Raw genomic sequence first — 68,532 nt, 5'->3', positions numbered from 1 at the left:
CTCATGAAGCCTCTGTGCATGCAGCTTCCTTGGCCTGGAGTAGTTCTCCATGTCCTTTAGGGCCTGGCTACATCCTACCCTTCCTGACCCCCTGTCCCCCAACCACACATCAGAACAGATAAGCTCTTCTATGCACACCCATTGTCCCCTGGGTTTATCCCTATTGTAGCCGTGATCCTACTATCTCACTAACTATTATTAAGTTATTAACTCATCTGCCTCCCCGACTCGACTCTGTACCCTCTGAGGTCAGAGACTCATTTGTCGAGGTAGCCCCAGTGCCCGCCACGGAACTTTGCTAACAGCAGGCACCCAATAAATATGCATGTAACCTCTTTGCTCATCCACATCAAAGTGATAAGAACAGTCCATATCTCACACAATGGGAAGAAGACAACAAAATAATGTATGGACAGTTCTTGGCACAGTGCCCAGCAGAGAAAGCCTTCAAAAAATGGTAGTAGTTGGGGCCGGCCCCATGGCTGAGTGGTTGGGTTCACATGCTCCACTTCGGCGGCCCAGGGTTTCACCGGTTCGGATCCTGGGCGCGGACATGGCACCACTCATCAGGCCGTGCTGAACATCCCACATGCCACAACTAGAAGGACCCACAACTGAAAATATGCAACTATGTATTGGGGGATTTTGGGGAGAAAAAAGAAAAATAAAATCTTAGCAAAAAAAAGAAATGGTAGTTGTTATGATTAATATTACAGAATTCATTCTTTCATTTTAGAGGAGAAAAGTGTGGCATTAAAAAGGGAAGAGGGGCTGGCCCGGTGGTGCAGTGGTTAAGTTCGCACATTCCGCTTCTTGGCGGCCCGGGGTTCGCCGGTTTGGATCCCGGGTGTGGACGTGGCACTGCTTGGCACGCCACGCTGTGGTAGGCATCCCACATAGAAGGTGGAGGAGGATGGGCACAGATGTTGGCTCGGGGCCGGACTTCCTCAGCAAAAAGAGGAGGACTGGCAGTAGTTAGCTCAGGGCTAATCTTCCTCAAAAAAAAAAAAAAAAAGGGAAGAGACAAGTTTGCTCCAGTCCACCCACTGCAGAAAGGACTCTAACATGCACCTGCGTCTCCCAGGTTACCCTCGCAGGATGCAAGGTGGGAGGCACAAGGGTTGGGTACTAGTTTGCAAAGTCAACAGGCAGTTGCCTATCTTAAAGGAACCTGAGAGACTTGTCCCTGGCCTTGATCAAGTCCCTTGCTGGTGACTTTCTGAACTCATTCATTTCCACACTGAGGAGGGAACATGTGTAGAGAGAACCCAGCAATACAGAATAGGTAAGGCCAAATTGTGGTCCACCTTCCTTACTGGAATCCTGCCCACCAGAGCTCCTGGTCCTGAAACCAAGGGGACCCAATGATAGTCAAGCCCAGGAGAAAGACCGCTGTTTGAGCCCACAAAGCCTCCCGTAGCCTTGGCTTGGTGAGTTCCCAGGTACTGTCAGAGCCTGCAGCCAAAGGAAGAAGCCTCTTAGTCCCCAGTACCTGGATGTTGAGAGGGATGAAGGAGACCAGGCTGTAGTCTTCGATGAGCTGTACCAGTTTCTCATTGAGTTGACGGTAGTGGCGGAAGAAAGGGTCAGAAGCCAGGTGGTCAAGCAGGTAGGAGAGGTCTAGGACCTCTGTGTAGTAGTCCAGGTTGAAGGCTAAGGAGAGAAACCGATGCTCAGGAGCAGCTGGCATGAGGCTAAAGACCTGAAGACAGGGACCATATTTTCCTTCTTTCTTCTTTTGCCTTCATTCACTCATTCATTCAACAAATATTTTTTGAGACGGTGAAATGAAGTTACTAAGAAGAAAATACTTGATTCTGCCATTTACTAGCTATATGGGCAGGTACCCACCTCATGGGGCTCTTGTGAGGATTAAATGCTGTAAACCCCAGTGCCTGATACAGAGAAGTCCTTGACCAATGGTAGTAAACAATGATATCGAACATGTAGCAAGAACACTGCTGGGTCCCCACCTTATGAAGCTCAGCCAGGCAGTACCCCCAGGACCCGGCACACACACTGTAAAGACTCTGTAAATGCTGGTCATATTGAATGAACGCTACATTCTAGCAGGGTGGCCTCTTGGGTAAATCACTTTCCCTTTCTGGGCCAGTTCCTTCTTAACATAAAACGAGGAGACCCAGACTAGCTGACTCAGAGGTTCCTGACTCAGTTCTATGAATACAAACTTCCCACTAAAAACCGAAAGTTGGCCTCTCTGCACTGTCAATTTCTGCCTGGGAAACTCAAGTGGTTGGGCTACTCAGCAGGTCTGTTCCAAAGTGAGGGCATCAGGCTGTCAGAGATCAACTCACTTCCTGCCTCCTGTGTTCTAATCAGCTCTAATTAGAAACTGACATCCTGGGGCCAGCCTTGTGGCCGAGTGGTTAAGTTCACACGCTCCGCTTCGGTGGCCCAGGGTTTCGTTGGTTTGGATCCTGGGCGCAGACATGGCACCGCTCATCACGCTGAGGCAGTGTCCCACATGCCACAACTAGAAGGACCCACACCTAAAAATATACAACTATGTACCGGGGGGCTTTGGGGAGAAAAATGAAAAATAAAATCTCTAAAAAAAAGAAAGAAAGAAAGAAAGAAAGAAACTGACATCCTGTACCTACAAGGAAGAATGTCCTGGGCATTCCAACAAACTTCTTGGATTGCCTGACAGGTACACTTCTCCCTAAGAACTAAGAAACTGAGCCAGGCACACTTGGGTTTAGATTTCGTCTCAGCTAACACATCAGCTGTGTGACTGACCTTGGACTATTCAGGTAATGTCTCTGGGCCTCAACTGCCTCATCTGGTTTACATCTCAGGCTCCTGCGAGGATGACTGGCAAGAGTCAGAGCTGGAAACGTCGAGGACCACCATGTAGCCATCTGGGCTGGAGGCTGTGAAGGGGGACAGGGGCTTGGGAGGACTGCACATCTGGACCTAGATAAAATGGGGCTTCTGGGCTTGTCAAGAGATGGACCAGAACTTTGGGCTGACACGGCCCCTCCAAGTCCTGACTGGCAGCCAGTTGGCCTCTTTGGACAAGTCTCCTGTCATGTTACTCTCCCAACAACCTCCCTCCTGCTCACTGCTGGTCATTTCTGCTTTTCTTTTCTAGGTTCCTTTGTGGCTGGAGATGCTATTTAGGGAACTGATGCTCCCAGCTCAGCAAAGCACTAATTTTGCATGAAAAAATGCTGGCCATTGGGCCCCTAGGCAACTCTCCTGCCTTGCACCAGCCTGATTCCCCCTCAGTCTTCCTCACTCAACAAATGGCATCCTTATCTGTCCACTGGCTCAGTCAGAAACCTGAGAGTCATCCTTAATTCCTGTCTCCTCACCCAATCCACAAACAAATCCTATTTCTTGAGTAAGTTTTCAATCTATCTACTTCTCCTCATTTCCACTATGACTGCTTGGGCTGCTGCAAAAACCTAAAGGATCTCTGTTTTCATTCTTATCCCTTTTAATTCATTCTCCACAAAGCAGCCAGAATGACTTTTTCAGTTCATGCTATTCTCTTGCTTAATATTCATCAATGGTTTTCCTCTGTCTTTCAACAGTACAGGTTCTGGCCCCCACCCACCTCTCTGACCTCATTTCCTACCACCCTTCCCCTGCCCACTAACTCAGCTACTTTGGGTTCCACCCCGCCCCTGCCTTTTCCTTGAACCCAGAAAGCTCTTTCCCTAAGGGCCTTTACCTCTACTGGTCCCTCTGCCTAGAATAGTTCTCCTGGCTCCTTCTAACCATTTGGGTCTTAGCTCAGACGGCATTGCTCACTCCCCTGACTCCCAACCACTCACTGTGCCATCACTTTCATTCCTTTGTAATACGTATCACCATCTGTAGCTCCGTTGTCCCCCAAACCCAGAACAGTATCTGGCACAGAATGGCACAGAATAAATGGGCAAGGGTCAGGACCTATCTGTGGCTACTATCACCAGGCCATGCATGGTCCCTGGAGGCTGCATCCTTCAGCTGAGATCTCTGCTTCACTCCGCCCAGCCACTGCCCTGTCCTTGTCTGCCCAGAACAGGAGCTCTTACCCAGCTTCCCATAGTGCTCAATGAGGTCCATCTTGGAGAGAAGGTTGACGTGCGGCAGCTCCACGTGCAGCATGGTGGCCAGGGAGGTACACAGTACTGAAATGAACTTGGCTGGGTCTGTGCAGTAGTGAGAATCCACGAGATGGACGGCAGTCAGCTGGGAAGCGAAGAAGAGACAAGGTGAGAGTGGCCTGGAGAAGCAGGGAACATCAGGGCCTATGTCTCCCCCATCACACTGGAGACTTCCGAGGACAGAGTGCAAGCTTTCCCCATTAGTTGCCTCCTGCTTCTGTTTCATAGCCGCACTCATTTCTTTCTCCCAAGAGATGATGGGACATTTTTTTCTTACAACATGCCTTGCACTGAGCCTCCCAGTGGGCAAGCGGTTCAATTCCCACTGCACCTGACTCTATTCTTTCACTTATTTTTGCCCATCAAGTCACAACAATCATCATGCCACTTTCCACATAATCCTTTCCATACTTCTCATAATCCCAAATTGGATACTAGCACGTCCATTTTACAGATGGGAACACTGAGGTTCAGAGAAATAACCTGATTTACCCAAGACCACACAGCGAGTCAGTAGCAGAGGCAGAATTCAAATTCACACCTGTTTTACTCCAAAGCGACTCAACCCTACCTCGCTGTGTGACTTGGGGCCGTGGCATCTGTTCTCTCTGTCTCAGTTCCTCCACCTGCAAAATGGGCCTACCAGACCCAAGACGCACCCTGAGGTCCCACTGTGCCATCTGCGAGAAGATGCTGCGCAGGGCGCCGTGATGCGTGCAGAGCTCCACCTGGCCGGGGCAGTCAAAGAGGAAGTAGTGGCCGCGGAGGGGGTCGAGCTTGGCTCGCAGCCAGTCCAGGTTGGCCTCCAGGTACTCCATGCAGTAGAGCAGGCCGCCGTTGGGCCCCAGCCGCAGCGCGTCCATCACGTCACTCAGCCCCACCAGCTCGCCCACGTCCACGGCGCACTCGTACGGCAGCCCCTCGTTAGCCGGGTCCAGGTTCACCACCGCCACGCGCCGGCCCAGCGCGCGCAGGAACTCACTCATGCCCAGGCAGTACGTGGTCTTCCCCGAGCCCGGCGGGCCGATGACCACCTGCCCGAAGGCCGTGGTCGGAGCGGCCCCCGCCATGGGCGGCACGCGGACCCACGCGAGTTCAGCGGGGAAACGGTGGGCAGCAACACGCAAGCCGAGTGCGAGGGACTTCCGGGGGGCCGGCAGCGAGGCCCGGGGTCGCCTAAGAAGGAACAGCTAGAACCGGAGCGACGCGAGAAGGACGGACCCGGTACTGAAAGGACCAGGACCGACTTCCGGACGACGCCGGAAACGAAGTCCCGCCCCCGCAGTGCCGACGCGGGCGGCCGCCGAGGGGCGTGGCACCGCGGGACTCCCCCAGAGAGGGAGGGGCCAGATGTGGGGACCTTCTCCTGGGATTTCCTCGACCTTCCTCCCGGCCCAAAACAGAAGAGACAGAAAAACCCAGTCAAACCTTTACTCTCCCGTTAGGTCGCAGACCCGACCACCTCCCGCGGACTCTCCGGACGCAGCCGGGTAAGGGTAGAGGCGTGGGAGGTCACGCCCCAAGACCGTCTCTTCCCAGCCCCACAAACCCTCTCCTCTCCCAGGTCTCTTCCTCCCACTTTCTGGCCTTCATAGTGACCCGCCAATGAAGGTTGTGCTGATAGCCTCAGTCAGTCCAGCCTTTCAAGGTACTGGGGGAGGCAACGGGCAGGTCTAAACAGGAACTAAGGTTAGGAGACCAAGGAGGAGAGGTCATTAAGCCCTAATATCAAAAGGGAGGAGGATAGCGGGGCTTTTTGTAAAAACACCCTTGAGGTAGAGAGCCTGAAGGCAAGTTCAGAACAAAGCACCCTGAACAAGTTGTGCAGATTGCTACTCCCAGAGTTCTTTCTACTCCGGAGGGAGTCCCGGCAGGGGGCTGCCACTGCAGCTATGAGTGACCCTGACTAAGGAAGCCCCTGAATCTGTCATCACTCGGGCTCTGAGTTGGTGTCCAAGGCACAGCTGGAACCTCTCACAAAGGCCATGTCTGTCCGAAGCTTCATGCTGGTGGGTGGCTGGCGGCGGAGCAGCAGCTCCCCCTGGTCCTGGGGTAGGGGTTCATCGTAGATGGTGGAGATGAGCCCCAAGCCGATTCCGCGGGGCCTCTTCAGTTGCACAAATGGCTGTAGCTTCTCTCCATGATACCTGGATTACAAAGGGTTCTCAGTGAGAGGGCTGCTCTCTCTCAAACCCCAGTGAAGGGGTTGGGAAAGAACAGGGAAGTAGCTACTACATACTTGGTTTGTCTCAAAGACAGAGCTTTAAATCTGGATCTTTGCTCTCCAGCCCCCTTATCTATCCATTGACAGTGCCAGCAACCAGGAACCTCACATACTGCTTTCATTTCATTTCATTTATTTATTTATTTTTGAGGAAGATTAGCCCTGAGCTAACATCTGCTGCCAGTCCTCCTCTTCTTGCTGAGGAAGACTGGCCCTGAGCTAACATCCATGCCCATCTTCCTCTACTTTATATGTAGGACGTCTACCACAGCCTGGCTTGCCAAGCGGTGGCATGTCCGCACTCGGGATCCGAACCAGCTAACCGGGGCCGCAGAAGAAGAATGTGCGAACTTAACCACTGCGCCACCCAGCCGGCCCCTGCTTTCATTTTAAATAGAACACAACGTTTAGAACAACTGTCACCACTCTGTGACTCACAGTCACTCCCTAATGGCAATCATCAAGTTCAAACTCCCAAGACTAGGGAGAATGACTCCCTCAGGAAATCCATGGTCCTCTTAAGCCTTGGGGCTTGGTCTAAAAAAATATTAGTGCCAGACCTACTTTTTCTTTCTAACTCTGCTTTGAAGTTCATCCCCTGAGTCCCTAGCACCAATCCCAAAACCAGAGGGAAGGGGGAAAGAGTACAGCTGAAAGGCTAGCCTGAGCCCCAAGGGAAGTCCCTCAGCCATACTCACCCCAATCCACGCTTGCATCTGGGGTGCTGGCCGTCACTATCCAAGGCCTCGGGCACCCCTGAGCCCCGGCTTCCCAGACCCTGGCCCTCAGCCCAGCCCTGCTGCTCCATCACCTTTCGCCCAATGCCCTGCAGAGGAAAGGGAGAAGACTCAAGAGATGGGGCTCCTGCAGGGGTGGGGGGTAGAGGGAAGAAGAGAAGGAATGGGGGTAGAGAAGGAAAAGAGATGGGTCAATGGGCTGGACAATGGACAGTGCTCACCTTGGTGTGGCGCTCAAAGGTGCCCACCTGGCGTTCGACCACAGAGCCGTCCTCCTGGCCATCACGGAGTCTCTGTTCCAGACGCATCTGGACAGAGTCTCGAGCATCCTTGTCTCCAGCATCTGAGGAAGCAGAGCCCAGTTTGCAGAAGGGTCTCTCTCAGCAGAAGCGGGGAAAATCAGGTTTCTAAGACCTCCTCACAAGATTTACGTATTCATCTTTACTGTAGTTTATGACTTTATTATTATCTCTCTCATTAGACTGGGTGCTCCCCAAGAGTAGGAACCATGGCTCTCCCATCTTACAGATAAGGAAATTGTGGTGCAGAAAAATCATAGAGCCAACAAATGACAGAATTAGAACCCAGGTCTTCCCCTCCCACCCCACCCCACCTCAGGTCATTTTTGACTCCAGAATCTAAACTCTTAACCAGAGCATGAACTCCTTCCCCTCCCACTCTACTAGAGCCTGCCTAGCAGAACCAGAGCTCCCTGAGGGCTGTCCCCAGTGAACCTTCACAAAGAGAGGGACAAGGCTCTGCCCACAACCAGCACTCAATGCACTCAACTAGAGATTTCTAAGGGGAATGTTCTCAGTGGGCTACGCTAAGGGAACCGGTCCCCTGTCTCAGCCTCTGCTAAGTAGGTCTGGTGAAGTGTCACTGCAAGTCCGGGCACCACTTCCACCTCCCCGTACTGCAAACCCTGGCCCAGTACCTCTGTCGTAGTACACACTCATGTCCACATCCCAGTCATCGGCTGTCTGTTCATCAAAGTCTGCAGAAACGAAAGCATCAGGCAGAGTGAGCTAAGGACTCAGTTCTGTTGAGAGTTAAATCTGGGCTTAGGCATATGTTCTACAACTTGGGGCTTTTGATTGTATTTTTAAGTCTCCTCTGGGAGGGTCATTCAGAATTTACAGGAGGGCATTTTTTCTGCACTCCACTGATCCCCCTCCCCTAAAAAGGATGACTGGTCTTTCATATACAATCAAGGTAAGTCTCTTCCCTAGCCCTTTATTCGGACTCACTGCCAGGGAACCCACCACGTGGAACAGAAAGCCCTCAGCGAATGCAGCCAGGATCACTCCTGCCCTTGCCTGGGTGCCAGCATTACCTCCTTCTTCCTCCTGCCAGAACTGGGCATCAGTGTAGAACACCAGGCCGGAGCCACCCTTCTCCCACTTGAGCTCGATCTCCTCCTCAAAGAGCCGCTCCGTGGTACGCTCCTGCCCGGTCACGTCCTCATGCAGTGCTTCATGCCGCTCCCACTCCTCACCCCGGTCATCGTCCTGAGAGAAGGTGGGGAGAGGTGACCTGCCTGTCTAGCTTCCTGACCTCATGCCCACAAGGAGGACAGCTCAGGGCACAGGAGGCCTGTGAGATGGGCCCTCAGCTCCACTCCTCCAAATTTCTCTGAGAAGCAGCACATATTTGGCCCTCGAGGCCTTAACCAACACATCTCTGCATCCCGTTTCTCAACATACTTGGTTCCTTCTCCTTATAAGCCTGATTCACTCTTATCTCCTTGCTTTTGGCCATGTTGTTCCCCCTGCCTGCAATATCTTCCCTCCTCTCCCACCACCTTCTCTTGTTCACTTGGTTAAATTCTTCCTCATCCCTCAAGTTCTACAGCCTACATGAAGCCCCCCCACACTAAGGCCCACAGCACTCTCGCTGGTCTCTGAACTTCTCAGTGCTAATCACATTGTTGAGGCCTTTGTATGGGATGTCACAAAGAAAGAAGGGACAAGAACTAATACCTATTGTCTACTGTGCGTCAGGCCCTTCACATAACTCAGCTCCTTTAATCACCCCAACAACTTGTGAGGTACTATTATTCTCATTCTACAGATGAAGAAACCTGGGTTCAGGGGCCAGCCCAGGGGCGCAGCAGTTAAGTGCACACGTTCCACTTCGGCAGCCCGGGATTTGCTGGTTCAGATCCCAGGTGCGGACATGCCACCGCTTGGCAAGCCAGGCGGTGGCAGGCGTCCCACATATCACGTAGAGGAAGATGGGCACGGATGTTAGCTCAGGGCCAGTCTTCCTCAGCAAAAAGAGGTGGATTGGCAGCACATGTTAGCTCAGGGCTAATCTTCCTCAAAAAAAAAAAAAAGAAGCAGAAACCTGGGTTCAGAGGAGTAAAGAGATTTGCTCAAGACAGTCCACCAAGAGAGTGGCAGAGCTAGCATTACAACCCAGTTTGCCACATGCTGGTTCTCTCTCTGTTCAGGGAGATTTAAGGCTCTTTGAGGGCAGGAAATGAGTTTCAGAATGTCTTTGGAATCCTGCGCCAGCCCCTATGTTTACTCCTGCTTGACTGGACTTGTCAAATGATAGGATGACTCTTGGCTTGAAATCCTGGGGGCCCCGTCCTGTTTAAACTTCAAGAGCCCTAAGAAATCACTGCTGCAAAGCAGGTATTGAAAAGTCAGGACAGCACCAGACTAAGGTTGTGGTCCAGATGTGTTAGCAACTCTTGGCCGGGAGCTTTGAAGACATAGGTGAATTACTTTTTACCCAATGTATACATAAAAAAAGTTTCCCAACAAATCACATCTCTCCTGATTTTATGGATGAACAACCAGGTATGGGGAAACAGGTGGAAGAAATGTTTACAGCCATGAGTTGCTGAACGGGGATACACCCTGAGAAACGTGTCATTAGGTGATTTTGTCATTGTATAAACATCACAGAATGTACTGGCACAAACCTAGATGGTATAGCCTACTACACACCCAGGCTATATGGTACTAATCTTAGGGGACCACTCTTGTATATGTGGTCCCTTGTTGACTGAAATGTCCTTATGTGGCTCCTGACTATATTTCACTGATAGAGTGGAGGCTAGTGTTCAATCCACAGACTCAAAGTCAAAAAATAGAAGGGACTTCTCAGCCACATAATGAAAGCACACAGAGGTTAGACAAGCAGTGAAGAGGACTGGATTCACATCCCAGCGCGGCCTCTACTTTCTTAGATTATCTTATCTCATGGTTGGCAGATTTTCATCTATGAAAAAGACCTTCCTTACATTCCTTCTAAAGGAATGAAAAGAAGACCCCTTTGAGAATCTTCTGATAAAAGTTCTGGCCCCTCTCCCCAAAGAAAAATGCATATTTGCACGTGCTAATGCAGTTTTACATCCTATGTCAGGGAGTTTTAACTCTTTGGAACTCTCCTGGGGACCCCAGGTTTAGAACTCTTGTAATATACAATTGAAGAGTGGTATTATTAATACTTTGGCCTCTCTAAGTTGCCAGCAAGGACAGGGTGGCTCACTGTACTCACATCATCTGAGTGTGACTCTTCTTCCTCCTCCTTTTCCCCTTCCTCCTCAGGCTCTCCACGGGGGCTGGCTGGTATGTCTGCCAGGCAGGTTCCCTGGGGTATTTCCTCGCCCTCGGCGGTGTACACAAGTTCTTCCTGCTCTACAGTCTCTGAATCCTCATACCTGAAGGGTACATTGCCATAGCGCCGGGAGGAACCTGTCTTAGGGAACTGGAGCTGCAGCTGGGTGATGATCCGAGGGGGTAGGCGGCAGGCCCGGATCAACTCCAAAAAAACCCCCAGGGGAGTTCCCACATTCCCATTGGGCATCAGCACTGGTGGGTTCAGCTCTGGCAGTTGCCTCAGGTCGGCCAGAGTGAAGGCTTCACTCTTGGCCTTCCGACTCTGCAGTTCCTTCCGGGTCTTGAAGGGAAAGGAGCCCAAACCTTGGGAAGCAAGAGAAAAGAATGGCTCTTCAAACCCAGAAGCCTCCGCCAACACTTGAGCCAGAAATTGGTCAAGGTTTAAATCCTTTAGCTTAATGCTGTTCCTGCCTTTCACACTTCTCCAGAGCCCCTTCTTCCAGTCCCTGACTAGAGCACCTAGTAATTTCATGCCATTTCTCATCATCTCAGCTGAGCACACAAGTTTCTTCCGGATCTGGTTCTTACAACCTTTTCATTCTCAACTGCCATCAACCCTCACCCCCTGCACACTCTTGTACCACGTGCTCCAACCACAGCAAACAATTTAACATGCCCTGAAAGTTTCATGGGCTTTCACATCTCTCTGTGTCTTTGAAAATGCCATTACTTTCAACACTATTCTTCCCTACAAATTCCTGTTTATCTTTCAAGATCCCGATGACATGCCACATTTCCTGATCCCTCTAGGAAATGGGTTTCTCCCTCTGTCATCTCACAGCACTTGGTGAAAAAGAGAATAGGCTCTGGAGCAAAATGCCTGGGTTTGTATGGTGACTCTGCCACTTACTAGCTCTGTAACCTTGGGCAAGTAACATAACTTCTGCATCCCTCAGTTTCCTCCCTATAAAATGGGTAAGAATAGCTCCTACCTTATAGGACTGTTGTAAGGAGTCAATAAGGAAATGAAAAGCTTAGAACAGTGCCTAGTAGATACATAGGAAGTGCTTATAAATGTTAACAATTAGAATGGCATCTCTGTGACAATTACCTCTTTACAAATCTGTCGTCTTGTCTGGATTCTGAGCACAGACTGTCCAACTGTTCTCTGCATGTAAGCTAGAGTCACACTAGGTCTAGCAATACAAGCTAGATTTGTTGAAAGAATGAATGAAGAGGGCTCTGCACTGTGTTTCCTGTTCTCCATCAAAGTGATTTCCCATGAAAATGGGAGTTCTGAGAAAAGATAAAGTCTCTTCATTTGCACCTTGCTAAGAGAGAAGTGAGTGGGGAGCAATAAAGAGAGTGCAATAAAGACAGACAATAAGACTACACGAAATCGGAATATAATGATGTACACCTGAAATTTATATAATGTTATAAACCAATGTTACCGCAATTAAAAAAAAGACAATAAGAGTTTTAGAAACTTGATTTCCTATTTTCCCTTTGTGTCAGTGCAAAATGAACCCCTCAGATAGACAAAAGAGTCTCAGACGGGATCTAATAAAGTTGGAAAATAGACCATCATCCGAATAGGCCTCTTTTTGGTTTGTTTTTCCCTGAGGTAAACTAACGTGCAAGTTGAGCCTGAAGCTCTATCCATAAATGTCCTAAACTCCTAAAGAGTCGTAAGCAGAGACGTGACTTATTATCATCCCTCAGGAGAGGTGCCTCTGTTCCAGGGCCCGGAGGCCCAGTCTATCATCTTTCTCACCCGTACCTGATGCCTCAGTAGGTAGCCGAAGTCTGCGGATGAAACAACGACCGGGCAACCAAGTCCCCTGAGAATCCAGCCAACGGCGGCCGGAGTACATGCGAAGAAGCCTCTGGGCTTGAGCCGCCCCCGGTACCGAGATGACGCAGCAGCAGGTGCGGGTCTGGGCGGGAGCCGAGTCCCGAGTGGAGAGAGCGCGGGCATCGGTGACTGAAGTCTCAGCGAGAACCTGGCCGGTAGGAGTTAGAGCAGAGTCAGGAGCAGCCTGGGGAGGGGCCCGCTCAGGCCGATGCCGGTAGTGGAAACAGAGGAAGCCACAGCCGCGCTGTTCCCGAAATTGGCTAAAGTAGCTCCGTAGCTGGGCCGAGCGCAACTCCGAAGGGATACCGCTCACTATTAAGTAAACTGGCGCTTCCTTCTCTGCCTCGCTGGGCACCGCCATCTTGGATTATCACATGATCAGCTGGAACCAATTCTCGCGAGAACAGCGCGAGCAGCCCCGAGTTGTCTGTGTTGCAATAGTACTTTTTAACCCGCAGGTAGTCCGCTGGGAGTCTGAATGTGGAAATGGGAGCTGGGGAGGTCTGGGAGAAGTCGTTCCAGTCCCTTTCCCACAGAGAGAAGTCGGCGATAATGGAAAAACTCACCTGAGAAATGGGGTTACAGAGTTTTCATAAGGCTCTAGTGAGGATCTAATTAGAAGCCTGCGGGAGGGGCAGTTTTTAAGATTTTTACTTGTTGGGGCTCTCCTAAATCTAATCTCAGTTCTTTCTCAGTTCAGAGCCTTTCAGTCGTTCATCCATTTATTTTTACAAAACATATTGGTGAACTCCCACAAACCAGTAAGAAAAAGATAAACAATCCAATTGAAAAGTGGGCCGAAGACACTTCACAGAAGAGAAAAAAGTCCAATTAACAATGAAAGATGCTCAATCTCATTAATAATCAAGGAAATGCAGTGAGACCCACTTCACATCCACCAGATTGGCAAACATTTTGAAGTCCTCAAAAGTCGGTGACGATGTGGAGCGACTGGAGCTCCCAAATACCGTTGATAGAAGTGTAAACTGGTACTTGGGGAAACAATTCGGCATCACCCAGTAGTGTGAAACTACACTTACCTTTTGACCCAGCAATTCCACTTCTGGGTATCTACTTTAAAGAAATTCTTGCATGCGTTTATCAGGAAATGTATTGACAATGTTGACCTTTACCTAAGCCCTGTGATCCTGAAAAACAGCCAAAGTTAGGAAACGCCTCCCGCCTTTGGTGTTCTGGAACACAGATTATTGTAAAGAAACACACTCCGTGATATGACTTAGATAAAACTTATGGGTGCCCCCTTGTTTACCTATGACAAGGCTAGACACAGACTTTAAATTCCACTTCTCTGCCTCAAAAACGCTTGGATGAATTGCTTGGCCCAATGATCATTCAGAACAAAATGCTTGTTAACCAAAGTTTGGTTAAGCTTTCTTTCCCCCAGTTCCCTGAACTTTGCATCCCTGGCCCCTGACTTGCGCCAGCACAAACCCCTCCTTAATAGCCCCTCCTGAGAACAGGCTGGCTTCAGGAGAAAATGTTCTCTGATCTCTCCCATCATGCCACTCCTGGTCATCCCACTTTTTCACACTCAACTCTTTTTGCCTAACCCTTGAGACACGTGCAGATCCTATGGTCAGAGCGTTCTCCCGTTGCAACAGCTTCCGTCTCCCTATTGCAATAGTTCCTTTCCTCCCTTGCAACAGTCATTTCAAATAAAGTCTCTCTTCACTAAGTCCAGATTTGCTTTTTATTTGACAGTATATACAAATATTCATAGCTGCAGTGTTTGTAAGAGAAAAAAATTGGCATTTAGTACTATTACTCAGGTACATGGAGTTGATTGAAAATAAGCAAGTCAGAAAACAGAATTATTCCATTTATATAAAGTTCAAAAATACAAACTAAAAAATATTTTTAGGGGTACATAAATAAGTATGCTTTAAAACCATAAAGAAAAGTAAAAAAATGATTAACCCAAAATTCAGGGTAGTCATTACCTTTGGGAAGAGGTGATAGATTTAGAAAGGACCTCAAAGTTGATGGTAATAATGATATATAGAACAATGATGAGGGTTTATTGTGCTGTTATTCTTTACGTATTTTTTATAAATATTTTGTTTTACTCACTATTTAACAAAAAAATCTTAAAAGAGAAAACATATCTCAAAAAGCAACAAAGGAAGTGGTTACTTTGTGGTGATCACAAATATACACCTATTTGAGAAATAAAAAAATAAAAACATGTCTAACAAGTGTCCGGGTAATTGTGGATAGGGACAATGTTATATCTGGATTTTAAAATCTGCTGATGAAACTGTAGATTGGTACAACCACTTTGGAAAACTCGCAAGATCTATCAAGTTGAGCACACATTCTACAAATTGGTAATTCCAGATGTTATATAACAACACATCTGCAAGCCTCTGTGTACCAAAAGATGTGTGCAAGAATAATCCCAGCAATGTTATTTGATGATCCAAATGTTCATCAGCAGTATAATGCATAAATGAATTGTAGTATGATGGGATACTTTACAACAATGAAAATGAAAGGGCTACTGCTGCACAGAGCAACAGAATGAATCTCAGATGTAGTGTTGCCAGACCCTGGTTACCCGCCTGGGGCTCCGGGCTGAGAAAGTGGGTCCTTGGGCACCCGCAGGAATGAATTCAGATGAGAGTCACAGAATAAAGTGCAAAACAGTTTTATTAAGCAATTAAGCAAGACTTAGGTAAGGGAAAGGGCCAGGCTGCAGAGAGCCTGGGCTGTCTCAGAAAGTAGAGAAAGCAGCCTTGAGCTGGGTTGAAGGGGAATTTTTATGGGACCTCGAAGGGAAGTGGCTGCAGCAGTTGGGGATTGGACTTCAGGATGTGATCAGCAGGTTGATTGGTTCTGGAACTGCATGCTCAGTTTGTGGTCCCTCTACAAACCGAGTAGTTTGCAGCAGGCATGGGTGGGCTACTGACTTGCCCTATGTTACAGGATGTGTAGCCGACTTCAGGTGGATGTGGCTTCCTGTATGTGCAGACTTGTCTCACCTAGGGCCCCACCTAACCCTCCAAGACCCCTGTCTCATTCCTCTCCTCAGAGATTTTCACTCCCTTAACCTTAAGGGGTGTTGGGGGCCGGAGGTCAGGCTTCTGTAACTGCTTCAAGCTGAGGTGGGGCGTTGACCCTATTTACTGGAGGGAGTGGAAATCTCTGGCAGCCTGATCTAAGGGTCCCGGTGGTGGGCTAGGGGCACTGGGGAGACCAGTTGAAATCCGTGCATGGCCATCAGCTCAACATGGAACCGTTTCAGACTGGAGGAGACAAATCTGACAAGAAGATTTAATAGGCAGGGACCAAAAAGAAGGAGAATGAGAATGGCTACCAGGGGTCCCAGAAAAAGAAGGAGCCAGGTAAGGATAGCCTCCTTTATTGTATTCCAGACAGAGGAGGCTGTGGTGTCTTTGCCAAACGAGTGGAGCCATTCAGTCTGTTTGAACATCTCCTTGATGTTTACCTCAACCTGGCCAGTAGTATTGATCCAAGTGAAGCAGGAGGTGTTGGTGACTGCACAGACTCCTCCGTGTTCCCCCAGCAGGTAATCCAGAGCCAAGTGGTTGCAGCGACCGCCCGGAGGCAGTTGGGCCATCCGGAGGCTACCTCATCCAGTTGTTTTGATAGGTAGGCTACAGGCCTGGATATGGACCCCAGTCCCTGGGTTACGACAACCAGGGCCACCCCTTGCTTTTTAGCCACATGAAGTGTAAGAGGCTTTTTCAGATTCAGGAGGCCCAATCTGCAAAAAACAGGATGTGTGGCCAACTTCAGGCAGTTGTGGCTTCCTGTGTGTGCAGACTTCTCTCACCTAGGGCCCCACCTAACCAGCAAGATCCCTGTCTCATTCCCCACCTAAGAGAGGGGCTTGGCTGAGCCTTGTTTTGAGTTCCTGAAAGGACTTTTGGCCTTGGGGGTCCCAGTTTAGGGCTCTCTTTAATCCCCTTTTAAAGCCTCATATAGGGACTTGGTTATAAGACTAAACCCAGGGATCCAGATTTGACAAAACTCGGCCATTCCCAGGAATTCTCTAAGCTCTTTTTTTGCATGAGGCTTCTAGAAAGCGAGGAGGACCCCTTTTCTATTTACTATTAAGGCTCTGGATCCAGGGGTGAGGGTGTAGCTTAGGTACTGGACTTGTTGGGAGGAGATCTGGGCTTTCGTTGGAGAGGCTCGGTAGCCTCACTCCACCAGAAAATTTAGAACTTGGACTGAATTATTATTAGCGTCCTCTTTGCTGTAGCTGGATAATAATAGGTCGTCCACGTACTGGAGAAGTGACCCATTGACCAATTGGAAGTCTCGCAACTCCTTGGCTAGTGCTTTTCCAAAAAGATGGGGCCTATCTCTAAATCTCTGAGGAAGTACAGTCCAGGTGTATGGGTGGTGGCCTTGGTGTCAGGATCAGTCCACTCGAAGACAAAGAGGTACTGGGAGTCTGAGTGTACTAGGATGCAGAAGAAAGCAGCTTTAAGATCCAGTACAGTAAACCAAGAAGCATTTCCCAGAATCTGAGTTAAGAGGGTATAAGGGTTGGGGACAATGGGATGGATTGGGACCACAGCCTTATTTACTGCCCTTAAATCTTGTACAAACCAATAGTCTCCGTTGGGCTTTTGTATGGGAAGGAAGGAGGTGTTACAAGGAGACTGGCATGGTCTCAACAGGCCAAACTTCAGGAACTTAGTTACTAGGAGTTTTATTCCCTTTGGGGCCTCAGGCCTCAAAGGGTATTGCTTTTTCCAAGGGTAAAGGGTGTTGGGCTTTAAGGATATCTTTACTGGGGAAACATTAATGGCCCTTCACGGGGTCTCGGTGTCCCAGATGGATGGGTTGACTTTAGAGGCTATGTGCTCAGGGATTGAGATGGGTGTCCCTGTGGCACTCAGATGAAGGACCAAGAGCAAAGAGTTAGTCTCCTGGGGTGGACCCATCGTGATGTTGCTTCCCAGCTTAAACAGGAGGTCTCTTCCTAGTAGGGGAGTAGGGCTCTCAGGGAGGAAAAGAAGCCTGTGAACTACCATAGATAAGCCTATGAAGCAGGTAAGGGGTTGAGTAAATTTCCTGAGTCTCGTGTGACCATCTATCCCAGTTACGGGGCAAGAGTCGAGGGACAATGGACATGGAGCTTGGGTCAGGACAGAGTAGGTGGCTCCCCTACCCAATAAGAAAGAAACAGTCTTACCTGCCACGTCAAAGGTTACCCGAGGCTCCTGTGGTGTGATGATGAGCCGTTCAGCGGAAGCCTTAAGGGGTCTTGGACCCCATCAATCGTCTTCATGAGACAGTAGGATTCGGAATGTTCCCGGCCCTGGAGAGGACTGGGGGCAGTCCTTCCTCCGGTGGCCCACATGTCCACAGAGCAGACAAGGTGTGGTGGGCATGGACTTAGTCTGAGGACACTCCTGCTTTCAGTGTCTCTCCTGTCCACAGAGGCGACAGTTTCCTCGCTTAGAGCTCTGGCAAGGCAGTGGCTCTGACCAGGGCTTCCCTGGTGCTGCCCTTGCCTTAGGGTCTTTCACCTGGTAACCCTGACGTGGCTTGGCGCCCAAAGCTGCGGCCAACAATTGGACCTTATATTTAGTTCTCCAAGACTTCTCTGCCTCCTCTGCCCAGTCCTGATTGTTAAACACTCCGAAGGCCATGTCTATCAACTGATTCATGGGTGTCTGGGGTCCCAGAGCAGCTTTTTGAAATTTTCTCCTGATGTCTGGGGCTGACTGAGTTATGAAATGCATCTCTAACAGAGTCTCCCTTCAGGTGACTCAGGGGCAGTATTAGTATACTTCTTTAAACCTTCTACCAATCTCTGGTGAAACAGGTGGGATTTTTGTTTTTTCCTTGGGTTATCTCCCGGATCCTGTCATAACTGATGGGTTTCACTACCGGCTTTTCATCTCTTCAATCAAACAAGTAATGCGGCGGTTTCTCCTTTCTAGGTCTCTACTTCCTTTCTGGTAATTCCAATGGGGGTCCTGATCTGGAACAGATTCACCTCCCACTCAGTGGACAAGATGTCCAGGGCCATGGGCTGCCTGTGAGTCGGCATATTGCCAGGCTGATCTGCGGATTCTTTGTTTTTCTTCCACCGTGCAACAGGTGGATAAGATGACATGTATGTCAGCCCAGGTTAGGCTGAACGAGAGAGTTAGACCCTCAAATTCTTTAACAAAGTGGGAGGGATCCTCTGAAAATCTACCAAGCTTGTCTCAGCAGGCAGTTAGGTCAGCCATGGAGAAGGGCACATGGACCCGCATAATTTCTCCCTTGGGATTAGGGACCTCGTGCAAGGAGAGGACTTCACCTTCTCCAGGCTGGTAGGTAGTCCCGCTGTGCGTGGTTCCTGCAGAACTACTTGCACTACTGGGGCTATAAGGTGGGGGATGTGAGGGTCCCCCCCGAGAGTCAGACGATGTGGGGGACTCGAGAGAGACCAAAGGTTCCCTCCTGGTTGGGGGTGGGGGTCATCTAGTATGTCTGGCTCACCAGGTGGAGTAGTTATGACCACACATACCGGGGATGTGGCCCTCAATCCAAGGTTTTGGTAGAGGGCCATGAAGGCTTGTACAAATGGGATCTCATTCCATTTTCCTTGTTTCTTACAGAGGAGATCCAATTGTAGAATGGTATTATAGCTTAGGAAGCCATTTAGGGGTCAGAACTCCCAGTCCCCCAACTTACATTGGGGCCCTGCTGTCTTACAGAAAAATATGAGTTTTCTTTTTGTTAGACCATCTGCTTTAAATTGGTCCCAGTGACCCAAGAGACACCTCAGTGGGGAGTCCCTTGGGATGCTCTCGGTGGCCCCCATGTTTGGTTAGGGTGTCCAGAGGAGACAGGGGTTCTATAGGCTCCTATTGGTGTCCTGGTTCCCGTTCCCACTGCCAGCCCCCTTTCTGATCTTGGTGGCACAGGAGGGAGAGGTGAGCCCACTCCTGAAGGGTGAAAGGGGCTTTTAGTTGGAAAGACTGGAGGTAGGTGTGGATGAGAAAGAGTTGGCTGGATCTGTGAAAAACTCAGATGTCAGGATGTCTGATCTGGCTGAAGAGGTGTTTCAGTAAGCAAGAGAATTTGGTAGGAGAATTGCGAGGTGTCTTGAGACAGCTGCTGTTTTGGCAAAGGCAGCAGTGATGTCCCTGTGGACACTGGAGGTCAGAGAGATCCGGGTATGGGAGAAGCGGCTCAGGGTTAGCATAGTGTGGCGCCAGGGACTGGAGGAAAAAGGACCCTTGTTCCCAGGCAGAGTGTGTGTCAAGGAGAGAAGGAAGAGAATGTCCCTTAAGATGAGCAGAGCGAATTAGTTTTACCACTTGTTGAAAGTCCCAGGCCTGGATGTGTGCACTAGGTATGCAGGAGGTGGTGGTAATAAGAAAGAAACAGATTTTCCAAGTCCCGATTACTCCAACCTCTTCTTAAGCAGTGCTGGAGTAAACCACTGAGAGGCCGATATTAATGGGGTTGGCTCAGGTAGCAGAAGGCATATACCTCAGGACAGGCAAGACCTGGGCAGCGGGCGTAAGCACTGTTGCAGAGAAAATAAGGAAATGAGTGGCAGAGAACACAGGGAGAGCTGAGCTGGAGAACAGCTTGGAGCAATCCCGGAGTTTGCCCTAGTTGGAGAGCCCAACAGATGCCCAGGGTGTCAAAGAGGGAGAGGTGTAAGGAGGCCTGATTGTGGGTGATCTATATGCCAAAAAAGAGAAGCTGCTGCAGGATGGGAATGTGTGTGCTTTACTGGGTTCCTGCTCGTGGCGTGAAAGTTTTCTTGTGGCTGGCAGGGGCTAAAACCTAACCCCATCCTGTGACCAGCTTATTCTGTCACAGGTGATTTCTTTTAGGTGGCGAGCACCCTTTTAGGTGGCCTTTAACTGCTTGACCTGTGCCCACCCTGTTTGCAGCTTTTGTCCTTTTATCAGACGAGGAAAGGAAATAGGGGAGAAGGAGAGAGACAGAGACAGAGATTAGTTAGTGGTCGCCGCCTCTCTCCAGGGTTGCCTGTACACCGCTGCCATCCGGGTCACCCAGGCGACGATCGGTTAAGTCCCATTGGCAGTGGCTCTGTTTCAGTGGACGCGACTGGAAAGGATAGACAAAACGTGGGAAAGAGAGATCCAGAGAGAGAGATGAAAAGACTTTACACTGTCCTATCCCAAAGGGACTCTGCCCTGCCCCGGGGCGGGGGGGGGGGGGGGGCACAGGGAGATCCTGGATCCTCTCTGCAAGTAGGTTAGTTTTCCCAAAGGCACATGTGGCCCTTTCGGGAGCAAGAAAACCTGACCGAGTAGGGATCGTCACCCCAGGCCGGGGTTGGAAGGGTGAAATAATCCCTCCCTCCCAACCAAGAAGTGAGACAAAGGAAAACGGAGGGAAAGTATAGCGGGGAAAGTGCTGAGGGACTCCAGAAGAGGCTCACTCACCCGTCGTTGAACCGAAAGTAGACCGAACTATGCTGCTGGCAGACTTCTAGAGATTTTTTTTCTTTGAGGGTGATGAGTTATCTCTGAGGTCCCCATGATGAGGTCCCATCTGGGTCACCAGAAAGATGTCGCTGGGCCAGGTACCTCACCTGCGGCCCCTGGCTAAGAAAGTGGTTCCTTGGGCACCCGCAGGAATGAATTTAGAATGAATTCTGTGAGAGCCACAGAATAAAGTGCAAAACAGTTTTGTTAAGCAATTAAGCAAGACTTAGGTAAGGGAAAGGGACAGGCTGCAGAGAGCCTGGGCTGTCTCAGAAAGTAGAGAAAGCAGCCTTGAGCTGGGTTGAAGGGGACTTTTTATGGGACCTCGAAGGGAAGTGGTCGAAGCTGGGGATTGGACCTCAGGATGTGATCAGCTGGTTGACTGGTTCTGGAACTGCATGCTCAGTTTGTGGTCCCTCTACAAACCGAGTAGTTTGCAGCAGGCATGGGTGGGCTACTGACTTGCCCTCAGTTACAGGATGTGTGGCCGACTTCAGGTGGATGTGGCTTCCTGTATGTGCAGACTTGTCTCACCTAGGGCCCCACCTAACCCACCAAGACCCCTGTCTCAATAGTATTAAGTGAAAGAAGACAAACACAAAACTGTACATGCTATATGATTCCATTTATATAAAGTTTGACAAGCAATCTCATTTATGATGTTGGAAACCAGAGGCAGTGGTGCCTTTTGGGAAGGAGGGAGAGGGTAGTGATGAGGAGGGTTTCTGGGGTGTTGTTAATGCTCTATTTCTTGAGTAGGGTGGTGGTTACAGGGATGTATTCATTTTGTGATAATTCATTGAGCTGTACATGTATGATTTGTGTACTTCTCTGTACAACATATGCAAAAGGGTTAGTTAAAACTATATTTTTAAAAATCTGAAAATTGAAAAATAAGTGCTTTAGAGCAAACAATGTGGACCAAAATACAGATGATGTGCTCTGGAAAAGCTGTTAGATGACCCAAGAAGTTATGCACTTATGATGGGACACAATTGCCATTTGTGGGACTAAATTACCAGAACCTTCATGATGTGTGATCTGTAGTAGACTCTCAGTAAATTGTCATTGATGGGATGACTATTCCTGGCACTAACATGGGGATAAGGTGCTGGCATGTGGCTGGAACTCTCTCAAGGGAAAGTGGGGCCACTTCCCTGGGGGAACACACAGGCCAGATTTCTCATCAAAAACTTGAACCCAAAGGTAACCAAGACTCCATTTTCACTCTACTTCTACCTTACAATGGGTTGGGGAGGAGAAGTAATGTAGGTGTTGTGATTATTCTCCCGTTTATTGTCCCCGACCTTTAAAGACTCAAGAGAGCATAGTATTTAACAGTGTAGGCCCTAAATTCGGACCACCTGAGTTCAAATCCTGACTCAACTGCTTATTAACTATGTAACCTTAAGCAAGTTACTTAAACTCTCTGTGCTTTGGTTTCTTCATCTATAAAATGGAGATAATGGTAATACTTCCAGCACAGAGTTGTTGTGAGAATTAAATGGCATAATTCATGTACAGTGTTTACAGCATAGCTTTCAATAAATGTTAACTGGTTATTGTTTAGCAGTACCCAGAATGACCAGCCAGGAATGGGTGGTCCCTTTTATTCACTCTGATTCCCTTGAGACCTTAGCCTTGTCGCCTCCACCAGTTTCACTGGGATTGCCTTTCTCTGCTGTCTTGTTCTGTGACGTGGTCCCTGTCTACCTCTCTAGGCCCATCTCTTGCTGACCTGGGCCCCAGTTGCCCCAGACCACTTGCAGTTAAACACCCTTGCTCTCTGACACCCCTGTGCCTTTGCATCCATCAGTCCTTCTGTCTGGAATGCCCATCCCTTGGTTTGCCTGGCAAACCCCTATTCATTCTCTTTAGCAGTCTCTTTAGCATTCTCAAAGCAGTCACCACTTGGCTGAAGCATTTTTCCCACCCTCAGCCAGATTTAATCACTTCATCTTCTGAGCCCCTGCTGCCTGTTGTACGTCCGTCTATCATGGTTCAGATCACTCTGTGTTACAATTATCTATGTGTCTCTTTCTCTTATACAGACAGGCTGTTCGATGAAGGCAGGGACAGTATCTTATTTGTTATGTGCCCCTTGGCATCCAGCACAGTGTCTGGTACAAGTGGACGTCAAGAGAGATGTTGAATGGGGGCATGAATGGAACGGTGGATGGTGGGTGACGGCTTTTTGCCAGCATCATAGATTCTAGGATACGTGACTGCCTCAAGGGCAGGGTGTGTCAGCACAGAGCACAGCACATGTCAGTGGCCTGACTGCTTAATAAGCAATCAGTGATTTGGCTAATGAGGGTAGAGATAATGATGATAATAAAATGGTACCCGAGGCTGACCCAGAGCCATAGCCATTTTCTTGCTTTCTAGTGAGTCACCCAGGCTAGGCCTGAGGACAGGGATCATGGCTGAGAGGTAGATGGTCAGTAAATAGTGGCTGAGCTGGCTCCAGACAGCCTGATATCCTCGCCATGACTCACTCCAGCCTGTGCTGGTGGTGAGAGTTCAGCCTTCACAGTCACATGGGACTGAGTTCAAATCCTAGCACAGATAGTGATCAGTCCAGACCTTGAGTAAATTGCATACCCTGTCTGAGCCAGTTTCCTCCTCTTACCACCTCTGGCTGATGAGACACAGGTCCCATTCCTAAGATTCTGATAATGGAGACATAATACCCCACCTTTGGAAAGCCTGAACTCTCATGGAGAAAACATTATTGCCCTAACTACGTTGTACTCTAATTCTCTTTAGTTTTGCTAGATTTGTCTTTATGTTCCTTGAAGAAGGCTTGGGTAGGGCACAGAGAATGATGCAAGAGATACAGATGAGAAAGAGACAGAAGTGTAGTCCCGGACCAGGGGGAGGGGTAGGGAAGAAATTTGCAAGGGAGCAAGGTAGGGCTGATAAGGGAAGCTATGTGGATGATAGAAACATTAGATAAGTTGAGGGAAAAGGCTGGGGTGGGTAGTGGAGAGGAGCCTTTCTAATGGCTGTTCAGGGTTGGAGGAGAGGAGGGGTGAGAGGCAGGAAGACTCTGTCTGAGGGTTCAGAGAGGTGAAGGGTAAACTAATGGGGGTAGTTAGTGAAGGGACATAAAAGATAGAATGACCTGAAATCTCTGAGTCTGCTGGATTTGGCTCCTATGGGGAGATAAGGTGTCTGCTCTTGAAAGAGTTACCTCATACGTCTGCAAGGCGAGATGGGACAGTGTGTGCCAAGGTGCTGGGAAGGGCAGGGCACGGAGAGGTGCCTGGGGGCCTGAGGTGGTCTGGTGCTGGGGGTTTTGGTGGGGAGTGAGGGAGTGGAGGGATGCAAGGCTTATTCTGGGCTCTAAAGGATGCTTCTATTTAGGGGTTTGATTAGATCCCGGATGGGGGGATTTGGTGAGCAGAGTATGGCCTGTCTGAGAGGAGGGTAGATATTGGGGTCACCATGGGGAAAGAGGGTGACTGGTTAGCTGAGACCTCAAATACCAGGCAGTGCAGTTTGGCCTGGATTTGCAGGCTCTGCGTAGACCCTGAAGATGTGCAGACACAGATCTACCTACTCAGGAGGCCACTTTTCCTTTTACTGTGACATACAGAAGATGGAAAACATGCCCTGGTGTGAGGGTGTCCCCTTGGGCACAGGGAAGTCTATGTGAACATCGGCTTGGGTGTGTGTCTCTGTTGTGTGAGTGTGTTTGGGTTCACTGTATGTCACTGAGTGAGAGTATCTGGGCTGTTCATTTCTGTGCCGTGTGTGGGTGGATGGAGGGTCTGTTTTATGAGTCTGTGTGTAGGTGTGTCTGAGTTGTATGTTTTAGTGTGTGTATGAGAGAGTGGTAGGTCTGAGTTGCATGTGTCTTTGTTATGGGGTCCGAGCTGTGTGTTTCTGTCTCATTCTGGATGTCTGAGTGGTGAGTGGGTGATTGGGTAAGGGAATGGGGTGCCCTTGCTGCTAGCACTGGGTCCCATAATGGGTACCTGTCCATTTCAACTGTGGTTCCTATCCTGGGGGCCTTGGAGAGAGGCCTGAATGATGTCTCCTAGACTGTTGTCCCTGAGTGAATGACCTCTCATTGAGCAATAATTAACTTGGCCCCCGTGAGAAGAATCCAAACTGTGGTGATGAAGGGGGTGGGGCCTGGTCGGATGGCTTTATTGCTAGAGAAAGGAGGAGGCCTAAAAGGGGGTCCTGGAGGCACGTGTGTTGTTATCATTCCCTCCTGCCTACCCTGCAGCTGAGTCACCCTGACCTGGGGGATATTCAGAATATTTAACAAACGGTGAGGCAGAGACATCAACCAATCAGAACAGACACAAGCCAGGCACTGAATGGAGCAGCCCTGGAGGGCTTGGCATCACCTCTCTAGTTGCTGGACAATAGGAATGGATTCCGGGAGAAGGGCTGCGACAGAGGGGCAGTGGGAGGGAGCTCTGGGGAGCTCAGGGCAGTGGCTGTCAACTAACTCTCATGAAGATGTTTCAGACTTTACCAGCTGGTGTAGCAGCTGAAACTGGGCCTGGCTTAGCCTCCAAGTAGCTGCCCTGGGTCCCTTGCCCCCTCCCGTTGGGAGAACAATAGACCATCCTCTTCTGTGGGCTGCAGGAATGGGGGAAGTGAATGATCCCAAACTGCAGAAATTCCAATGACCTTGTCTATTTCAATTTGGGAATGGGCTGTTTCATTTTCCTTACTGGCTGTGACCCGACTCTCACTGAGAGGAAGCCCGGGGCAGGAGCTGAGGGAGAGGTCAGTGGGGGATTTAGGGGCAGGGAGAGACACAGCCTGTCCCCAAAGATAAAGGCAAGGAGGTGAGGGGGTCCTGAACTGATACTGTCCCCTGGATTCAGACCTGTACAAAATAAATCTCATCCCCAGAAATGAAATCATTATACCATTCTGAAAAATTAATATCCCAGTTTCCCGAGGCCTGGCTCCTGCACCCCTTATGGTTCCTTCCTCTCAGGCTCCCTCTGATAGGGACAGGGTGGGTCCTGGAGGTAAGAGATGGTCCCTTCCTCATGCACAAACTACAGTGTCAGGCTCCAAGTGTGTCACAACTTTTATTACAAAAATCAATAACTTAAGTCAGTTTTGTACAAAGTCCGTAGGATTCCTGGCCTGATGAGCACTCTAAGCTTTCATCCCCATCCCAGGAGGGTACAGGAGTCATGGCCCAGAGGCTCTGGGACCACCAATGGCTGGCCAGACAGCTGGAACACTATGTCCAAACTGAGGGAAGGCAAGATGGGGTATGGCTGAGTGGCTGGGTCAGAGCCAGCTTGTGCCTGGGGAGCCAAGTGCTGTCTGTACAGGTTTGTTTGCCTTCTCTGGGAGCATTGGGTGACCCTTGGGGACAGCCAGGCCAAATCAGTGCTGCCAGCATCTGCCCACCCTACACCTGCTCTCTGCTTGGGCTGGAGCAGGTTGGCTCAGCAAAAGCATGTCCTCGAGGAGGCCAGCGATGTCAATGTCTCCAATGATAGGGCGAAAGAAGAGGTCCCCAAGCAGACTGGGTGGAATGGATTTGAGGGTGGAGGCCGTGAGGAGGACCCGGGCCAAGCGGCCTTGGCCTGCTGGGCACCAGGGCTCCAGGACCTCACACAATGCCTGATGAGCCTCCTGCTGCAGATGCCCGATGTGGGAGGAGGCGTGGAGGCCTGGCACGTCTGTGGGCAGAGAAGGTGAAGAGGGCTGGTGAGTACCCCACTCCCAGACACCACAGGGCAAGACTGGTCAAGACCTGAGGCTTCCATCTTGGCCTTTGAGGCCCCATTACTACCTCCTCCATTTATTTATTTATGTTATTCATCCATCCATTTATGGAGATGCAGTAGAGTAATGATTAAGAGGCAGGCTGCCTGGGTTTGAATCCCATGCTGTATGACATTGGGCAAGTTACTTAATCTCTGTGCCTCAGTTTCCTCATCTGTCAAATGGGGATAATAATAGTACCAATCTCCTAGATTTGTTAGGAGGTTTAAATGAGCTAGTATATATAAAACCCTTAGAATTGGACCTAACATATGGTGTTATAGGAGTATCAGCTACTATTTTTATAATTAATTACTATAATTTACACATTCCATGAGGGCCCTTTGGTGAAGAATTCTCATCTAGAAGCTCTCCAGATTACAAAGAATACTACCTCTATCTGTTGAGTCTCTCTTCTCCTACCCCACGCTCCCTCATCTTCATTCCTCTTTTCTATGTGGTCTTTCTGAACCCACAGAGTTTTACCTGTGACTGAGGCACAGCTGTGTCTGCCCATATTCCCCTCCCCCACTCCCACCTTCCCTGAGGGTCGGGCCAAATTTCTTGGGCAGAGTGGCAGGGCTAGTCTCTGGAGTGAGTAGACCTGAGTTCCCTTCTGTGCTCTGCCCCTACCTGGCTGTGTGACTTTCAGCAAGTCACTTAGCCTCTCTGAGCCTCTTTCATGAGATAACTATTTGGTAATAATGAGAACTCAAAGAGATAACGGATGTCAAGCCTTTGGAAGTTGCCTTCCCTGGCTGGGCCCTGCTCCCCTCCTGCCTTGGTCCCCATCCAGGAGTGCCTAGGAGCTCACCAGGGTCGAAGAGGATGGTCCCTTTCAGGTAGGCATATTCCTTGGGGCCCAGTTCCAGGCTCCAGAAGGACTCCAGGCAGTACTGAAGCCACTGCACCGCAGCCAGCGAGGGCTGGGGCCGATCCAGCAGCTGGCCACTGCCTGCATGGCTGCTGGGCTCCTCCAGCAGGATCTTCTTGAGTATACTTGGAACCGGGGCCTCAGTCACCTCGAAGGTTACAGTGTCTTGGGCCAACCCAAGCAGGAAGAGGGGGGCCCAGCAGCCCCGCAGCAGCTGCCGCTGATCCTGGGGGTGCAGCTGGCAGAAAGGTGGCAAGTTCCTGAGGAAGACCACGGTCTTGGCCAGAACGTCCAAGGCCTCCCGGCAGGTGCGATTGGGAGCACACAGCTGGACGGGTCGGTGCTGCCTGCACAGGCAGTGGCCAGGGACTGGGGGCACAGAGGGCCTGGCCCTGAGGCTGGGGCTCAGAAGTGCATACAGAATGGCCGGGCGGTCTGTGGCACCCTGGCAGGGGCAGATCCCTGACTGGCTGGAGCTCATGGCTGAGGATCTGCTCCTCTTCCTCCCAGCTCTCCCGCCCTCTGCTCTGTGCTGTGGGTGCTATTTATATCTCCACTGGCGGGGAGGAGGGAACAGCCCAACAACCTTGACTCCAGAAGTCATGTTCATTGAAAAAAAAAAGAAACACACACTGACCCTGGCAGGACTAGTGGGGAACTGGCAGGGGAGGGGGCCTTGGGAGCTCCACGTGGCCCTGATATCACTTTAGTCAATGAAGTGGCCTGTGCAGGGCATGGGGCTGCCTGCCTGCTGGCCCCGCTGCCCCTTATCAGATGACTCAAGTGGATAAACAGGGTCATTAACCCAGGCTGTACCAGGGCACCAAGGCCTCAGGTGCATAATCAGCAGGTGGCTGTGGCAAATGTCCCTATTGGTGCCTGCAGGACTCTTGCTAAGCTGGAAGCCAGCCCCAGAGCTGGACAAGCCTTGAACACAAGGCTCAACCTGGAAGTGCCTTATCACTGGCTTGTTTGCCTAACCTTGGGGCCCTGCTTTGTTGTTGGTAAGGAACAGGCTGCAGGGAAGGGAGCCAAGACCCCAGGGGGCTAGGAGGACTTTGTCCACTGTGCAGTCTAGGAGGCCCCCTTCCTGACTCCAGTTCTGGGGGCCCTGCAGAAATAAGGTCCTTTAGAACTCTCTCCCCAGTATGGATTCCTAGAGCTCCTGAAAGGACATATCAGCTGAGGAGACCTCGCAGAATGATAGTGAAATATGACTGCTGTTTATTGAACACCTACTCTGTGCCAGGCACTTTCCACTCTAACGTTCAGAGTTTCTCTATGGGGCAAGAATCTTACTTTTTTGAGACTTAAAGAGGTGAAATGACATAGTCACCCACTAAGGCACCCCACTAAGAAGAGACAGAGCCCAGATCTGTCTGGCTCCACAGTCCTTGCTTGTTTCACTGGATCCACTGGCCCAATTGTGCAGCCAGAGCTGTGTGGCCTGGGTTTCCCAGAGCTGGTGAGTACCTGGGCCCCCACCTTGCTGCTGCCCGTTCTGCAGATGCTGCCCACTTATGATCTGAGTCAAAACGTTGCTCTGCCACCAGCCATATGTCTCCTCTGTCCTAGGCATCTGTCTCAGACGGTGGGGTGTGTGTTGTGAGAGCGGGTGACAAGGTCCTTGGCTGTGTCATATCCGTGGACCTTGGCAAGCCCAGCCTGGCAAGCCTTCTGCTACCACACTATTGGGCAGCCGTCACCATCCCTGGCATCTGCTCCTGGCTCTATCGCTTTCCAGTTGTGTGACCTTGGGCTGATCCTCAAATCTCTGTGGGCCTCAGGAGCTTGATCTGGGACAATAATGCCCGCCTATAGGGCTGCTGTGAGGACAAAGTGAGGTCTTGGATGTCAAATTCCAAGCAGTCTCCGGTATACAGTAGGAAGGCTTTGCTCCCACCTTCCCTCTGCCTAAGGAACTAAGCCCCAGTAGAAAACAGGAATGCATCTTTCATTTGATTGTCAATAATCTTAATCCTTACATTTATAAAGTTCCTTTCATGTCCTTTTATCTCACTGAATTCTCACAGCGTTCCCTCAAAGGAGACTGGAGTAAGACCACCTGGATCCAAATCCTGCTTCATCGCTTTGCTGAGTGACCTTGGGCAACTCACTATATTTCGGTGCCTCAGTTTCCTCATGTTTAAAAGGGTGGTAAGAAAGGCCAGGGGCTGGCCTCGTGGCCGAGTGGTTAGGTTCGCGCGCTCTGCTGCAGGCGGCCCAGTGTTTTGTTGGTTCGAATCCTGGGCGTGGACATGGCACTGCTCATCAAACCATGCTGAGGCAGCGTCCCACATGCCACAACTAGAAGGACCCACAACAAAGAATATACAACTATGTACCGGGGGGCTTTGGGGAGAAAAAGGAGAAAAATAAAATCTTAAAAAAAAAAAGCCTCTCCTTTAAAGAAAAAAAAAAAGAAAGGCCAATAGTGGATATTGGTTTTATGGGGTATGAAGCTTATACAATTTGGAGGGCCTTCTTTAAGAATAGAAAATCAGGTATGAAAGTGAATATTTAAAATGAAAAAACAAATCTCTACAAATCATAAACTAAAATAAGCTGACAGAAAACACAAACATCACAAACCCAGGAAAATAACAAGGTACATTTACTGATCAATTGCCTAACAATATTTGCCTACATGTTTTAGCTGCACACTCTTTGCTCATCTCTTCCCATGTCAATGATACTTATTTTGAAACCATTACAAACACAGAAAGTTTACAGGTACAGTACAGGAAACTTGTTTAACCTTGAACCATTTGAGAGTAAATTTCCAACCTGAAGCTCCACAACCCCCAAATACTTTAGTGTGTAATTTCTACAAACAAGGACATTCTCCTATATAATCACAATACAGTGTATAACCATCAGCATCAGGAAATTAACGTGGAACAAAATCAGGAAATTTACAGCTAATCTCAGACCCTATTTAAGTTTCACCAAATGCTTCAGTGAGTGATGGTGGGAGGGCACAGTCCAGAATCTCACATTGCACTTCTTTCTCATGTCTCTTTAGTCTTTGCCAGTCAGGAAAGCGTCCTTGGTCTTCCCTTGCCTTTCACGACCTTGGCACTTTTGGAGAATTGTTATTTTGTAGTATGGCTCTCAATTTGGGTTTGTCGGAGGCTCCCTTGTGATTACTCAGGCTACGCATCTTTAGCAGGAATATCACAGAAGTGATACTGTGTTCTTGATACATCCTATCAGGTAGCACACATTTCCATTTGTCCCATGGTTCACTTTGGTCACTTGATTAAGGTGATGTCTGCCAAGCTTCTCCACTATAGTTCATCTTTTCCCCTTTGTAATGAGTCAGTATTTTGTGAGAAGGTATTTTGAACCTTTGTATATATTCCTCCTCACACATTGAATGTATGTATGTATTTAGTTATGAACTCAACGTCTCCTGTTTTATTCAGTGGCTTGTAATCTGTTACTATCGTTATTTTGAGGCTAAGACTGTCACAGATTTGGCTAATAGGAACTCCTTCAAGCCAGCGTCTGTGTTTTTTTTGACACAGCCCATCATTCTTTGAACATCCTTTGTTTTCTGGTATAACAAGATATCACTTCAAAGCCCCTGGAATCAACCAGTACTCCAAGAAGCTACAATAGCATTTAAAAACCATAACTTGCACACTAGAATCATCTTTAGAAACCAAGATTGGCTCATTGCTGTTAGGGTGTCACTACTCCCAGGCCCTCCCAGAGCTAGGGAATGTGCACACACACACGCTTACATTTATATTTATTTCTACATCTATTTATACATAGTACTAAAAAACACGAGTTCAGATCATTATCTGCAGTTCTAAGCCACTAAAACGAGGTTCATTCTAGTTTTCGCCCTTTCTGTATTTATATCTCCTTTCTCTGACACTCGGAAATCTGGCTTCCATTATTCTTAATTCTTTTACTTATTGGATCAAGCCACCGTTTGGAACCAATGTCCCATCTCCACTGCTGCCCGCTCCCCTGTGAGATGCCTCCCCACCCCGCTTGGGCTCTGATACCTGTGTCAGGCTGCCCCCTCCCACTCGGGGATACCCTCATCATTCTGCTAGGGCTCTGTCACTCCATGCCAGGTGGCTTCTCTGTGCAGACACCCTCCACACCCTGCTGGCACTCTAACTTCTGCTCTGGGCCACTGAGGCTCCTTCTCTCTTCTGACACATACTTGTACCTTGTTCTGCTAACAGTTTTAGGATTGAAATTTTCAGGAAGAGGAGAAAGTAGAGCTGTTAACAATTTTCAAAAATAAAATTCTACAGTGAGGATACAGTGAGATTCTACTGTGAGAATCTACAGTGAGAATTCTACAGTAAGAATTCAACAGCGAGAATGATTTTGTCTTTCCTCTTGCATGGTTGATCAAAAAAAAGTTTTTATTGGGGCTGGCCCCATAACCTAGAGGTTAAGTTCAGCACGCTCTGCTTCGGTGGCCTGGATTCAGTTCCCGGACGTGGACCCACACCACTTGTCAGCGGCCATGCTGTGCCAGCAACCCACATACAAAATAGAGGAAGATTGGCTCAGATGTTAGCTCAGGGTGAATCTTCCTTAGGAAAAAAAAAGTTCTATTCCTGATAGTCAGGATACATAAACGTGCCACTTCACACATAGATGTATTTGCTACTTGTAGTGCTGCTTATAGGTTTGTAGTAGGAATTTTGATAAATTCTACTTCGTGTAATTCCTATCAAAAAAGAAAAATATGCATAGGACATTTATAATTGCACATCCTGCATATTCCTTATAGAAGAGAACTTCCTTTTTGAGTTGGTGTCAATATGAAATGACAACTTCGTGATGACTGAAAGAATTTTGCACAGATTGCATTCTTGATCCACACAGATCCTTGTTTCTCCCCTACCACCCACATACTTCCAGGTATCCTGGGAATAATTCATATTGGGAAGTGGGTTAGAGCGGGAAGAAACAGTGCTCTTAACCAACTGTAGTTTAAAAATTTTATTTTTACAAATTAAAAAGAAAAACTATATACATGTTTGACCCTAAGAAGACATTGCTGGGCCTCTCCCAGGGACTTGGATGGTCCCAGGCAAGTGCAAGGCCCCAGAATTCGAGCTTCATTAGCTTCACAGAAAATCTCCCTCTAATAGTGCCTTTCCTGGGTATTTGTGAGGCTCAAATGAGGTGTTTGTGAGAACACAAAGCACCTGGCACATAGCAAGTGCTCCATAAAAGAGGGCAATTGTCCCTATTATTGTTGCTGCTTTTACTCTCATTTCCTAGAAGAGGAGGTTGAGGAGGAGGAGACCCAGAGAAGGGAGGAGACTCCTCTGTGGGGGTCATGGTAAAGCTGGGTCCCTGGGTTTTAAATCTTGTGTTTTTTTTGCACTGTGGGGAACTGTGTTTTCTGAGCCCCATGTGTGACCTGAAGGCCAGGGTGCTAGTCCTGAAGGCCTTGGAGGGGGAGGAAAGGCCTCAGCTGGGATCTCTATAGCCTAGAGCCTGACTGCGGCCATTCACTCAGAAAAATACGATGTCTCTGTGGGAGAAGATGGTCCATCAGCTGCCCTCTGTCCAGGCCTAAAGTCTAAAGGGGAAGACAAAGGTCATCCTCAGGAGTCCCCAGTCTGAAGGGGAGACACAGCCCTGCCCTTGGGAACCCTGAATCTAATTGGGGTGACACAGGCCAGCCCTGAGGAGGCTCCATTCTGAGGACGGAGTGACAACCCCACTCTCAGTAGCTCTAACAGGGGAGCCAGGATGCCACATCAGTGGTGGGCAGGAATGCTAAAATGGAGCGGTGGGCTGAGCAGCTTGAATTTGGAAGGCTTTCTGGAGAAGTTCATGACAATCCTCTCCCGTCTGTACAGCACTCTATGGTTTACAAAGTACTTTCACAAAAATTATTTCGGTTAATCCTCATGCAACAAGGAGACGAGGGTGTTACTGTCCAAGCAGGAACAGCAAACGTCATCATCCTGAGAATGATGACAGCAACATTTCCTGAGCACCTGCTGTGTGTCGGGCACTGGGCTGGGCATTATCTGCAAAATTCAAGGGCACCCTACAAGATAATGTATGTGAAAATGCTCTGCAATCCTATGACCAGGGTGCACGTGTTTGCTCTTGTGTACTGAGGTCTCAAACTAATTGAGGGGGCAGCTGGGAGATGCTGGGGTGCAGGGGGCCTGGGTTAAGTATTGGAACTGGGAGTCAGAGAGCCAGTACTAGGCACCTTCTCATTCCCTGAACACATCATGCACCTTTGTGCCTCCCAGCTTTTGTCCATTCTGTTCCCCAGCATGGGATGCCATTCCCTTACCCTGTCTGCTTGGGAAGCTCCTGGTCACCCTTCATGGTCTAGCTCAAACATCACTGCTCTAGCACAGGCTTCCCATCCTCCCATCTCTGCCTCTTTGGAAGAATAAATTGATCCCTCCCTGAGTTTCCCAGTCACTTAGTGCACACCCCTTACAGGGTGCTTAGCATGTGGTGCAATCACCCACTTACCTGCCATTGGTGGTGTTCAAATGTAGATGGGATCAGAGGTCCTTAGGGGAGGCTGATTGGTCACCAAGAGGCCTTCCAGGGTGACATTTATTATCTTAGTGAATTCACCAGGGTCCAGGATCAGGCCTTGGTTTCTCAGGGAGGCGTCACATCAAACAAGCGTCTGGGACTGATGTATAAAATCAGAATGCCAATTCAGGGAGGCAGAACTCTAAGGTGAAGTGGGTAAGTCTGCAGGCTCTGGAGTTGGGCTTCATGGGTTTGAATCCTGGCTCTACCCTTTCAGCTGTGTGACCTCGGGCACAAGACTTCACTTCTCTGTCCCTGTTTTCTCATCTCCCAAATGGGGACAATAACATAGGAGCATTATTTTAAGTCAAATAATGTTTGTAAAATGTTTGGTACAGTACTGGACACTTAATAAGAAGTCAATAAATTTTACCAATATTTATTGATAAGTTATATAATAAGATTCAATAGTATCAGGCAAAGACCATTTGTTCATTCCCCAAATAGTTATTGAGATTCTACAACATTTGAGACTCTGAGCTGAATGCTTGGATGAACCAGACAAGTGCTATCTTTCATGAAGTTTATATTCCAGTGAGAGGATATGGATGTAGAACCAAAATTTCTTCTTTTTCTTTTTTTTTGCTGAGGAAGATTAGCCCTGAGCTAACATCTGTGCCAATCTTCCTCCACGTTATATATGGGTTGCCACCACAGCATGGCTGATGAGTGGTCTAGGTCTGTGCCGGGATCTGAACCTGTGAACCCAGGCCACTGAAGTGGAGCATGCCAAACTCAACCACTATGTCATGCGGCCGGCCTCAAGAACCAAAATTTCTTGATTACATATTTCAGTTGTAGTAAGTAACTACAGAGGATGAGCACAAGGGACTTTGAAAGCAAAAATCAAGGAGATGGAGGATTACTCTGTATATCAGGGTCGTAAAGGCCCCACAGAGGAAGGGACATTTGGGTTGACACTTGATGGATGAAATGGAGTTGGCTGCCAAAGGCCTAGGAACTAGGACAGGGCATTTGAGGAAGTGAAATCAGCCCGTCAGGAGGGAGCCTGGTGAGTGAAGGCAAGTGTGGGACAAGATGAGGCTGGAGAAGTGGGCAGGGCCTTGATGGTGTTACTCCTGAGAGGCCATGGTTGGGAATTTGGAATTTATCCTGAATGCAATGGCAATCCATGAAGGGCTACTTTTAAGCAAGGGAGTAACAAGACCTGGCTTATCCTTTAGAAGGATTGCTCTGGCTGCTGGGTGGAGGATGGACTACAAAGGGCCAAAAAAGGAGATAAGGAGACCAGCTAGGAAGCTGTGGGAGTAGTCTGAGCAAGAGATGATGCTGGAGTAGTAACGGCACCTTGCTTCACATGGCAAGGTGAGAGGGGACAGACTCAGGATATATTGTGGAGGAGCTCTGACAGTACTTACCAATGGATTAGATGAGACTAGATTTTGGCTTGTGCAAACAGGTACATGAGTGGAGGTTTGGGCTTTGGCAAATTGCTGCTTAAAGGAGCCATTTAACTCAATGGGGATGACTTTGGGAAGAATTAATTTGTGTGTGCGTGGGGAGTATTAATGTTGGCCACGTTAGTTTTCTTTTAAGTAATAATTCTTGAATATAATCAAATATCTAGTCAGAGTTCAAATTTCAAATTGTCTCATAAAGTCAAATTTTTTATTGTGGTGGAATATATATAACATTAAATTTACCATTTAACCATTCTTTAGTGTATAGTTCAGTGGCATTAAATACATTCACATTGTTGTGCAGCCATCACAACCATCCTCCACCAGAACTTTTTCATCTTCCCAAAGCCAGGTGAGTTTTGAGATATCTGTCCAGGAGGTAGGTGGATAGATGTACCTGGAGCTCAGGAGAGGTCTGGGCTAGAGATGCCATGAGATCACCTACAGAGAAGGTGCAGAGGGAGAGGAAAAGAGGAGAGAGCAAAGGACGGAGCCCCCAACATTTACAAGTCTGGGTAGGACAGGATGTGAGAAGGTGTTAGTGAGGGGGGAAGAAAACCAGGGAAGGGTGGTGACACAGAAGCTCCATTAGTTTGCTAGGGCTGCCATAACAAAATACCATAGCCTGTGGGACTTCAACAACAGAAATTAATTTTCTCACAGTTCTGGAGGCTGGAAGTCCAAGATCAAGGCGCTGGCAGGTTTGCTTTCTCCTGAGGCCTCTCTCTTTGGGTTGCAGACAGCTGCCTCGCACGGCCTTTCTTCTGTGCTCACAAATCCCTGGTGGCTCTTCCTCTTCTCATAAGGACACTAGTCATATTGGATTAGGGCCCCACCCTTATGAATTCATTTAACCTTATTTACCTCTTTAAATGGCCCTATCTCCAAAAAGAGCCACATTGGGGGTTAAGGCTTCAACTTACAAATTTTGGGGGAACACAGTTCTGTCCATAACAGAAGCCTAAGAAAAAAATTGTTTCCAGGAGGAAGAAGGGGTCTACTGTGTCAAATGCAGCTGAGAAGTTGAGTAAGATAACAGTGGTCCTTTGACCTTGGTCAGAGTCTTTTTTTTTTTTTAGGAAGATTAGCTCTGAGCTAACATCTGCCACCAATCCTCCTCTTTTTGCTGAGGAAGACTGGTCTGAGCTAACATCCGTGCCCATCTTCCTCTACTTTATATGTGGGATGCTTACCATAGCATGGCTTGCCAAGTGGTGCCATGTCCGCCCAGGATCCAAACTGGCGAAGCCTGGGTTGCCAAAGCGGAACGTGTGAACTTAACCACTGCACCACCAGGACGGCCCCATCAGAGTCTTTAAGAAAAGATTAATTAGAGTAAATTGAGGAGAGATGGAAGGTGAGGAAGTGGAGAAACAAGCATAGCAATCTTTTTCAAACTTTGTTGAGAATGAGAACTGAAAACTGGGATGGTAGGAGGAGCAAGTAGGGGCACAAAATAGTAAAAAAAAAAAAAAAAAAAAGTGACATTAAAGCTTGTTTGTAAATTGAAGAGAATGATCCAGGAGAAATCTGTGATGCAGGAGATTAAAAAAAGAAAATCACAACAGTAGAATCCCTGAAAAGACAAAGATGATGGAATTCACTACAAAAGGGGAGGGCTTGGCTTTAGATAGCTGGGACCTGTCCCCCACATTACCAGGAGTCCAATACAGTACTCATCACATAATTAGCGGGGCCCAGTGCAAAATGAAAATGTGGGTCTCTTGTTCAAAAATTATTAAGAATATCAGGACTGCAGCAGAAGAGCATTAAATCAAGCACAGAGCCCTTCTAAGCACGGGGCCCGGGCCACAGCACAGTTTGTATGCCCAACAAGCCGGCCTCGGTCCAGTCTGTGATGCTGACATTGCTAGGCTGTCCTTTGGGGCAAGTGTCTTCTCTCGGGCCTCTACTGCCTCATGAACGGATTGGAAGAGATGACTAAGGACACTTTCAGCTTCACCGTTCTACAAACTGAGAGCTCACTCTTAGGGAGCAGGAACAAAGTTTATACCTTTGTAACTTCCAATCCCGCCAGATTTGAGCCCACGGCTTTCTAGAAGGCTCTAAAGCATCCGGTGACCATAGCAACTCACGCCAAACTGCGGAGCCCTCGGCTCCTCCCACAGCTCCACGGATACGCTCGTTGATTGGCTCAGCACATCGACCAATGGCCGGTGAAGCGGGCTGTTTGCCGCGCGGTCAATGGCCGCTGGCCGGGAGGGAGGCGGGAAGAGAGGGCGAAAGGCGGAGCTGGGCGGCGGCGCGCGTGCGTGTTTCCGGCTCCGCTGCGGAAGGCGGAGGACCGGAGCCGTTGGGCCGGACGCGACCCGCAGGAGCAGGGAGAACGCGGGACGCGAGTGCAGAGCTCAGATCTCGGAGCGTGCCTAGTGGCCGGCGCGATGGGCGGAGAGCAGGAGGAGGAGCGGTTCGATGGCATGTTGCTGGCCATGGCGCAGCAGCACGAGGGCGGCGTACAGGAGGTAACGGCCCGCGCGGCGTCGGCCCGGCCTCGTCCGGCGGCGCCCGCCCACTCGGGCGGCCCTAGCCACGCTCCCTTCGCCCTAATCTGCCTTCGAGGGCCGAGATCCATTCCTGGGCCTCGCAGGCTTCTGGGATCCTGCCACGTTCTCACCGCACTCCAGCTTCCGGTCTGGGTTCCGCGCTGCACGTTTTGCATCCTTAGTATCAGTCTTGGGCCCCCGGCGCCCCTCAGTAGTAGTTCCTGTCTTAGCAACTCTGGCGTCCCTGAACCCGCCCCTGAAAAAACCTCAGAGCCTTAGGACACACACCCGGCCCCCTGTCCTTCCGGCTGTTTCCCCTCTCATGGCCGCCCCCGAAGAGCGTCCCTTACGACGAACCATCCCAGACATTGGGATTTGCATCTACCAAGACTTGGAGCGAGCCGAAGAATGTGTGCAGTGTCTGGGGGGGGGGGGTGGGGGGGGTGGGGCATGATGTTAGCACGTGGTCTTTTTAGGCCTTGAATGGGGGAATGGGAGCCTCAGTTCACACTTAGTTTCTACTACCTACCAGCTTGGGACCTCTCCACATCTCCAAGCTCTAGTTTCTTTGTCTTTGAGACAGAGCTAGAGATCCGTATTTCTTGAGTCGTTTTAGGACAGTAGTCTCTTGAAAAACAGTGAGGAATTCTCGGTAATCAGGTGTGTTCGTTCAACAAGTGTTTGTTGAGTGATTGATGTGTACCAGACACTGGACCCGGTGTCTGGGGAGACAGACATGAGCAGAAACGTGTCCTTGCCCTCATGGAGCTTACGAAGGGCTTTTCAAAAGCATAATTCATGCATAGTGACCAGACACTATAATATACATAGTGTGTGAATGGTAATGACCAACCGGTATAGATTTTGGAGTTGGTTTTTTGGATCAGAAACATAGAAGGTTATAGATAGAAAAGCCTATCAAGATAAGTCTAGAACTGTCATTCTATAAAGAATTGAAGGAATTTTCCCAAGATCATCCAATAGGCTCCTGACGTAGAGGGGACCGGACTCCTTAGGCCAGCATGCTTTCTACAGTCAATTGCTGATTCTGTGTCTTGCTGGGGACAAGTTTTTTTTTTTTGTTTTTTAAAAAAATTATTTTATTGAGGTCATAATGGTTTATAACATTGTGAAATTTCAGGTGTACATTATTATTTGTGAGTTTCTGTATAGACTGCAGCGTGCTCATCACCAATAGTCTAATTTTTATTGGGGACAAGTTTTTATTGAGCTTTTTATTCCCATGCTCTCACTCAGGTATCTGTGGTGAACGAGGACTCCTAAGCCCTTTAGGGTGGGAGGAGTGTTACTAATTTGCAAGTGTGAAAGGCTCCCTCTTCTATCCCCCTAAATTGTTGACACAAAACTGGGTTTGGGAGTGAGTTCATTTTTGAGTCAATTGAAAAAGTGTCTAGAAGCAGGAATTCAAACCATTGAGAGAGAAGTTCTAGCATCAGATTTAGAACCACTCACTTGGGCAAAGAAAAAGGTTTATATATGCTAACCCTAGGTCACCACTACATCTTTTCATTCAGCACAGATTCTACTGAGCACGTACTCTGAGCCAGATCAGGTGCCAGGCAGTGGGGGAGTAGACAGAATAAGCCTACATGTGAGGAGTTCCCTCTCTGGCAGGGGGTCTCTTGCTTTGGGCCAGATACTGCTAAGGGCATCACCTCCATTACCTTGTCAGATCCGCACAAGATCCCTAGAAATAGGTCCTGCTGCTATTCTTGTTTTACAGAGTTAAGAAACTTCCCCAAGGTCGCAGGGCTGATGTTCATCAGTCTGGTACTCAAACTCATGCTCTCCACCGCTTGGCTACACTGGTACCCAGCCAGAGTTAGTTGGTCTTAACCTTTGAAGTGGCTTCATTTGCCCCCCTCCTCCCAGCTCTGCCCTAGTAATTCAGCCAGTGCCCCTCTCAATGGGCTTTTTACTATCTGGAGAGGAAAGCTGGACCCAGGTGTTTCAAGCCCTGGATGCAGAGGAGTGGTCCACATCCTCAGGCTGCTTCTAGTGAAACACACACATACAAACAAGAAGTGAGAAATCTGCCTTTCAGGCGATGTAGATAAAGTTAGGTTAGGCTTTCTGGCCGAAGTGACTAAAGTAGGGGCTGTTGGGGAGGATGTTTCTTCACTTGGGAGTTGGGAGGCTCAGGGGTGAAACAGTCACGTCCCAAGTTTCTCCTTAGGCTTCTGTGCAGTTGAGGGGCTCCGAATATGACATCTCTACAGCATCGTTCTTTGTCTTCTGTCTTTTAGCTTGTGAACACTTTCTTCAGCTTCCTTAGACGCAAAACGGACTTTTTCGTTGGAGGAGAAGAGGGAATGGCAGAGAAGGTGAGTTTTGGGAGCCACTGTCCCTTGGGCAGCTCTGTTTTTTCAGAAGAAAAGCTCACCTGGCCTTTCTTTGGCATAATGGTAACCTTCGGCAGAAGTAGAATGCTGGGGGTGAGGAGTGGGGAAGGGAAGCAAGCTGCATTTATTGAAGCCCCTCCTCCTGCTATGTCTTTATCTACCGTGTTTTCCATGACCCTTTAGAAGTTTGAGAGGGGCAGGTGTTACTATCCCCATTTTACAAACAAGTAACTGGCTCAGGGGTGTTTGGCACTTTGTCCCAAGTCTTGAGCTGAGTTGTGGGAGAGCCAGGGTTGGAAGAGCCTATTGTAAAACTGCCTTTTGGCCCTGAAACCAGGATTCTTGGTTCCTTTTCCATTGAGGTGGTTTTATCTGATTACCTAGCTGGGAGATGAGAGTGGGAAAATGTTAGAAATTAAGCTTAGAAGACAGAAATACAGGAAAGCTCAAAGCCAGCCAATCCCAGTCTTGCCAGATGCTGTGATCCAATGTTCAAGGATTTGGGAATGGTGTTTTGTGGTACAGGTTCTGAGACCTTGAACTTCCTTCTGTGTACATAGGTTGTAATTACATTTTGTCTGTGTGTGTGAGAGGAAGATTCACCCTGAGCTAACATCTGTTGCCAATCCTCCTCTTCTTTCTTTTTTTTTTTTTGGCTTGAGGAAGATTAACCCTGAGCTAATATCTGCCACTCTTCCTCCACTTTGTACGTGGGATGCCTCTACAGCATGGCTGACGGGTAGAGTAGGTCTGTACCTGGGATCCGAACCTGTGAACCCAGGTCGCTGAAGCGGAGTACACAGAACTTTAATCACTTGGCCGTGGGACCAGCCCTATAATTACATTTTTGAAGATTGGTAAATCATGAAGGTGTTACTTCATTGAACTATGATTTTATTTTATTTATTTTTTTTTTGGTGAGGAAGATTGGCCCTGAGCTAACATCTATTGCCAATCCTCCTCTTTTTGCATGAGGGAGATTGTCTCTGAGCTAACATCTGTACCAATCTTCCTCCATTTTATATGTGGGATGCCACCACAGCATGGCTTGTTGAGCAGTGTGCAGGTCCGTGCCCAGGATCCAAACCTGGGAATCCCGGGCCACTGAAGTGGAGCACACAAACTCAACCACTATGCCACTAGGCTGGCCCCTAAACTATGATTTTTATAACTTGAGATTTGTTTTCACTTAAACATAGTAAACATAGAGAAACAGTCACAAAAAGGAGACATTTTGCAAACCTGCTTTCTGTGGCTTTGGGGTCCAAGAAGTTGGTATGCTGTATGGTATGGTTGGTATGCTGTATGGTATGGTTGGTATGTCTGACGATCTGAGGCTACTGTGTCATAGACACATCAGCCTGGGAGTAGGAGTCTCAGGTTCTTGGTCTAACTGTGTGGCCGCCTTGATTTCCTACCAATTCTCTGGTCCTTTTAGTCTTCACATCTGTAAAATGGAAGAAGGTGGTTCACTGACCCGTAGGACCCCTTCTGGCTCAAATATTCTTTCTGTATTAGCATTAGCACCTCCTGTTTTTCTGTGAGCCAGACTACCTTATACTTATACTACCTTATACTTATATCAGCAGTCATCATTCATTCATTCATTCAACGAATATTTGTTGAACACTTAACACTTTGCCTGTGGTAGGTACTCAGCCATGCCCTTTGGGATTACCGAGGTGAATACAGACATGGTCTTTGTTTTCATGCACCTTACAGGGTAGCACACCCCTAAAAAAAACAATGAAGAAGTGATGAGTGTTAGGGCAGAAGCCCTGGGAACAAAATGATGGCGATTAACCTAAGTTGGGGACTCAAGGAAGACTTCATGAGGAAGTGATCCTTGAGGTGTGAAGGATGAGTAAGGTAGCTGGAAGAAGAGAGAGAGATGAATAATAAGAAGTGGTGTCAGGGCTGGCCCTGTGGCATAGTGGTTAAGTTCAGTGTGCTCCACTTTGGTGGCCCAGGTTCCTGGGTTCAAATCCTTAGTGTAGACCTACACCACTTGTCAGCCATGCTGTGGTGGCAACTCACATACAGTATAGAGGAAGATTGGCACAGATGTTAGCTCAGGGCTAATATTCTTGAAGCAGAAAAAGAGGAAGATTGGGAGCAGATGTTAGCTCAGGGTGAATCTTCCTCAGCAAAAAAAAAAAAAAAAAAGCAGTGTCTCAGAAGCATCTTGGGGATGATGGTAGCTGCCATATATTGGATGTTGCTGGTCCCTTCTTAGACCTGGTCATGCTCTTTGGCTGTTTGTTTTCTTAGTCAGTTCTTTCCCAGGAAGTTGGTCACTCTCAGGGAGGCAGAAACCTGTCCAGCCTTCCCACCTGATCTCTAGTTGTAACACAGCAACTCCTTTGTGTTGAGTACCTACCGTGTGCAGGGCCACCAGATACATCATTTCCAAGTGCAGCGGTTAAGAGCAAGGGCTCTGGAGTCCATGGAGCAGATGTGAGTTCGAATCCTGGTCTCCCCCAACTTCCAGCTTGACAGCTGTGTGGTATTGGGTGAATCACTTGCTCTCAGCCTCATCTTTCGTACCTGTAAGGGGGATAATCCTTCCCTCAAGGGGCTGTTGTGAGGATAAAAAGAGGCGATGTAGATGAAGTGTCTGGCATATGAGAATACAAGTTCATGATCCCTTTTTTGAACCTCTTGGGGCCAGATATGTTTTGGGATTTAGAATTCTTTGGATTTTAGGAGGCACTGCAGTGCATATACCGTACATTACATACAATACTCCAATCCAGGGGTCAAGAGCAGCATCCTGTAATGAAACATTAATATTTCTGCAGAGAAACATCTATCAGTAGTCATACCAAGAGGGATATATGAAGACTAATACCTTCATGCTACAAACTTATGAGGTACAAAAACACTTTTAAAGCCAGCCGTGATGGCCTAGGGGTTAAAGTTCAGCACTCACAGCTTTGGCAGCCCAGGTTCATTTCCCAGTCGTGGAACCACGGCACCACCTGTCAGTTGCCTTGCTGTGGCAGCAGCTCACATAGAAGAACTAGAATGACTTACAACTAGGAAATACAACCATGCGCTGGGGCTTTGGGGAGGAAAAAAAAGATTGGCAACAGATCTTAGCTCAGGGTGAATCTTTCCCTGCGAAAAGCAAAATAAAACACACTTTACAGACTTTTAGTTTTTATGGCTTTTGGGGCTAGGAATTATGATAAGGGATTGTGGATGTGAGTAAAACCATAATGTTCAAATCAGTATGTTATTGACATAGAAAGAGACGAATGGACCAGTGATGCAGAATAGAAAACCCAGAAAAAGTCTCGGGTATGTGAGGATTTAATATGTGTCTAATGTGGTCATTCAGTTCAGTAGGCAGAGGATGATTTAGTAAGTCATGTTGCTACAACTGGCTATTTGTCTATAAAAAACCAGAAGTGTACTATGTGTTTTACTCATATGTAAAAATAAATTGCAGATCAAGAAGAGTCTTGTAAGGAAAGCTGGAAAACTATATATAATGTTTGTTTGGAGGAGGCCTTGCAAGATTAGAAATGTGGAAACTATAAAAGAAAAGGTAGCTGTTTGCTTCTTCAAACATTGAAAACTCATGTATGGTAAAAGAGACCTAATGACATATAAAGTCAATTGAAAAACAATAGAGTTGGAAAAAATGTGCAATGCAGAGGACAGGTAAAATCTAATAGCTAATTTAATATTTATTTAATATTAATTTAATATAAATAGCTAATGTAATATTCAAGAACTCTTGTAAGTTGACCAGAAAAGGATAAACAGAAAAATGGGCAAGTCCCAGAAGAGCAAATCGAAACAGCGTGTGAAAAGATGCTCAAATTCACTAGTAATCAAGGGAATGTAGGAGAGCAAAATAGTGAGGTGCCCTTTTTTTCCTGTCAAACTGACAAAATGTAAAAAAAACCCACTGCTTACAGGGGTGTAGAAAAAAAGATACTCTTTAGACATTGCTGGTAAAAGTGAATTATTTAGCTCTTTAAAAACTTACTACTCATCATCACTAATCAGAGAAATGCAAATCAAAACCACAGTGAGATATCACCTCGCTCTCATTAGTATGGCTTCTGTCAAAAAACCCAGAAAACACCAAGTGTTGGAGAGGATGTGGAGAAATTGGAATGCTTGTGCACTGTTGGTGGGAATGTAAAATGGTGCAGCTGCTGTGGAGAATAGTATGGTGCTTCCTCAAAAAGTAGAAAATAGAATCACCATATGAGCCAGCAATCTCACTTCTGGGTATATTTCCAAAAGAACTGAAAGTAGAGTCTTGAAGAGAGGGTTGTACCCCTGTGTTCATAAGCACCACTATTCACAATAGCTAAAAGGTGGAAGCAACTCAATCGTCCGTTGACTCAGATGAGTAAACAAAATGTTGTATATACATATAATGGAATATTATTCAGCCTTTTAAAGGAAGACAGACACAAAAAAGAGCACATATTGCATGATTCCACTTACATGAAGTTTTAGAACAGGAGTGTGTCATCTCTCAGATGTGTTGGGGCTCTGCCCCACCCCCCCCAGTGGTCAGGTTCATGACCTCATGCCTTTGGATTCCCCTTACATAGCTCTCCGGGTCTTCCCTGGCCAGGCTGGTGGGAACCACTCTTTACTCCCCTGTCACCCAGCCTAGGTCAGGGAAAGCCTGTGTTTAGGTATGCCCACCGAGCAGTCTGGGGCCTGTCTTCTAGAACTGGCCCAGCCCTCCTCACCCGGTCGCCACCCTGTTGGGCTGTGGTTCCCAAAGACGTGTCCAGTGGTAGCCTGCTGGTTGGGACCTCGTAGGCTACAGACCCTCAGGGGTGTCTGCCTGGGACTGGGCCTGGGTAAAGCTGGTGGGAGGAGACTGGGAGGAGGTGTCAGAGGCCACTGTGATTGGATTTGACTCTGTCTGGTGGTTCAGCTGTGCCCTCACGTTACCTCCAGGAGCTGGGAAGGAACAGGACAAATGGGATGTAACATGATTCACTGGAGCTGGGAGAGGGTAGGGCACTGCTCCCGCCTCCCTTTGGCCACTGGTTGGCAAAGGGCTTGAGTTCAAGGTCTTCCTGATTAGGTACTTGGGACCAAGGCCCTGTGGTGAAACAGCTTCTGCTGGTGTAATTGTCTCATGATTGATTCTTTCTATTGACAGCAGAATGGCCTTCAGGTGGCCCATTTCTGTCTCACACACACCCCATTTTGTTAACTCATTTGGTTTAGGGGGTGTTTTTGATGCCATTTAACCTTGCAGGGTATGGAGCTACTGCAGTGTGGCATGAGGTTAGGAGTTTGGGGGTAGCAGGAGGAATTGGCATCAAATGAATGAGAAGCCACAGGGCATTTGGTAGAACCTTAGGTCTGGGAGCCCATGGGTGGCCTCAGTGACCCTGAGCCCCATGTGGGCCCCTCACCTCTTGCAGACCCCTCCCCACTCCAGCCCTGGCTCAGAGATCCTTAAAAGATGGCTTATTGACCACTGATCACTTGGTGGGTACCTTATGAGACGTCCTCCAGGTGTGGGGGTCAACAAAAGAGTTGGGTTTTCTAAGTTGAGTATGTTCCTGGGCCTGCTGAAGGTGAAGAGGTGAAACTCAAGAGACACTTCAGCTGGTCCCGGAGGATAAGTAGGAGTTTGCCAGGTGTTCTGGGAGTAGGGACAAGCACATTCTAGGCAAAGAATAGCTTACGCAAGACTGCTTTTAGAAATAATAAAATGGAAGCACAGAGACATGACTTCAGGGTCATCACACAGGTAGAAGGAGTAGGCCAGGAACTCAAATCTAGGTATGACTCTTAAGTATGCATGAGAATTGGCCGGGGACTTGTTAAAGATACAAATTGCAGCCCCGCCCCTGCCCCCATCCCCCGCCTTGGGTAGCAGGGAGGCCAGCCAGCAGGATGTGGGTTGGAAGCATCCTGGGAAGGTATAGTGGGAGAGAAAGATTTGAAATTGATAGGTCGCAGGCTGAGCAGAGGAAGAGACTAGCCTCTTCCCTCAAGAAAGCGCTCTCTGGTTTCCTGCAAATGTGGCAGTTCTGAGCATGGTGCTGTGTGCTGCATGGCTGGGGCTGCGGTCAGGAGACAGGTACACACAGGTAAGGGAGATCAGTCAGGGGAGCAGGTCAGTGTGGGCCTGCGAGCTGAAGAAACGCTTCTCAGAGAGGCTGAGGCTAGAGTTCCACTTCTAACAGCCTCACTCTGTAGTGAAGGACTTTCAGAGCACTTACTGTTCGATCTTCACATTGATGAGGAATCTGAGGCTCTTACAGGTTAAGTAATTTGCCCAAAATTCAATAGCTAGTGTGTGACAAAGCCTGGATTAGATCTCAAGTTGTCCAACTTCAGTGTTCGCACTTAGTCACTACACTGTGATTTTTTTTAAAGTAACCACTGTTTATTGAGGCAGGTACTTTGCAGGTATTCTCATTACAACTCCATGAGATGGGTGTGTATTACTCCTATTTTATAGATGAGGAAACTGAGGTTCTGAGTGCAGTGCCTTACCAGATCGAGATGGGACTGGACTCCAGGCCTTGGGACGCTGTCCCCTGCCCTGATGCCTCATCACCTTCTCTTCCTTCCCCAGCTCATCACACAGACCTTCAGCCACCATAACCAGCTGGCACAGAAGGCTCGACGGGAGAAGAGAGCTCGGCAGGAGACTGAGCGGCGGGAGAAGGCAGAGCGAGCAGCCAGGCTGGCCAAGGAGGCCAAGTCAGAGACCTCTGGGCCCCAGATCAAGGAGCTGACGGATGAGGAGGCAGAGAGGCTGCAGCTGGAGATTGACCAGGTAAGAGTGGGCTTCCTTCCCCTGCCCCCGACTCCCATTGGCACTGGAAATGGGAACCCTCTTTCCAACTGCTGTGCCCTTTGCCACAGAAAAAAGATGCAGAGAATCAGGAGGCCCAGCTCAAGAATGGCAGCCTTGGCTCATCAGGGAAGCAGGTGAGATGGGCTTGGGGTGCTCGGGATTAGCTGGGGGCTTGGGAACTTCCGGGGACTCTGCAGCCTTTCCCTTTCTCTGGAATGCCCTCTCCTATACAGCCCCCTGCCCCCCCAGCTTTGAGGATCCTCTCCATACTTCAAGATCCTACTCAGAGACACTGGACCAAAGGATCTGGGTTAAAAAACCCAAAACCCACTGGCCTTAAGCCTTGGCAGGAAAGCCTAAAAGCCAGAGAGGGTTGTGCCAGTACAGGTACCAGTCTGGTGGGCTGGGGTCTGTGGGCCCCGCCTGGCCGTTTATGGCGGACTACTCTGACACATCTGGAGGGCTTGCCCCACAGGGCTCCTCCCACTGACTCAAGTCCAGCTTCCCAAGCAATCCTTGGGACATTTATTTAACTCTCCACAGGGTCTGGTCTGATACTAGGGGTCTCAACTCTGTAGACACAGAAAAAGGATATTGATCATTTGGCAGCCTGGTTTTATTTTAGGACAACCCTGCTCACGGCCACTTTGTGACCTGCTCTGTGCTGGGCTTTCTTCCAGAGTTCCTTGACTTGGACCCCCAGCTGGATCTCATGGGTCTCTGACTGTCACAGTCCCCTAGCTGGGTCCATTGTCATAGGCTATAACGGTCCGAGCTCCTCTCAGGCAGAGATCAGAGCCAAGTTTAACCACTGGCTCCCATCGAGTGGCGGAGACCAGGTCCTTTTCATTTTGTGGCTCTCTGCGCAGTGGGGTTCAGTCTGTTTTTGTGAAATAAGTAGCTGAGCTCCCCAACTGTGAGCAGGAGGCGGAGGAGGACGAAGAAGAGGAAGACGAGAAAGATAAAGGGAAACTGAAGCCCAACCTTGGCAACGGGGCAGACCTGCCCAATTACCGCTGGACCCAGACCTTATCAGAGCTGGATGTGAGTGGCAAGGGCCGGGGCGAAGGTTAGGGAGCCAGCCTGGGGCCCCTCCTGACTGCCCCTGCTCCATGCAGCTGGCAGTGCCCTTCCGTGTGAACTTCCGGCTGAAGGGGAAGGACGTGGTGGTGGATATCCAGCGGCGGCACCTCCGGGTGGGGCTCAAGGGACAGCCAGCGATCATTGACGGGGAGCTCTACAACGAGGTGAAGGTGGAAGAGAGCTCGTGGCTCATTGAAGATGGCAAGGTGGTGACGGTGCATCTGGAGAAGGTATGAGAGCCCTGGCCTCCTGGCCTGTATCTTGATGGAGGAAGAGGGGAGGGCGTCTGCTCATCACTTGGGGACCATGCTGGGGGCATATCTTATTTAATCCCCACAACAAGACTTTTTAAAGTAGGTCTGTCCCATTTTAGAGTCAGGAAAAGGGCAGCTCAGAGATTGCCCAGGCTCCTGCCTTTAGGAAGGAGTAGAGTCAGGATCAAAACAGTCTTTGGTACCAAACCCTCTTCCTTTCCATTGTTTGTACATGCATTCACTTCAGCAGATGTCTGAATACCTACTATGTGCCAGAGACTGTTCTAAGTGCTGGGGAGAGAACAATGAACAAAACGTACAAAACTCTGTGCCCTTAGGAAGCCTACATTTTCTCCCTCACAGAGAGATGGGACAAGGACACCAGTAAATAAATGTGGTCTCTGAGGTGCCAAGGGTCCAAGGAAGGCTCCCTGTAGCACAGGAGGCCCATCCCAGCCTAGCTGATGGCGGGGCTGCCTCTCTCTCATCCCTCCATGCCTGTGCATTTGCTTTTCCTTCCAACTGGCATGTCCTTCCTTGCTTGTTAATTAGGTATCTGACCTGTCACTTCAGGCCCAGCCCACGTGTCACTCTAACTTCTCTCCCTCCATCCTGGGTGAATATGTTCCTCTGCACTTTATGTTTCCCCTTATGCTGATCTGCACTGTCCCCCAGCTCCTGGGGAGAGCAGAGGTCTTACTCGTCTGTACCCCAGGTTCCAGCATAGGCCTGCTTGGGTCACCGCTGCAGGACGTGGATGGGAGAGAATTTGGTTCTGGAAGGGTTGGCAGTTGTTCCTGGGGCAGAGTGAGCTACCTCCGATACCCCAGTGGTTCTCTTTCTTCCTCAAAGATCAACAAGATGGAATGGTGGAGCCGCTTGGTGTCCAGTGATCCTGAGATTAATACCAAGAAGATCAACCCTGAGAACTCCAAGGTGAGCCCTGCCTCGTTGGGGGAGCTTCAGCTGGGAGGTGAGGGGCCTAGGAGGCCCCAGAGCTTCACCCATCCCTGTCACTGCCTGCCCCCAGCTATCAGACCTGGATAGTGAGACCCGCAGCATGGTGGAAAAGATGATGTATGACCAGAGACAGAAGTCCATGGGGCTGCCCACCTCGGATGAGCAGAAAAAACAGGAGATTCTGAAGAAGTGAGCAGTTTGGGGCGGGGGTAGGGGGGTGGGTTTGGGGACATTGAGTATTGGAGGGCTTGGACCTGGGTGACAACAGCAAGTGGGTCACTGAGCAGGACACAGGAGCTGCCCTGCCCCTTCCAGGATGAGCCAGCCAAGTTTATGGCTTTATAGCCTTGGCTGGCCTACCCTAATCAGTTGCTGAGGTCATCTTGAGGGCAAGGCCACCTCAGGGTAGGAGGGAAGAGGCAATAGGCGGTCATTGCCACCTACAGGAAAACAGTGCCAGTATTGGCACCTCATCTTGCAGCCTCGGGCGCAAATGGGCCTGAGACCCTGGGGCCCCACCCCTGCTCAGCCTGGCTCCAGGTGCTCAGGGTTCTAAAGAGATTAGACCTCACATGGAGGGGCTGGGAGGAAGGGACTAACTTTGAGGGAGAGGGACAGCCTGTTTGACCTTCTTCCTGTTCCGTCTCCAGGTTCATGGATCAGCATCCAGAGATGGATTTTTCCAAGGCCAAATTCAACTAGCCCGTATTGGCCTCCCTGAACTCTTGATCCTGAGTCCCCGACCATCCACCTTCCTTTCTCACCCTTCCCTGCGACTTGGGGGCTTCAGGGCTGACGCAGGCATGGGACTGGCCCAGGCACACAGGTCCCAAGGCATCATGGGAGAAGGGCTGGGGCCTTGAGGGGTCTTGCCCTCCTCAGTTGGCTTCCTGTTACACATTAAAACTATTTACCCAGGTCTCCCTGTGTCCTCTCTTCCCTCTCGCTTTTCCCTGGGGGATAGGCCTCTTATGGCTGCTGCAGGGATCTAGGGGCTTGGCAGTTAGCCCATACTCCGCCATGTGACCTAGTGCAGGTCTTTGCCCCTCTATGGGGCCGTTTCTCATTACTTAAAGAGAAGATTGAAACAAGACTTAGTCTGTTATGATTCTGAGCAAAGGTGAGCTTTTCTGGCTACAAGGACCAGAACATATGTCAGATTCTCAAAGGGGCCCGTGACTCAGCAAAGCGTAAGACCAGCTGGACTTGATTCCAGTTTCCTCTGAGAAAACTTCCCCCTGTGGTGGGTCTCTTCTCTGGCCCTGGATCAAGTGTTTCTAAAACTACATACTCTTGTTTCCTTGGAGCAGAGGGCAGCAAAGCCCAGGCCTCACACCTGCTGTGTGTTGTACAGGGTCCTGGCTGGGAGGCAGGGTAAAGTCCACTGGGGCCCTATTGCTTCTGCCTCTGACCTGGAACTCCGCAGATTTTAGGGCTTCTCACAGTCAGCTGTGGAGGCAGTGCCAGGGCTAGAGAAGAGCTTGCCTCAGCCCCAGGGCTGACCTCTGCCGCACTTTGGCCAGAGTGGAGGTCAATGAAAGCAGGGGCCACAGAGGTTATGGTTACAGCCAGAATGGCTAGATTGACTTGCCCAGAGTTCTCTGTTCTGTGGGCTGAGTGCAGCCCCTGAATTTCTGGAACACAGCATGTCCTTTCAGCATTTCAGAACAATTTGTTTAAGGCCTTAGAGAGGCTATGTAGTACCTAGCCTTGTCTGTTTTCCAAAATTGATAAAACTTTTTTTTTGGAAATGCTGGTAGTGATCTAAAAGGCTGAGTTTGGGAAAGGGTGCTGTAGAGCCAAGGCAAGGGTGGAGGGACTATGGTAGCACTCTCCTACTCTGTCCAGAGACATTCCTGGGCTGCAGCACCCTGTGGTCATTTTCCCTCTTGGAGAGGCCTTGACCTGGACGACAGCAGAGCCTAAGGAAAGGGGCCAGTTTTATCACTGGTGCTGGGCCCTATGGTCCTAGCCCCAAGGGACCATCCTGTGTGTCCAATAGGAAAGTGGGTAAGACAGTTTGTTTAGTTGTCACCTTCCAAAAGTTGCCCATGGGGAGAATAAAAAGGGCTATGGGGCCTGCGGGTGAGGTGGGAGCAGAAAGGGGATCCTGGACACCTTCCAGCTTGTTCATCAGTCAAGAATGGGCTAGTGGGCCTCCTCTGGCCTCACTGCTGAGAGAGGACTGACAGACATTCCCGTGTGAGAGGAGTAGCTAAGTAGGATCTTTCTAAATGCAGCTGAGCTCCAGTGTCCAAACAATGGGACCCTGCTTCTGTGCCAAGCAGGTCAGCCCACCAGCTTGGGGGCAGAATTGCCAAGAGGCCAGTTTCCAGGTCCAGAGCCACAGTTCCTAGTTGTGTGACCCACTAAGTTCCTTGACCCCTCTGAGCCCTAGCCTCCCACTCTGTGAAAGAAGAGTGACCCCATGGCAGGGTTCTTGGGAAGGCTAAGAGAACAGTGAACCACAGGGCTGTAAGCACCAGGCAGAGAGGTGGAGGGAGCAGCAGGTCTGAGGCTGGGTGGGGGCGGACAAGTGCTCAGGGCTTTGGGGAAACAGTGGGGATGGCAGAAGCAGGCCAGCCTGCAGGCAGGGAACTGGGGCAGCAGGGGGACTCCAGACCAGCCTGCCCAGAAGAACCTCACAAAGTCAGAAACCACTTGTTAGACCTTTCTCAGGTACAGACACTGTGCTTGGCTCTACCTCCTGGAACTCACAGTGAACCTAAGAGGTGTGCATGATCGCTCTCATTTATGCCTTCTGACAACACTAAGCCAGGCTGGACACTCTATCGTGTCTCCTGCTCCAGGCAGCAGTCAGGCAAATGGGACAGAAAGGACAATATCAGCCGAGATGACCAGGCAGACATCTGTTACCTTTGTACTTGCAACTATGGTCATGTTAGCACGTAGAACATCAGCCAAGAACGAAACTGCTCAACAGAACATAACGTGGAGTGGGCCCTGCCTGCCCCCCAACCCAATCCATTTAAGACAAGCTTCTTTTAGCTGTCACCCCCTTGTCCCATCCTGGGGAAGAGGAATTTTGCATGATTGGTTATGGGGTGTATGTTATGGGTAGCATGTTTTGGGGGAAGTAAAGTTGGGATTCAATCCCAGAAGGTAACTCCTAAGTCTTTGCTTTCTATGATCCAGGCCGCCTGGGCAGGAAGGAACGGCCTAGGCAGAGGTCAGGCCAGCTGGGGATCCAGGGGATGTGGGCACCATGGCCCAGTGAAATGCACATGGTCCAGGAACCAGTCAGCCAAAGTGGGAGGAGCCAGAGTGGGTATTGCTTCTGGGCTCACAGCCAGCCTTCCCCAAAGGGGTCCTGGTCCCCCTCTTCATGCTGTAGGCTGTGCTTCTCTCAGAAGGGGTTGCGGCCACTGGGCCCAGCAGGGGTTAGCAGTACACCTGGAGCAGGGGTGCCCCTGACGAGTCTGTGTCGGTGCCCTGGAAGGACGAGTCATGGCTGGTTGGGTATCCTGAGGGGGAAGGGAGGAGGAAACAGAGGCTCAGAGAGGGGAAGAGGCTCATCCAGGTCCATGGGCAGGGAGAAGCCTGCTGAGAAGGAGCAGAGCAGGACTTGAGCCTGGGTTAGTCTGATCCTGGGTGGGTGACCCACTCAGTTTCTTGACCTCTCTGAGCCCCAGCACTGCTCTCTATAAAAAGGTAATGACCCCACTCCCAGGGGCTTGTGAAAGCCAAGAAGACAGCAGCAGAAACCACACAAGGTGCCTTTTCAGCACCAGCAGATGACCTCCCGCCCTTCACTTTCCTCCCTAGTGACCTGGGCTTAGAGGCCAGTTCTGGGCAACTGCCCCCTGATGGTTCACGGGCAGCCCCCTGAATCTTTCCAAATGGAAATCTTTAAGCCAGCTTGTGGGACTGGGATGAGGTCTGTGGCTGCCCAGGCTTCTCGTCCCTTTCTGATCCCATCCTCACCCACCCCAGGAGGAAGCTGGGAGAGGGGTATGTGGGGGGCCCCTAGGATAGCCCCCTCTCCTCTCCGCACTCCTCATCAGGTCAGGACCAAACCTGGGGCTCCATAAGGCCTCAGCTTTCTGGCGATGGCATCTGCAGTTGTCTCCTGGGAGATCTGCACTGTGAGTTCTAGGGAGGGAACATGAGGGGGCCAGTGGTCATTATCACATCCTTTCAACCCTACTCCCCACTTCTGCCCCCAGCCCAATGAGGGAGGGGCCACTTATCCCAGGGCTGGGCTAGAGAAATAATGTTTAAAACAAAGACAGAGACAACTTGTGTTTGTGTGTGTGTGTGCGTGTGGTGAGGTTTTAGTTAGGCCAGGACAGAGGTCCAAATTCATAAGGGTTCCTGGGTCCTGTTAACCAGGCTGGCCTGGAAACTACTCTGGCAGGTGGTAGCAGGGGATAGAAGGAGCCTATCTAGGGCATGCAGAGGAGTTGAGGAAAAGGAGGAGGAAGAGCAGGGCCTAGCTGAGGGGTGGACCCACAGTAGCCAAAGACCCCAGTGCAACCCTCCCTTGGCTAGAGCCTCCTCCACTTTGCCCCTCAGCCCTATGGGGCCCAACCTACCATCCTGGCTGAGCCCTGAGCCCACCATGGTCTCATGGCCACTGTCAGGAGCAGCAGCAGCAGAGGCAGCAGCCCGGGTTGAGCGCCCCTCTGTGGTCTGCGGGCGGGTGCGACTCTTTCGGGTACTGATGCGAATGATGCCGCGTACCAGGCGGCCTTCAGCATCCTGCTCATCCAGGTGGTAGTCCTGGGTGATGCTGCTGATAAGGTCCGAGATCTTACTGGTCTTCTCCAGGAACACCGTGTCTGATGTGCACTTGGCTAGCTCATCAATCTGGTGTACGCTGAAAAGCTCTGTTAGCTTCTTGAAGATGAGCACATCAATCTCCCGGCTCGACATGGAGCCGCTACCTATCTCAGGCAGGTCCAGGTCCGACTCGTGGAAGGAGTAGTACTCCTCGGAGCCTCGGGGGCTGCTGGCAAGGGTGCTAGGCAGGCTGTGCCGCATGGGTGGGGGCTCAGCCAGTGGCTCCTTGCAGCAGGAGTCCACATCAGGGGCCGGGGAGGTGGCTGGGCGGTAGCGATATACAGGGATGCCTTTGAGCTTGACGTCAGGGTAGCTGAAGCTGCTACCCATGGTTGTCTTGAGCCGCTGGCCATCCCGCCGGCTGGGAGGTGCATGGTCGGGGCTGGGGGGCACTCCATTGTGCTCCTTGGCCCAGCTGGCTTCAGCAGCCCCCTCAGGGGAGTCCCCAGCAGACAAGCAGGGGCTGCAGCCCCGCACACAGGCTCCACAGCGCTGGAGGCAACCCCGGCAGTGGCGGAAGCAAAAGGCGGCCCGGCACCAGTCCCACACCCAGGGTCGCCAAAGCAGGCAGCAGGCTGGGGGCTCGGCAGCAGGCTCAGCAGAGCCAGAGATGAAGGTAAGGCTCTCAGGCCCATGGTGGCCAGGGTCCTTAGGGTCTGGCCTACGGGTGCGGCGGCTTGGTGGAGGCTGGGATGGCTCATCATATGTCTCCAGGCACAGCTCTGCTGGCCGCTCCCAGGGTCCCAAGCGTGGGGGCCCAGATGATGGGCGGGGGTGTCCAGGGCGGGGCATGGCTCATTGCATGGTTTGCTGCAGCCAGGCACCTGTCAGGGAGAGGCCAGGAAGGAGTCAGGTTTAGATGTCAGGGGCAAGCTCTTGCGCTGACCTGAGGAGCTTCAGACCTGGTTTCTGAGAGGCCTGTGATGTGGTCAGCCCAAGTATGCCCCGGAACCCTCATCCAGTGTTCCCTCCCTCCCAAAAGAAGAAGTACTCTCTGTGGTCTAACCTACATGTCAAAACCTCCTTGGACTTCACATCCATTGAGTTGGCTACTATTGAAAAAAACAGAAAATGACAAGCTTTAGAGACAATGTGGAAAAGCTGGAAGCCTTGTGCATTGCTGTGGGAATGTAAAATGGTACAGCTGCTGTGGAAAACAGTATGGTGCTTCCTCAAAAAATTAAACATAGAATTAAAAAGGACTGAAAACAGGGACTTGAAGATATTTGTACAGCATGTTCACAGCAGCATTATTCACAATAGGCAAAAGGTGGAAACAACCCAAATGTCCATTGACAAATGAATAAACAAAATAGGCAATGTACATACAGTGGAATATTATTTAGCCCTAAAAATGAAATTCTGATCAAGCTACAACAATAGATGAGCCTTGAAGACATTATGCTAAGTGAAATAAGCCTGATACAAAAGGACAAATATTGTATGGTCCCACTTCTATGAAATAACTAGAATAGCCAAATTCAGAGATAGAAAGTAGAATGGTGGTTGCCAGGGGCTGGGGGCAGGGGGAACGGGAAGTTAGTATTTAATGCGTAGAGTTCAAGTTTGGGAAGATGAAAAAGTTCCGGAATTGGGTGGTGGTGATGCTTACAAAACAATATGAATGTGTTTAATGCCACAGGACTGTATGGTTAAAATGACTTTTAAAAAAGTTAAAATGGTAAAATTTATGTTATATATATTTTACTACATAAAAAGGAAAATCTCCTGGGATCTCACTTTCTGGGGAATGGTCTGCCCCCCGTTTCTTCCCACTGTGGGTAAGCCCACCCAGCACAGAGCCTCTGAGGCTGTTCAACAAACGCCTTCCCATGTGACTTGCTGCAGAACCTGATCATTGCCACCTTTCCCTTCTTCCCTTCCTCCTTCAAGTCAGACGTGAGACTGTAGCAGGTCCCCTGTCAATATGTCAGTGTGGCTCAGCTTTGCTCTCCTAGCAACATTTAACACCAACCACTGCTTTGCTTCCTTTGATTAGATAAGAAAGCCAAGCTACAAAATACATCTTCTTTCCCTTTTTGATTTGGTTACTAGCAAGCTCAGAGCTAAGACTTCATTCATTCCATAAACAATGAGCCTGGCCCTGTGTCAGGCACTGTAGAACCAAAGATGAAAGAACTACAGATTGTTCTTGTGATTCACACACGGTTTTGCAGAGAAAACAGATGCTTAAAAGCTCCTAAGATGGAACATGTAGGATATATGAGGCAATATGGGAATAAATAACTCCACCTCAGAGAGTCAAAGAACATTATGTACTGATGTATTTGGGAGGGTACTTGATCACATACAGGGGGTTGCTGGGCAGTAAGTATCCTTAGCCTAGATTTTCTGAGACACTGATCCCTTCTGATCCCTTATCTTTTTATCCCTGATTTAATGGCACTGGGGTACTAGAACTGGTGATGTGTGAGGAACCTGGGACTGGGCATCATGATATCTGTGTTTTAGTCCCAGTTCTGGCCCTAGGAGGCACTGTGCCTTGGGCAAATCAATGCCACCTTCCTAAAGAGGGCTACCATCATCTCTCACACAGATACTGTCAAGGCCCCCATTCAGGCCACCTCCATTCCCTTCTACTTGCTGCAGCCAGTGAGAACTTAAAAAAAAAAAAACGAATCTGGAGAAACCTGGCAGACACCACTTTAATCAAATGATCAAAGTTGACATTACCAATAGTGGGACAATCTGACATCATGTGCCTGCTGATACTGTGCACGAAGGACACATCACTTATGAAGTATTACTGCCAAAATGCATAACCTGAGTGTCATCATGAGGGAATGGCAGACAAGCCCAAGTTGAGGGACACGACAACTAAATGCAAAGTGTGACCCTGGATTGGATCCTAGATCAAGAGGAAAAATTAGAAATTGGATAATTGGTGAAATTTAAAAATAGACTGTATAGGGGCCGGCCCAGTGGCACAGCGGTTAAGTGCACACATTCCGCTTCAGCGGCCCGGGGTTCGCCGGTTCGGATCCCGGGTGTGGACATGGCACTGCTTGGCACGTCATGCTGTGGTAGACATCCCCCATATAAAGTAGAGGAAGATGGGCATGGATGTTAGCTCAGGGCCAGTCTTCCTCAGCAAAAAGAGGAGGACTGGCAGATGTTAACTCAGGACTAATCTTCCTCAAAAAAAAATAGACTGTATATTATTTCATAGTATTATGTCAATGTTAAATTTCCTGAATTTGATTACTAGGGTTATATAAAGTAATGTTCTTACTGTTAGGAAATATACACTGAAGCATTTAGGGGTAAAGGAGCATCACGTCTGCAACCTAATCTCAAAAGGTTCCCCCCAAACCAGAAGGTCTATGTGTGCAGGGAGAGAAAGGGTGGGGGAAAGAATGTCAGCCATGGGGAGTGGGGATGAGGAGGATATAGGAATTCTTTAACTACTCCTGCAACTCTTCAACCCACCACCCCAGCCCCACTCAGCACTCCTTCTCCAAAGACCCTTCAGAACCCCAAGTCAGATAGGAGCCCCTCTCCCCACAGCCTTCTGCTGGGCTTTCTGGCAGCTGAATCAGCCTTGAACCCATTGTTGGAAGCTAAGCCTATATGACCCGGAGGGGCAGGAACTGTGTCTGATTGCTTCCTGCCTCAGCATCTGGAACAGGGTTGGGTACAGTGCTTCAGGGGACTGACACATTCTATGTGACCTCACAGTAGAGCCAGGACCATTGGGTGGAAAGAAAAAGGACTTAGGCTCTAGGCTGACCGGGGTGAGGCGTGGGGTGGGGAGCAGCAGTCTGAGGAGAGGAGGGGTAAAAATGCCCTCTCCAAAGGTGTGCAAACTGAAATTGCTATAGGCCCTCACAACCCAGAGAGGCAAGTGGTTAAAACCTCTGCCTTGGTTTGAGCAACGTAGGGGTGGGTATGGATTCATTCATTCAATCAATTAACAAATATTTACGGAGGGCCTACTGTGTGCTAGACACTATTCTAAATTCAGTGGATACAGTGGTAAAACAGACAAAATTCCCTGACCTCAGGAACTTGCACTCTAGTGAAAGTTAATATTTGATGGCTTACATTGTTCTAAGTGCTTTAAATGTATTAAACCAATTAATTCTCACAACTCTATTTGTAGCCGTTATTATCAATATTGTTTTTATTATTACTATACTGAGGCACAGAGAGGTTAAATAAGTTGTCCAAAGCCACACATCTATTTGTACCCAAGCAGCCTGGCCCAGACTCTTATCCACTACCCCATCCCATCTATTACTTGGGAGGAAGGGGGAAGTCAAAGCTGCCAGCTGCCAGCTCCACAGACAAGCCTGTGCCTAAGGAGGGACCAAATAGGGAGCCTTGAGTCTTCCAGGCTCAGGCCTTGGATGAGGAGGGTGGATGCATCAACATTGTTTTAACCACACTGAGCCCTGGGGTCCCTGGGGTTTGTAAGAACATCAAGGAGTTACTGATGATAGCCTGGGTCACTGTCTCCTCCTCCGCCTTCAAGGTTTTAGGATTCACTACTATTCATTAAATTAATCCAACAACTATTTACTGAGCACCTACTATGTGCCCAGCACTGTGCTAAATGCTCGCGAAACAGCAGTGAATGGGCCAAAAACAGGCTCCAGCCCAAGAGGGCTTTTGCTTTTTTTTTTAACACTCACAATTGCCCTGTATTAGATCTGCACTTGACAGACCAGGAATCTGAAGCTTAGAGAGGTGAAGTGACTTGACCAGAGACATCTAGCAACGAAGGGACGGAGAAGGATTTGTACTGTGATCCTCCAGACTCCAGAGCCCCTGTACTTTGCTCTGTGCCACACATCTCGAAAGGGGGTGGGATGGAGGGAAGGGGAGCAAGACCTGGGATAAGGACAGCCCCTGGCCTCAGTTTCCCCCTCTCCTCTAGCCCCTGAACCCTCCTGAAGTCAAACTCAGCCTATTTTGTCCAGGCTGTATCTCCCCCTCACTGTTGCTGACCACTCCCCCACTTCCAAAATCTTAGGAACACTGGTCGCTTGGTTTGGTGATGTTCCTATTGTGGCCTGGGGCAAGACTCTTGGCCTCAGTTTTCTCATCTTTAACAAGTGGAGAAATGAGTATCTTCATGGGCCATCCTGGGGTTTAAATGAGATACGGCATGCAGGGGGCTTAGTGGGGTGCCTTGCACCTGGGAGTGGCTAGGTTACTGGGTGCCCCAAGACACTGCAGGTTAGCAGTCAGAAGGTCCCAGGCACCAGGCCCACCCTCCTGGAACTTCTCAGTGATGCCCTCCCCATCCCCGTTGTCCCAGAGAACACGCACAGTTAGGAGTCCGTCTCCATACCGCCCCCTCCTCCCAAGGTCCCCAGGACAGGCCCAGCCGCACGAGCCTCTGCCCCACCCCCGTGCCCAGCCGAGTCTTGCACACCCGGCCGGGAGGGGCATCCCAGCCCTGCTCACGAAACAGCCGTCGGGTCTCGCGCCGGGCATCCGTGTACCCTTGACCTCCTGCCCTGAAAGGGGTAACCTGCGACTCCCGCATCCGCAAGCACCTAGTCCCGGGGACAAGGAAGAACCAGACCCTGGCACTGCCCCTACACCAGCAATGTCCTCGGGGCAAGCACCACCCTCTCCAGCTGCAGGGGCCCTCTGCCCGAGGGCGGACCCAGCCTCTCTCCCGCCCTGATAGCTCCTCAGGGTGAGCACAGCCCACTCCTCAATCCCGACACTGCCCCCGGGCGAGCACGGCTCCCGCCCCAAGCCAGCGCAGCCCTACGGGCAAACCCGGCCCCCCCTCTGCCCGCCGGGCCCAGGCAGCCGCTCGGGCCGCTCCCTGGCCCGGCCCGCACACCCCGGAAGCGGGAGGGTGGCTCCCGAGGAACTGGTCTCGGGACCCTCCCTCGCTCGGGCGTAGCCTCGGGGGTTTCTCCACACCGATGCCGCCCTGGTTCGCGCCCCCTCGGGCCCGCGCGGGGCTTACCTGTCCCGCCAGGTGAGCTGCCTCCAGCTCGGCCCCTCCCCCCGCCCCCCTCGCCTCTCACCTGGAGAGCAGGTGAGCGTCTCGCGGGAGCACTGCACGGGCCGCCGCTGGGGACACACTTCCTGCCTCCGCGAAGCGCCGCCGCCGCCGCGCACCTGGGCCGAGGCTCCGCCCCGGGCGCTGGGCGGGCACCGCGGCCAGGCTCGGGCTCGGCTCGCGGACTCCGAGAGCAGCGCTCGGCCTAGTGTGGGTTAAGTGAGGCCTGGCGAGCAGGTCGGACAGATGCTGCGGCACAGTCTCCTCTTCTGTTCAATGGACAGGTATCCTAGCGGTCTCTGAGCGCCTGGGCAGCGCTTACCAGGCCTTAAAGGCCCAGCTCACAGGGCATGTCTCCTGGGACGCCTTCCCTGACCCCTAGGCCTATCTGGTTTCTGTTATACAGAACAGTTCTCTGAACTTTATCATAATACTCAGCACACTGTTGTTTTCTTGTCATTTGTCTCCTCCTTTAGCCTCTGACCTTGAGGACAGTGTCAGGTCTCATTCCTGGTGCTCCCGGGGCCCGGCGCAGGACCTGGCCCACACTAGGTGCTCAGCAGAGTAGACCGCTGGCTCCGATTTCTTCCTTTCCCCTGAGGCAGAATTGGGGGCCAGGATCCTCTGCTTGCTGGTCCCTTCCCCTTCTCTGTTTGGGGAAATTTGCAGGGAAGACAAGTACCTCTGCCCTGGGGCCTGGGAGTGGGTGGAGGAGGGAGCTGGGCTGTGCGGTCCTGACAGACACATCCCGCGTCAGCAGAAGTGACCAAAATGGACCATGATCACCACATCCCATGGGGTCTCTGCCACCTCATTGGGTGGCAAGAAGTTAGGGCTCAGACTGTCCTGGGTTCCCACTCCCCTTAATAACAATAATAGTGCCAATAAACAAGTGACTTAGGGAGTGTCTCCAGGAGCCATGCTAAACCCCTTACTTGCTTAGTATTATTTAATCTTTCCACTAGTCTGTGAGATGGGCCAGGTATTATCATTCCTATTTTACAGATGAGGTTTAGGAAAGGGAAATTACCTTCTCAGGCAATTGGCACAAACCAATTTCGTGTGACTTTGGGCCAGCATTTTCCTTCTCTAAGCCTCATTTGTAGAAATGATAGTACCTCTCTCCAACTGGGAGAATTATCAGAGATAATGGATGCAAAGTGAGATAAGAGATGATTGGGGTAAGGATTGGTTAAGTGGGAAGAATTCAGTACTGCTTAGCTCCGTCCTCTTCCAGGTAAACCAAAGATACAGGACCTCCTGACCCCAACGCCGCTTTCAGCCTCCGTGCCCACCCCCCCATGGAGATACTGCCGATTAGGACAGAACCCTTTTGGTCTGCCCTGTTTGGGTTGCCAAGCCCACCCCTTGCCCAGCCAGGGTGGGACACTTCTTGGAAGATGATTCCCACAGCAACTGGGGGATTTTGTTCCCTATCTCACCTCTCAGGGCACCATCATCTCATTCCACAGGTGCCCTACCGTGTGTACACAGTAGGTGTTCAATTTCCACCAGAGACCCTCCGTGGCAGCCCTTCCCATCAAACCTTGTCTACCTTCTCACCTGGGGCAAGTGACACACTGTATCTTCATTTGGAGCTCAAAAAGTGAGTCACACTGTGTATAGTTGAACATCTGTGTACCCTAAGACCCAGCAAGTCCATTCCTGGGGTACAGGTACAAGATTGCACACATGCACCAGGTGACATGTGCAAGAATGGTAGTAGAAACATTGTTCACGGTAGCCCCAAACCAAAAACACCCAAATGCCATTGATAGGTGAAAAAGAATGAAAAACACCAATATGGCTGGGTCATGGTGACATAATATTGAGCGAAAAAATGCAAGTCCCAGAAGAGTACATATGGAATGGTATCCTTTTTATAAAGTTCAAATACAGCTAGAACTATTATGTTTAGGCATAATATTGGGTTGAGCCATATGAAATTGCTGTTTTTTGACCTGTTTTGACTTATGAAAATGGCAAATTCATAACTTCTGTGTGAAAAAAACTTTTTTTTTAAAAGAGCAAGAGCATGAGGAACACAAAATTCAGAATAGTGATTACCTGGGAGTGGGGTGGGGGAGGGGTCAGGGATGGCGGGAGCCCATAAGTAGATTTAATTTTTAGTAATGTTCTGGTTCTTGAGTTGGATGGTATATTCAAGGACTTTCATTTTATCATGAATGAATAGATGAGAAAATAGAAATGTATGCTCTAACTAAATAATTAAGGGTACTGTTACTTGCAAAGTTTGCAAGGTAGCAAAAATATGAGAGTCTAGAGTCTTATTTAATTTTTCCCCATTTATTTATTCTTTTTTGAAAGATTAAAGTATAACTTATGCACAGTAAAATTCTACTTTTTAGGGTACAGTTCTGTTTTGAAAATTCATACAATTGCATAACCACCACCACAATCAAGATATAGTTCAGTTCCATCACCCTCCAAATACCCCTAATATCCCTGTAGTCAATCCCTCCCCTGAGCCCTAGCCCTTGGCAACCACTGATCTATTTTCTGTCTCCATAGTTTTGCTTTTTCCAGAACATGTTTCCAGAACTTGTAAAAGTGCCAAACTACACTGCAAAATTCTAGTTCTGTGGCACCTAAAATGCTGTAGATTAATAAGTAAGAACATGACGCCCGAAGCAGCTCAGAACTACTTTCTTTACCTAGAAAGAAAAAAAAGGAAGGAAGGAAACTAGGATCTCTGAACCTCTGGCCACATTTTGATGTGTGAGGGAACCTTTTTTTTAGAGCCCCAGCCCTGCCTCTCACCAGCTGTGTGGCCTTGGAGAAGCCACTTCTCTTCTCCCCATCTGTAAAATGGGCTTGATAATATTTCCTCCTCTAGAGTCCTTTGTGGAGTGTTTTGCAAAAGGCACAAGTTAGTTGTTGTAATCACAGCCACCCTGAAACCTCCTTCTCTGACCCTCTCCCTCTCATGCTTGAACACACTGGGTCCTGTTCCCAAGAGCCCTTCCTCCGGCCACAGTGCATATTGAAAAACTCCATCAAAAACCAATGACACTCTAGGTCTACACCCCAAAGAATTGAAAACAGGGATTCAAACGGATACTTAAATGCCAATATTAATTGCAGCATTATTCACAGCATTATTCGTGTCCGTCAACAAATGAAGGGATAAACAAAATATGGTATATACACACAATGGAATATTATTCAGCCATAAAAAGAATGAAGTTCTGATACATGCTACAACATAGTTGAAACTTGAAGACATTTTGCTAAGTGAAATAAGCCAGACACAAAAGGACAAATTTTTTTTTTTTGAGGAAGGCTAGCCCTGAGCTAACATCTGCCACCAATCCTCGTCTTTTTGGTGAGGAATACTGGCCCTGAGCTAACATCCATGCCCACCTTTCTCTACTTTATATGTGGGACGCCTGCCACAGCATGACTTGACAAGCGGTGCGTAGGTCTGCACCCAGGATCCGAACCGGCGAACCCCAGGCTGCCGAAGCAGAAGGTGCGAATTTAACTGCTGCACCAGTGGGCTGGCCCTATAAGGGATAAATATTGTGATTCCACTTATATTAAATATTTAGAGCAGACAAATTCATAGAGACGGAGATTAGAGGTTACCAGGGGCTGGAGAGCGAGGGGAATGGGGAGTTACTGCCTAATGGGTACAGAGTTTCAGTTTGGAATATGAAAAATTTTGGAAGTAGATAATGACAGTGGTTGCACAACAGTGTGAATGTAATTAAATGCCACTGAATCGTACACTTAAAAATGGTCACAATGGCAAATTTTGTGTTTACATATATTTTTTGCCACAATTAAAAAAAAATTGATAGCCCTCTTGGAAACAAAACAAAGCACCTTATGGGTCCAGTATTCAGCGTAACAAAGGAAGGAGAGGTCTACCGGAGTGAATTTTCCAGATAACAACCCACCTCTCTTCTGTACTTCCCTTTACAGTTTACAGAGCAAACACTTTAACTTGGTCCTTACAGCAGCCCTGGAGGTAGGCATTGTCATATTCATTTTACAGATGGGGAAACTAAGGCACCTCAAGGTTAGGCCATTTGCCCAAGGCTGTGCTGTGAATGAGTCATGGAGCTGGGTGGGAACCCAGTCCTTCTGGCCCCCAGTACTGTGCTCCTTAATGTGCCCTCTTCCCCACGTTTAAGCTGTGTCTGGGCTTCTTTCTGAGCAGAAAGGCCTGCCTTTCTAACCAGAGCCACCTGAGCTCAGTTTTGCCTCTTGGCCACGACTGGAGCTGTTGTCCTGATCCTCTCCTTCCACCAGTGTTGCTCTGCTCTGACTTGTGTTTACTTTTCTGATCTCCTTCATCGGCCACTGTTCAGGTTCCTGGACTGGTGACAGACTGGAGGGAAGAAGGAAGGGTCAAGGATGTCTGGGGTTCTGGCTTGTGCTACTGGATGGATGGAGATGACAGAGGAGGGCAAATTTGGGGTGTAAAAGTATAAACTTGATGTTAGACCTGTTGAATTGGAAAACTTGTGAGACAGCCAAGAAATATCACGATTGTATATGGACGACATTCAGAGTGATATTTAGAAGTTGCAAGACCTGCAGCTTTGGGCATGGAGAGCAGCAGTGGGTCGTGGATCCATGGGTGTCTGCTGCTTGCCTCTGGTGTGCTTCTCCCATAGGAGGCACTAGAGGGCAGCATGCAACAGTGGAAATTGCCAGAACTTTGGGGTCACGGGATCTGAGTTGGCGTCCTAGGTGCACTCCTGTTCAGCTGCAGCGTGAACTTCACCTCTTTGAACCTCAGCATTTCTAATCCAAAAACGGGTTTAATGTGAGGTACGATAGTACAATGGTTCAGAGTGTGGACCCTGGAGCCAGAGGGCCTGAATTTGCGCACCAACTCTGCCACTTACTGGCTGTGTGACTTCGGCCAAGTTATTGAACTTCTCTGTGCCTCAGACTCCTTGTCTATAAAGTGAAAGCAGTAATAGTTTCGTGTGATGATTACAACAGAGGCTGGCACATGGTAAGTGCTAAACAGATGTTAATTATTTTATTTTAACCCCTTCCTCCTGACCCTCTCTGACCCTTCAAGCCATTCTGGGGTTAGGACTCTCTGAGGCAAGCCCACTGCCTCTGAGAATAAGCAGGAGAACAAACACTACTGCTGACCATGACCACCTACTACTATGTGTTGGGTATATTAAGGGCCTTATTCCATTTAATCCTCACAATAACTCAGTGAATAGATCCCAAATCCCATTTTATAGCTGAGAAAGCAGAGGCTTGGAGATTTAAGCCACTTGCCCAAGGTCACACAACTAGTAAGTGGCAGAGTCCAGAGCTGAGTCCAAGTTCATTCTGTTCAGAGTCTGAGCTCTGTGTGGTGGCTTCTCTGGGTACCCCAGAAACTGGTGGTTGCCCCAGGCCTCTGCGGAATGGGGGGTTCTTCCCTCAAGAATTCCCTTCTATGGTCAGCTCCAATTCTGCCTACCGTCCCCTCTTTCCCGAATAGAATTTCCTGGAATGTTGAATGGAATAAATGGAATGGAACCAACTGAAAGAGAACCCTGTGGGGTGGAAGAGAACAGAATGGTGGAGGATGAGCAGAATTGGATTGTGGGAGTCGAGGCTGTCTCAGCTCCTCTGATTGGTCAGGTCTGTCTGTATAGGTCAGATAATGGGCCAGTGACCATTCAGAGTTGCCTCTCCCCTTTCCTTCATTGGCCAAAGGATAGTGTGTCCTGGAGGCTGAAGAGAACCAGGGGAGTCTGAGAGTTACCCTGGGCAGTGAGGGGCAGGTGAGCCGGGGTCTGGGCTAGGCCGATGACATGGATAGAGGTGCAGCTGGAGCCCTGGCATTCTAAGGAGCTGGACAGTAGGGGCTTCTGGAACTCTAGGTTGGGCAGTTGGGTGGGAGACCCCAGGTCCATCCACCTGACACTGAGGGATTCTTGGGGCTCCCTGGCTTAGCTAGCCTGGCGCCCAGTTACTGGGATTGGAGGGAGCTGCAGGCTGAGGAGACATCCTGTACCAGGTTGAGGCAGGGTCTGCTTCTTTGGGCCTGAATTTGGTTCCAAGCTCTAGTAGAAGTATTTCCTGCAGAATCCTTGTGCTGAAAGAACCTTCAACTCCTTCAGTTTACTGGTGAGGAAATGAGGCCACCAAAGGGAATAGCCTTAGCTGAGGTCACATAGTGACCTGGAGGAGGTGGACCTCTGCTCCTTCACCTTGCTTTGTGTGGTGTCAAGATAGGCCTGGGTTAAAATCCTGCCTTTTTACCACTTAGTGGCTTTTTTTTTTTAAAGATTGGCACCTAGGCTAACAACTGTTGCCAATCTTCTTTTTTTTTTAAGGATTGGCACCTGGGCTAACAACTGTTGCCGATCTTTTTTTTTTTCCTGCTTTATCTCCCCAAACCCCCGCTGTACACAGTTGTATATCTTAGTTGCAGTTCCTTCTAGTTGTGGGATGTGGGACGCCACCTCAACGTGGCCTGACGAGCGGTGCCATGTCCACGCCCAGGATCTGAACCCTGGGCTGCCGCAGCAGAGTGCGAACTTAACCACTCGGCCACACAGCTGGCCCCCCTAGTGGCTTTGTGAGTTGGGCAAGCGACTTAGCCTCTCTGGGCTTTGGTTTCCACATCAGGAAAATCCATTTATTCATTCAGCCCTTCTCTTGCCTATCCTCCACCTCACCCCCAGTACTGCTCCCTCATTCTCTCTCTCTCTCTCTCTCTCTCTCTCTCACACACACACACACACACACACACACACACACACACACACAGTGGCATGGACACAAATTTCCAATGCTGCATCTTCTGGTCACTCACAAGGACCAGTAGACAGCTCTGGCTACTGAATACAGCCCCCACTTTCTGGTCCTCCCTGCCAGCCAATCTTAACCCCCTTTTAAGCCTTTCCAGAGAGCCCCAAGCTATAAAGTTTTATCTCTCAGTTAACTCAGAAAGCTGTCTGAGCCTGTCTGATGGCCTTGACTTCCTATGCTGCTTTCCCTGTCCCCAGATGGGAGCTCCCAGAGGGCAAAGTCAGGTGTGACTCCTCTCTGAGTCCCCAGCTCAGGGCAGGGTCTAAAGGCTACGGCTGGGGGTATTTGTGGAAGAAGTAAGTGAAAGAAGCCCCCAAAAGCCCTCCCCTTTCTCAGGAACCCTTGACCACCCACCACCTTCACCCTCCCAAACCATTGATGTGGCAGAAAGAGCCCTGGAGTGGGGGATCACACAGACCTAGGATGGAATCCCAGCCCCGCCTCTTCCTGACTGTGAACTGGGGGAATGACCTCGCTTCTCCAAGCCTCACTTTCTTCTTCTATAAGTAGCCTACCTCAGGAGGAGACATGTAAGACGGAAACTAAAAGACCTAGATAGAAAGACCTAGAGAAGGAGTCTTCTGGGCAGACTAAACAGTTAGTGTGAAGGCCCTGAGGTAGGAATAAGCTGGGCATGTTCAAGAAACAGAAGGGAAGCCAGTGTTGCTGGAGCGCAGTGAGCAAAGAGAGAGTGATCAGAGATGGGGATGGAGACACGGCAGGCACTGGACCACACAGGGCTTCCAAGGCTGACTGACTAAGGGTCTTGAGCAGGGGGTCGCTTGATCTGACCAATACCCCAACAGCTTCACTCTGGTCGCTGTATGGTGACTGAAGGAGGGTGAGAGTGGAGGCAGGGAGTCCAGTGAAGACCCTGTAGCAATAATCCAGGTGAGAGATGATGGTGGTCTGGACTAGGGTGGTGCCTGGGGACGTGGTGAGAAGTGGTTGGATGCATGATATATTCTGGTGCTGGATCCCACAGGACTGGATGTGGAGGACAAGGGAAGAGAGGACTCAGGATGTGCCTTGTTTTAATTATCTATTGCTGAGAAATAAACTACCCCAAAACTTAGTGCTTAAAACAACGATCATATATTATTTCTAAAAATTCTATAGTTTGGCCAGGGTCAACTGACCAGTTCTGCTGGTTTTGCCTGGGGTCACTCACGTGTCTGCATTCAGCTTGGAGCAGTAGATGGAGCCGAATTACTGAGATGGCTTCTCCTCCCCGGGTCCCCCCTTCACCTGGCCTCTCATTCAGAAGTCTAGCTGACCTTCTTTACAGCGTGGCAGCTGGCTTCCAAGAGAATAGGCCCCAATGTGCAAGTGCCTATTGAGTCTCTGCTTGCTTCATGATTCTTGATGTCCCCTTGGTCA

General features: G+C 49.4%; 5 protein-coding genes and 1 long non-coding RNA gene across 8 annotated transcripts in view; 1 reads left to right on the top strand and 5 right to left on the bottom strand.

The window, feature by feature from the left end:
- GPN2 (GPN-loop GTPase 2) overlaps positions 1-5,522 on the bottom strand; it is an 11,633-nt gene extending 6,111 nt beyond the window's left edge. Inside the window, exons 1-3 of the mRNA XM_046661227.1 lie at positions 4,778-5,522; positions 4,047-4,203; positions 1,493-1,653 (exon numbers count right to left, since the gene is read on the bottom strand). Coding sequence (XP_046517183.1) covers positions 1,493-1,653; positions 4,047-4,203; positions 4,778-5,188 — 729 coding nt within the window. The 5' untranslated portion in view covers positions 5,189-5,522. The remainder of the gene's footprint in view (positions 1-1,492; positions 1,654-4,046; positions 4,204-4,777) is intronic.
- Positions 5,523-5,535: 13 nt separating this feature from the next.
- Positions 5,536-14,039, bottom strand: GPATCH3 (G-patch domain containing 3). The gene is made up of 7 exons (XM_046661226.1): positions 12,438-14,039; positions 10,593-11,017; positions 8,416-8,590; positions 8,017-8,076; positions 7,301-7,422; positions 7,041-7,168; positions 5,536-6,265 (listed from the first exon to the last, which is right to left on the bottom strand). The coding sequence occupies exons 1-7, from the start codon at positions 12,871-12,873 to the stop codon at positions 6,049-6,051; spliced, it is 1,563 nt and encodes a 520-aa protein (XP_046517182.1). The 5' UTR covers positions 12,874-14,039; the 3' UTR covers positions 5,536-6,048.
- An 11,996-nt stretch (positions 14,040-26,035) lies between these two features.
- Positions 26,036-28,119, bottom strand: NR0B2 (nuclear receptor subfamily 0 group B member 2). Its single transcript, XM_046663168.1, has 2 exons — positions 27,549-28,119; positions 26,036-26,649 (listed from the first exon to the last, which is right to left on the bottom strand). Exons 1-2 carry the CDS (start codon positions 28,087-28,089, stop codon positions 26,351-26,353), a joined length of 840 nt encoding a protein of 279 aa, XP_046519124.1. The 5' UTR covers positions 28,090-28,119; the 3' UTR covers positions 26,036-26,350.
- A 5,987-nt stretch (positions 28,120-34,106) lies between these two features.
- On the bottom strand, positions 34,107-37,697 carry LOC124239013 (uncharacterized). 2 transcript variants are annotated; one of them, XR_006888481.1, is made up of 4 exons: positions 37,605-37,697; positions 36,784-36,903; positions 36,252-36,385; positions 34,107-34,269 (listed from the first exon to the last, which is right to left on the bottom strand). It is a non-coding gene; the product is annotated as an uncharacterized LOC124239013 (long non-coding RNA). The 2 variants fall into 2 exon arrangements; XR_006888480.1 differs by lacking the exon at positions 34,107-34,269 and adding an exon at positions 35,849-36,031.
- Positions 37,698-37,878: 181 nt separating this feature from the next.
- Positions 37,879-50,480, top strand: NUDC (nuclear distribution C, dynein complex regulator). The gene is made up of 9 exons (XM_046662054.1): positions 37,879-38,073; positions 40,362-40,439; positions 47,038-47,241; positions 47,331-47,396; positions 48,187-48,306; positions 48,381-48,575; positions 49,452-49,535; positions 49,630-49,748; positions 50,210-50,480. The coding sequence occupies exons 1-9, from the start codon at positions 37,993-37,995 to the stop codon at positions 50,259-50,261; spliced, it is 999 nt and encodes a 332-aa protein (XP_046518010.1). The 5' UTR covers positions 37,879-37,992; the 3' UTR covers positions 50,262-50,480.
- Positions 50,481-52,432: 1,952 nt separating this feature from the next.
- KDF1 (keratinocyte differentiation factor 1) lies at positions 52,433-60,480 on the bottom strand. 2 transcript variants are annotated; one of them, XM_046662053.1, is made up of 4 exons: positions 60,377-60,480; positions 54,116-55,186; positions 53,598-53,672; positions 52,433-53,044 (listed from the first exon to the last, which is right to left on the bottom strand). In XM_046662053.1, exons 2-4 carry the CDS (start codon positions 55,152-55,154, stop codon positions 52,962-52,964), a joined length of 1,197 nt encoding a protein of 398 aa, XP_046518009.1. In that variant the 5' UTR covers positions 55,155-55,186; positions 60,377-60,480; the 3' UTR covers positions 52,433-52,961. The 2 variants fall into 2 exon arrangements, with proteins under 2 accessions (XP_046518009.1, XP_046518008.1); XM_046662052.1 differs by lacking the exon at positions 60,377-60,480 and adding an exon at positions 60,316-60,376.
- Positions 60,481-68,532: the final 8,052 nt, after the last annotated feature.

This window comes from Equus quagga, chromosome 5 (genome assembly GCF_021613505.1).
Source record: "Equus quagga isolate Etosha38 chromosome 5, UCLA_HA_Equagga_1.0, whole genome shotgun sequence".
NCBI classification, from domain to species: domain Eukaryota; kingdom Metazoa; phylum Chordata; class Mammalia; order Perissodactyla; family Equidae; genus Equus; species Equus quagga.
The sequence above is the reverse complement of the archived record's forward strand: the minus strand, read 5'-3'. Positions and strand labels throughout refer to the sequence as shown.

Coding starts and splice junctions, on each gene's coding strand:
- NUDC (XM_046662054.1), top strand. CDS start 37,993: ATGGGCGGAGAGCAGGAGGAGGAGCGGTTCGATGGCATGTTGCTGGCC. Junction 40,440..47,037: donor AAGAGGGAATGGCAGAGAAG/GTGAGTTTTGGG, acceptor TTCCTTCCCCAG/CTCATCACACAGACCTTCAG. Junction 48,576..49,451: donor TGACGGTGCATCTGGAGAAG/GTATGAGAGCCC, acceptor TCTTCCTCAAAG/ATCAACAAGATGGAATGGTG.
- NR0B2 (XM_046663168.1), bottom strand. CDS start 28,089: ATGAGCTCCAGCCAGTCAGGGATCTGCCCCTGCCAGGGTGCCACAGAC. Junction 26,650..27,548: donor GACCATCCTCTTCGACCCTG/GTGAGCTCCTAG, acceptor CTCTGCCCACAG/ACGTGCCAGGCCTCCACGCC.
- GPATCH3 (XM_046661226.1), bottom strand. CDS start 12,873: ATGGCGGTGCCCAGCGAGGCAGAGAAGGAAGCGCCAGTTTACTTAATA. Junction 7,169..7,300: donor CCTTTGAGCGCCACACCAAG/GTGAGCACTGTC, acceptor TTTCCTCTGCAG/GGCATTGGGCGAAAGGTGAT. Junction 6,266..7,040: donor AGATGCAAGCGTGGATTGGG/GTGAGTATGGCT, acceptor TTTGTAATCCAG/GTATCATGGAGAGAAGCTAC.
- KDF1 (XM_046662053.1), bottom strand. CDS start 55,154: ATGCCCCGCCCTGGACACCCCCGCCCATCATCTGGGCCCCCACGCTTG. Junction 53,673..54,115: donor CTCAGGGCTCAGCCAGGATG/GTAGGTTGGGCC, acceptor TTCCCTCCCTAG/AACTCACAGTGCAGATCTCC. Junction 53,045..53,597: donor GAGGCCTTATGGAGCCCCAG/GTTTGGTCCTGA, acceptor CTTCCCCCTCAG/GATACCCAACCAGCCATGAC.